Below are 72089 nucleotides of genomic sequence, written 5' to 3' on the forward strand. Positions count from 1 at the left end.
GGAATTTTCGATTGACATGTAGAAGGAGTAGAAGTATGCAACGGTGCTCTCTCTATTAAATGCACAACTGTAGAATCCAAGGAGGGTTGTATCATCCCCATGAATGAACTGGATCACTTTTACTGTTTGTGGCCAAATTCATTACTGAAAACCGTTTCGTGCACCGGTACTCCAAGTTTGAAAGAGTTGAAAGTCAACGTGTTAGTATGCACGTATATTTATTTACAGAAATGCAAATAGTTAAGTTTTCCTTAAGGCTCAACTTTTTTCGTAACATGTTTTTATAGAGATTTTTCCACCCTTTGCTGATTGCTTTTCGCGCTTACTGTTGCCGAAGCTGCATGTTCAAATGTACAAAAGTCACATAGATAACTGTGCACGCATACATTCATGTTTGCATGCCTTATAAATGACACTGCATTGTTCTCTGAATATGAGCGTTTGCAATCAAATAGGGCCATCGAGTTTGCCAAACGTGTATAGTTGATCTACGTTGGCCTAGAAGCGTCGTTCAGCGACTTCATCATGTCTATAAAGCCGTACTTAATTTCCTCCCTCAACGCCTGCCTAACTCCTAACTCCTGAGATACGCGATAGGTTTGGGCCGCTTGTGCCAAAGCTGCGTTCATCGCCGACTCCGCCTTTGTATCCCGTTCCCGGTTCAGCTTTTGCGAGCTCTCCTGCTCCGAATCACGAGGTTGCTCCTGCGCCTCGACTATTGCTTTGAAATCGAGGACCCTAGGCGACCGATCCGCCGGATGATCCCTAATTCGATCCACCCCACACCGCCTACCGGCGTTTTGGGTAAGCCCCAGCCAGCGATATCCGCGGCAACTCCGCAGCACCCTCTACGTCAATGGACTTATACAGCGATAAAAAATAAATATATAAGATAACAAATAAATAAGAAAATAAATAATATATTAAGTCACAAAATAAGTATATAAATACGATAATAACTAACAACAAAAATCAATAACCATGAAACTAAACTCTCTCAATACCAAACACCTTTCCTCACGAACACAAATTCAAATTATATTTGTTTTTCTTCTCTTAATAGCTCTGGACGTTGGGAGCTGGACTCGTCCTGCGCTTTTATTAAAGCCCCTATTCTTCCGTCGTCAACTGAACTAGCTATCCACAATCGATATGAAGCATGTGGGGTTGACATGGGTCACGATTACGCAAATAAGTAAATAAATATACCGTTAAAAAATTAGAAGTACAGGACAGGGCGAAAATCCCAAGACCCAACATCCTAACAAAAATAATTTAAATAAAAAATACCAAAAAAAAATTTTTAAAATTACTATACGTATCAAAGATTTGTCTCTCGTAATGCAAATCCTGGTTTCGGCCAAGTTGCTTTTACCAGTTCACTGGAGCAATACCTCGGCAGTGTTTGCCTAACAGCCTCCCGCTCTATTTCCGATCTTCTACTCAAATACCGTCTTCCCCCGTCACCTCTCCCTACCAGTTGCAATCTATGTTGCAAGCCGAAATTCGGCATGACGGGAGCGTCGGGGTTTTAAGTGGGCGAGACGACGTCGCCTCGACAATTTATTTAACTTAAATTGAGCGCCACTGTGTTACGAACTGCATATTTCTCGGTGGTAGTGCCGTTAGCTCATTCTTTCCCAGGGCGGAGTACCTCTAAAGCCACAGCCACACCGGCATCCCTGAAACCATCGCTATTCTCTAAGGACATAATAGTAAGCAAAGGTAAATATTTACAAGTATTGACGAAAAAATGGGTTTTATTTGGTAGCTATTGATGACTTAGCCAAGCGCTCCCTTCCAACCATGGGTACCCTGAAGATGCTGCTGGTCACCACCCATTCTCGCTCGGCCGGCGGCCCTCCTCGCTACTACGTCGGGTCCATTCCCGTCACTGGGACAACTTACTCACACATTGTGAATATGGTAAGTACAATAATTTATATTCATGTTCTATCTAACCGATGTATACTTCCTCAGCCTTTAAGAGCAAAACTTGTACACCGTCTTCAATATTAACGCGGTCAAAGCAGAGGATCTGTTGCTAGGAAAGCTACAGGAATGTTATGCTCTACCAGTAATTTATTGATAATGCTTGCTTGTTTTAAATTCCAGCCACTGCTGGCCCGGCCTGTCGGGCGGGTTCCTCTCGATAGAGTCCCTCCCATTATCGATTCCAGGTACAACAAACGGTTCTCCTCATCCTAGCCTCTTGACGTTATTGTCTTCGCAAGTATACTAAAGCAAGAATTCGTGCAGATGGCATTTTGGTTTGTTTTTACAATTATTATACAAATATTAAATTCAGCAAAACAAGCAGCTGTCCAGAGTTGCATTATGTAGTCTGACGGGTAATTCAATTATTTTATTTTATTCCTTAACTTTGTACACTTTAAACAAGTTTTCCCCTTGTAATTTTGCAAAAAAAAGAACAAAATTAAGTTTTTAACTTTTCGGAAAATTTTCAAAATAAGTCAATTAAAATTCCCTAATTGTTATAAATATTCGATAATGTGTGTAGATACATACACAGCCGTGGTTACGTGTTTTGAATTTCCATCCCCAAATCCGTTGTCGGTTTCTGTGACACCCCTTATAAACATTTTTACAAAGAAACTCGGAGAACTCGGCTTTAAATTTTCTTTCTTCTTCTTTTGCCCAGAATTTAATTTAATTTAGAGTGCGCGCCCGACAGGATGTCCATTTATGGGCTTATCGATTGGATAATCTCTAATCTCGAATTTAAGCAATATTAAGGCTTTAGCAATTAATCCTGAAATGCAAAGTACACAATAATTCGTAAAATTGGTCAAGTTGGTCGTCGTAGATCCACCAGGTATGGAGCCATGTTGATTCGGTTCGATATAACCCCTTATTAGGAATGATAATTATTTGAAAATATTCTTTAGGACAATTTAGCTATGCTGCTGACTTAGAAATTGGCACTGCCAGGTGGAATATAGGAAGCCCCCATCGATATCTCCCGGATGAGCGAGACATCGTCACTGCCAACTGAAAATTTAGGAGTTACGGCTTATAGCCATGATGTCACGACCTCCTTTCTCACACTGCGTTCTGCTAAAGTCTCTTTATGAAAAACTTGAAATAATTTAGTATTGAAGAATTCGCTTGAACTAAAGTTCGAAATTAGCCCAGATTCAACCAGTATGATAACTTCACAAATAGAATTGCATCAATAGAGAGAAGTGGAGGAAAGCCCAGAAAGAGAGTAGGCGACAACTCATATAAGAGAGCGCAAGTGTAAGCAGAGTGCGGCGAGCAATATCGCGAAAGGCAGACGGCGAATGCAGGAGAACAGAATGAAAGCAGAGAGCGGCAAACCAGAGACGAAGCGGCTTGGGAGAGTAACTGTGAGCATAAGCAACGCAAAAGAAACAGCAGAATCTGAAGCATCTCGCCATATGAATGATCTCTTAAGTCGAAACTTAGGTGTATGACATGCAATCCAGAAAATAAATAGGAAGCCGAAAATAAGATTGTTGTAAATAGTGCTGTAAAGCAAAACGAAGAGCAGTAGGATCCAAGAGCAGGCCGATAGTGACGTCTATGTCAGTGGCGTCGACTACTGAGGAATTTTCGATTGACATATAGAAGGAGTAGAAGTATGCAACGGTACTCTCTCTATTAAATGCACAACTGTAGAATCCAAGGAGGGTTGTATCATCCCCATGAATGAACTGGATCACTTTTACTGTTTGTGGCCAAATTCATTACTGAAAACCGTTTCGTGCACCGGTTCTCCAAGTTTGAAATAATTGAAAGTTAACTTGTTAGTATGCACGTATATTTAGTTAGAGAATTGCAAATAATTAAGTTTTCCTTAAGGCTCACCTTTTTTCGTAACATGCTGGTATAAGAGCTTTTTCCACCCTTCGCTGATTGCTTTTCGCGCTTGCTGTTGCCAAAGCTGCATGTTCAAATGTACAAAAGTCACATACGAGTAGATAATTATGCACGCATACATTCATGTTTGCATGCCTTATAAATGACACTGCATTGTTCTCTGAATATGGGCCATCGAGTTTGCCAAACGCCGTTCTTAATTTCCTCCCTCAACGCCTGCCTAACTCCCAACTCCTGAGATGCGCGATAGGTTTTGTGCCCAAAACTGCGTTCATCGCCGACTCCGCCTTTGTATTCCGTTCCCGGTTCAGTTTTTGCGGGCTCTCCTGCTTCGGATCACGAGGTTGCTCCTGCGCCCCGACTAATGCTTTGAAATCGAGGACCCTGGGCGACCGATGGTGTACCAGATCCGCCGGTTGATCCCTAATTCGATCCACCGCACACCGCCTACCGGCGTTTTGGGTAAGCCCCAGCCCGTCATATCCGCGGCAACTCCGCAGCACCCTCTACGTCAATGGACGTATACAGCGATAAAAAATAAATATATAAGATAAGAAATAAATAAGAAAATAAATAATATAATAAGTCACAAAATAAGTATATAAATACGATAATAACTAACAACAAAAAACAATAAGCATGAAACAAAACTCCCTCAATACCAAACACCTTTCCTCACGAACACAAATTCAAATTATATTTTTTTTTCTTCTCTTTATAGCTCTGGACGTGGGAAGATGGAACTGGCCTCGCCGTAGAGCTTCTGACCTACCTCGTCCTACGCTTTCTCCAAAGCCCCTATTCTTCCGTCGTCAACTGAACTAGCTATCCACAATCGATATGCAGCATGTGGGGTTAACATGGGTCACGATTACGCAATTAAGTATATACATATACCGATAACAAATTAGAAGTACAGGGCGGGGAGAAAATCGCAAGACCCAACATCCTAACAAAAATAATTTAAATAAAAAATACCAAAAAAAATCTTTAAAACTACTATATAACAGATTTTCTTCAATGTCTCTCATAATGCAAGTCCTGGTTTCGGCCAAGTTGCTTTTACCAGTTCACTGGAGCAATATCTCGGCAGTGTTCGCCTAACAGCCTCCCGCTCTATTTCCGATCTTCTACTCAAATACCGTCTTCCCCCGTCACTTCTCCCTACCAGCTGCAATCTATGTTGCCAGCCACAATTCGGCATGACGGGAGCGTGGGGGTGGGCGAGACGACGTCGCCTGGATAATTTATATAGCTTAAATTGAGCGCCACTGTGTTACGAACTTCATATTTTTCGGTGGCAGTGCCGTTAGCCCTTTCTTTCCCAGGGCGGAGTAACCCTAATGCCACAGCCACACCGGCACAACTATCGCTCATCCCGAAGGACAAAATGTTAAGCAAGGGTAAATATTTAGGAATATTGACGAAAAAATGGGTTTTATTTGGTAGCTATTGATGACTTAGCCAAGCGCTCCCTTTCAACCATGGGTACCCTGAAGATGCTGCTGGTCACCACCCATTCTCGCTCGGCCGGCGGCCCTCCTCGCGACTACGTCGGGTCCATCCCCGTCACTGGGACAACTTACTCACACATTGTGAATATGGTAAGTACAATAATTTATATTCATGTTCTTTCTAACCGATGTATACTTCCTCAGCCTTTAAGAGCAAAACTTGGCCACCGTCATCAATATTAACGCGGTCAAAGCAGAGGATCTGTTGCTAGGAAAATTTTTTATTTTATTCCTTAACTTTGTATGCCTTAAACAAGTTTTCCCTTTGTAATTTTGCAAAAAAAAAGAATAAATTAAGTTTATAACTTTTCGGAAAATTTTCAAAAAAAGGCAATTAAAATTCCCTAATTGTTAAAAATTCGATAATGTGTGTAGATACATACACAGCCGTGGTTATTTTCGGTAAATTTTCCGAAAAAACAAAATCGCTCGAATTTCTGTGACACCTACGGTTTGAATTTCTAAACCAACCATCCCCAAATCCGTTGTCGGTTTCTGTGACACCTCTGATAAACATTTTTACAAAAAAGCTCGGAGAACTCGGCTTTAAATTTTCTTTCTTCTTCTTTTGCCCAGAATTTAATTCAATTTAGAGTGCGCGCCCGACAGGATGTCCATTTATGGGCTTATCGATTGGATAATCTCTAATCTCGAATTGAAGCAATATTAGGTCTTTAGCAAAATTTTGTAAGTCGCGGCCATCTGTGATTAATCCTCAAATGCAAAGTAAACAATAATTCGTAAAAATGGTCAAATTGGTCGTCGTAGATCCACCAGGTATGGAGCCATGTTGATTCGGTTCGATATAACCCCTTATTGGGAATGATAATTATTTGAAAAATATTCTTTAGAACAATTTAGCTATGCTGCTGACTTAGAAATTGGCACTGCCAGGTGTTATATAGGAAGCCCCCATCGATATCTTCCCGGATGAGCGAGACACTGTTACCGCCAACTGAAAATTTAGGAGTTACGGCTTATAGACATGATGTCACCACCTCCTCTCTCACACTGCATTCTGCTAAAGTCTCTTTATGAAAAACTTGAAATAATTTAGTATCAAAGAATTCATTCGAACTAAAGTTCGAAATTAGCCCAGATTCAACCAGTATGATAACGTCACGAAAAGAATTGCATCAATAGAGAGAAGTGGTGGAAAGCCCAGTGAAGAGAGTAGGCGACAACTCATATAAGAGAGCGCAAGTGTAAGAGGAGTGCGGCGAGCAATATCGCGAAAGACAAACGGCGAATGCAGGAGAACAGAATGAAAGCAGAGAGCGGCAAACCAGAGACGAAGCGGTTTGGGAGAGTAACTGTGAGCATAAGCAACGCGAAAGAAACAGCAGAATATGAAGCATCTCGCCCTATGAATGAACTCTTAAGTCGAATCTTAGGTGTATGACATGCAATCCAGAAAGTAAACAGGTAGCCGAAAAAAAGATTGATGTAAATAGTGCTGTAAAGCGAAACGAAGAAAAGTAGGATCCAAGAGCAGTCCGTGACGTCTATGTCAGTGACGTCTATGTCAGTGGCGTCGACTACTGGGGAATTTTTGATTGACATATAGAAGGAGTAGAAGTATGCAACGGTACTCTCTCTATTAAATGCACAACTGTAGAATCCAAGGAGGGTTGTATCATCCCCATGAATGAACTGGATCACTTTTACTGTTTGTGGCCAAATTCATTACTTCGTGCACCGGTACTCCAAGTTTGAAATAATTGAAAGTCAACGTGTTAGTATGCACGTATATTTAGTTAGAGAATTGCAAATAATTAAGTTTTCCTTAAGGCTCACCTTTTTTCGTAACATGTTTTCATAGCGCCTCTGATTGTGTGTTTACTGAAAATATGCCTATGAAGAGAAAACGTTTGCTCAGTAGAGCTTCGAATGGAACTCGAAGGGGAGCCAAGCCAATAATGTACCTCTTCCACTTGTTGTTGTCCCTACGATTATTGTTTCGCTTCTTTTCCACCACTTTCGATTATATAATGCGATTGTGGTTTTTAGAAGGTTTAACTTGATCGGATTATGATGCAAATGGCGCTGGTATAAGAGCTTTTTCCACCCTTCGCTGATCGCTTTTCGCGCTTGCTGTTGCCAAAGCTGCATGTTCAAATGTACAAAAGTCACATAGATAATTGTGCACGCATACATTCATGTTTGCATGCGTTATAAATGACACTGCATTGTTCTCTGAATATGAGCGTTTGCAATCAAATGGGCAATCAAGTTTGCCAAACGCGTCGAGTTTATCTACGTTGGCCTAGGGACGTCGTTCAGCGACTTCATCATGTCTATAAAGCCGTACTTAATTTCCTCCCTCAACGCCTGCCTAACTCCTAACTCCTGAGATACGCGATAGGTTTGGGCCGCTTGTGCCAAAGCTGCGTTCATCGCCGACTCCGCCTTTGTATCCCGTTCCCGGTTCAGCTTTTGCGAGCTCTCCTGCTCCGAATCACGAGGTTGCTCCTGCGCCTCGACTATTGCTTTGAAATCGAGGACCCTAGGCGACCGATCCGCCGGATGATCCCTAATTCGATCCACCCCACACCGCCTACCGGCGTTTTGGGTAAGCCCCAGCCAGCGATATCCGCGGCAACTCCGCAGCACCCTCTACGTCAATGGACTTATACAGCGATAAAAAATAAATATATAAGATAACAAATAAATAAGAAAATAAATAATATATTAAGTCACAAAATAAGTATATAAATACGATAATAACTAACAACAAAAATCAATAACCATGAAACTAAACTCCCTCAATACCAAACACCTTTCCTCACGAACACAAATTCAAATTATATTTGTTTTTCTTCTCTTAATAGCTCTGGACGTTGGGAGCTGGACTCGTCCTGCGCTTTTATTAAAGCCCCTATTCTTCCGTCGTCAACTGAACTAGCTATCCACAATCGATATGAAGCATGTGGGGTTGACATGGGTCACGATTACGCAAATAAGTAAATAAATATACCGTTAAAAAATTAGAAGTACAGGACAGGGCGAAAATCCCAAGACCCAACATCCTAACAAAAATAATTTAAATAAAAAATACCAAAAAAAAAATTTTAAAATTACTATACGTATCAAAGATTTGTCTCTCGTAATGCAAATCCTGGTTTCGGCCAAGTTGCTTTTACCAGTTCACTGGAGCAATACCTCGGCAGTGTTTGCCTAACAGCCTCCCGCTCTATTTCCGATCTTCTACTCAAATACCGTCTTCCCCCGTCACCTCTCCCTACCAGTTGCAATCTATGTTGCAAGCCGAAATTCGGCATGACGGGAGCGTCGGGGTTTTAAGTGGGCGAGACGACGTCGCCTCGACAATTTATTTAACTTAAATTGAGCGCCACTGTGTTACGAACTGCATATTTCTCGGTGGTAGTGCCGTTAGCTCATTCTTTCCCAGGGCGGAGTACCTCTAAAGCCACAGCCACACCGGCATCCCTGAAACCATCGCTATTCTCTAAGGACATAATAGTAAGCAAAGGTAAATATTTACAAGTATTGACGAAAAAATGGGTTTTATTTGGTAGCTATTGATGACTTAGCCAAGCGCTCCCTTTCAACCATGGGTACCCTGAAGATGCTGCTGGTCACCACCCATTCTCGCTCGGCCGGCGGCCCTCCTCGCTACTACGTCGGGTCCATTCCCGTCACTGGGACAACTTACTCACACATTGTGAATATGGTAAGTACAATAATTTATATTCATGTTCTATCTAACCGATGTATACTTCCTCAGCCTTTAAGAGCAAAACTTGTACACCGTCTTCAATATTAACGCGGTCAAAGCAGAGGATCTGTTGCTAGGAAAGCTACAGGAATGTTATGCTCTACCAGTAATATATTGATAATGCTTGCTTGTTTTAAATTCCAGCCACTGCTGGTCCGGCCTGTAGGGCGGGTTCCTATCGATATTGTCCCTCCCATTATCGACTCCAGGCGCAACAAACGGTTCTCCTCATCATAGCCCCTTGAAGTTATTGTCTTCGCAAGTACACAACAGCAAGAATTCGAGCAGATGGCATTTTGGTTTGTTTTTATAATTATTATACAAATATTAAATTCAGCAACAACAAGCAGCTGTCCAGAGTTGCATTATGTACTCTGACGGGTAATTCAATTTTTTATTTTATTCCTTAACTTTGTACACTTTAAACAAGTTTTCCCCTTGTAATTTTGCAAAAAAAAGAAAAAAATTAAGTTTTTAACTTTTCGGAAAATTTTTAAAATAAGTCAATTAAAATTCCCTAATTGTTAAATATTCGATAATGTGTGTAGATACATACACAGCCGTGGTTAGCTATGTTTTGAATTTCCAAAACAACCATCCCCAAATCCGTTGTCGGTTTCTGTGACAACCCTTAAAAACATTTTTATTTGTAAAATGGTCAAGTTGGTCGTCGTAGATCCACCAGGTATGGAGCCATGTTGATTCGACCTCCTTTCTCACACTGCTTTCTGCTAAAGTCTCTTTATGAAAAACTTGAAATAATTTAGTATCAAAGAATTCATTCGAACTAAAGTTCGAAATTAGCCCAGATTCAACCAGTATTATATCGTCACAAATAGAATTGCATCAATAGAGAGAAGTGGTGGAAAGCCCATTGAAGAGAGTAGGCGACAACTCATATAAGAGAGCGCAAGTGGAAGCAGAGTGCGGCGAGCAATATCGCGAAAGGCAAACGAATGCAGGAGAACAGAATGAAAGCAGAGAGCGGCAAACCAGAGAGGGAGCGGTTTGGGAGAATAACTGTGAGCATAAGCAACGCAAAAGAAACAGCATAATCTGAAGCATCTCGCCCTATGAATGAACTGGGGAATTTTTGATTGACATATAGAAAGAGTAGGAGTATGCAACAGTACTCTCTCTATTAAATGTACAACTGTAGAGTCCAAGGAGGGTTGTATCATCCCCATGAATGAACTGGATCACTTTTACTGTTTGTGGCCAAATTCATAACTGAAAACCGTTTCGTGCACCGGTTCTCCAAGTTTGAAATAATTGGAAGTTAACTTGTTAGTATGCACGTATATTTAGTTAGAGAATTGCAAATAATTAAGTTTTCCTTAAGGCTCACCTTTTTTCGTAACATGTTTTCATAGCGCCTCTGATTGTGTGTTTACTGAAAATATGCCTATGAAGAGAAAACGTTTGCTCAGTAGAGCTTCGAATGGAACTCAAAGAGGAACCAAGCCAATAATGTACCTCTTCCTCTTGTTGTTGTCCCTGCGACTATTGTTTCGCTTCTTTTCCACCACTTTCGTTTATATAATGCGATTGTGGTTTTAAGAAGGGTTAACTTGATCGGATTATGACGCAAATGGCGCTGGCATAAGAGCTTTTTCCACCCTTCGCTGATTGCTTTTCGCGCTTGCTGTTGCCAAAGCTGCATGTTCAAATGTACAAAAGTCACATAGATAACTGTGCACGCATACATTCATGTTTGCATGCCTTATAAATGACACTGCATTGTTCTCTGAATATGGGCCATCGAGTTTGCCAAACGCCGTTCTTAATTTCCTCCCCAACGCCTGCCTAACTCCCAACTCCTGAGATGCGCGATAGGTTTTGTGCCCAAAACTGCGTTCATCGCCGACTCCGCCTTTGTATTCCGTTCCCGGTTCAGCTTTTGCGGGCCCTCCTGCTTCGGATCACGAGGTTGCTCCTGCGCCCCGACGAATGCTTTGAAATCGAGGACCCTCGGCGACCGATGGTGTACCAGATCCGCCGGTTGATCCCTAATTCGATCCACCGCACACCGCCTACCGGCGTTTTGGGTAAGCCCCAGCCCGCCATATCCGCGGCAACTGCGCAGCACCCTCTACGTCAATGGACGTATACAGCGATAAAAAATAAATATATAAGATAACAAATAAATAAGAAAATAAATAATATAATAAGTCACAAAATAAGTAAATCAATACGACAATAACTAACAACAAAAAACAATAATCATGAAACAAAACTCCCTCAATACCAATAACCTTTCCTCACGAACACAAATTCAAATTATATTTGTTTTTCTTCTCTTAATAGCTCTGGACGTTGGGAGCTGGACTCGTCCTGCGCTTTTATTAAAGCCCCTATTCTTCCGTCGTCAACTGAACTAGCTATCCACAATCGATATGAAGCATGTGGGGTTGACATGGGTCACGATTACGCAAATAAGTAAATAAATATACCGATAAAAAATTAGAAGTACAGGACAGGGCGAAAATCCCAAGACCCAACATCCTAACAAAAATAATTTAAATAAAAAATACAAAAAAAAAATTCTTTTAAACTACTATATCAAAGATTTGTCTCTCGTAATGCAAGTGCTGGTTTCGGCCAAGTTCCTTTTACCAGTTCACTGGAGCAATACCTCGGCAGTGTTCGCCGAACAGCCTCCCGCTCTATTTCCGATCTTCTACTCAATTACCCCTTCCCCCGTCACTTCTCCCTACCAGTTGCAATCTATGTTGCAAGTCACGTCGGGGTTTTAAGTGGGCGAGACGACGTCTCCTCGACAATTTATTTAGCTTTAATTGAGCGCCACTGTGTTACGAACTGCATATTTTTCGGTGGCAGTGCCGTTAGCGCATTCTTTCCCAGGGCGGAGTAACCCTAATGCCACAGCCACACCGGCATCCCTGAAACTATCGCTCATCTCTAAGGACAAAATGGTAAGCAAAGGTAAATATTTACAAATATTGACGAAATGGGTTTTATTTGGTATGGTTTTTATATGGTAGCTAGCCAAGCGCTCCCTTTTAACCATGGGTACCCTGCTGGTCACCACCCATTCTCGCTCGGCCGGCGCCCATCCTCGCGACTACGTCGGGTCCATCCCCATCACTGGGACAACTTACTCACAAATTGTGAATATGGTAAGTACAATAATACTTCCGCAGCCTTTTAGAGCAAAACTTGGCCACCGTCTTTAATATTAAGGCGTTCAAAGCAGAGGATCTGTTGCTAGGAAAAAGCTACAGGAAAGTTATTCTCTACCAATCATGTATTGATAAAGCTTGCATGGAAACATGGCCTTCTAAAGGAACCCACGCGAGGCGTGCATGTTGTGTCTCGTAATCCTGAAGAGCTTCTGGGGAAAAGAAGGGACAGGCCGAAAGGTTCGTAACTGCACTGTAAACTATACCATTTAACTAAAACTCGACACCTTTCTGATTCTACGAAAACGAATAGGTCAAATAAGGCTGTCGAGTCTAAGTCCGGATAAATTCACAATTACACGGGGATTTAAAAACAATATATATAATCTAGGTTCATGTGATTTAATTGTTTTTAATTCCAGCCACTGCTGGCCCGGCCTGTAGGGCGTGTTCCTATCGATAGAGTCCCTCCCATTATCGACTCCAGGTGCAACAAACGGTTCTCCTCATCCTGGCCTCTTGAAGTTTTTGTCTTCGCAAGTACACTAGAGAAAGAATTAGTGCAGATGGCATTTTGGTTTGTTTTTTACAATTGTTATACAAATATTAAATTCAACAACAACAAGCAGCTGTCCAGAGTTGCATTATGTAGCCTGACGGGTAATTCAATTTTTTTATTCTATTCTTTAACTTTGTACACTTTAAACAAGTTTTCCTTGTAATTTTGCAAAAAAAATGAATAAATTAAGTTTAAAACTTTTCGGAATATTTTCAAAATAAGTCATTTGAAATACCCTAATTGTTAAATATTCGATAATGTGTGTAGCCGTACACAGCCGTGGTTAATTTTCGGTAACTTTTCCGAAAAAACAAAATCGCTCGAATTTCTGTGACACCTACGGTTTGAATTTCCTAACCAACCATCCCCAAATCCGTTGTCGGTTTCTGTGACACCCCTTATAAACATTTTTACAAAGAAACTCGGAGAACTCGGCTTAAATTTTCTTTCTTCTTCTTTTGCCCAGAATTTAATTCAATTTAGAGTGCGCGCCCGACAGGATGTCCATTTATGGGCTTATCAATTGGATAATCTCTAATCTCGAATTGAAGCAATATTAAGTCTTTAGCAAAATTTTGTAAGTCGCGGCCATCTGTGATTAATCCTCACATGCAAAGTACACAATAATTCGTAAAAATGGTCAAGTTGGTCGTCGTAGATCCACCAGGTATGGAGCCATGTTGATTCGGTTCGATATAACCCCTTATTAGGAATGATAATTATTTGAAAATATTCTTCAGGACAATTTAGCTATGCTGCTGACTTAGAAATTGGCACTGCCAGGTGGAATATAGGAAGCCCCCATCGATATCTCCCGGATGAGCGAGACATCGTCACTGCCAACTGAAAATTTATGAGTTAGGGTTTATAGCCATGATGTCACCACCTCCTTTCTCACACTGCGTTCTGCTAAAGTCTCTTTATGAAAAACTTGAAATAATTTAGTATCAAAGAATTCATTCGAACTAAAGTTCGAAATTAGCCCAGATACAACCAGTATGATAACGTCACAAAAAGAATTGCATCAATAGAGAGAAGTGGTGGAAAGCCCAGTGAAGAGAGTAGGCGACAACTCATATAAGAGAGCGCAAGTGTAAGAGGAGTGCGGCGAGCAATATCGCGAAAGACAAACGGCGAATGCAGGAGAACAGAATGAAAGCAGAGAGCGGCAAACCAGAGACGAAGCGGTTTGGGAGAGTAACTGTGAGCATAAGCAACGCAAAAGAAACAGCTGAATCTGAAGCATCTCGCCATATGAATGAACTGTTAAGTCGAATCTTAGGTGTATGACATGCAATCCAGAAAGTAAACAGGTAGCCGAAAAAAAGATTGATGTAAATAGTGCTGTAAAGCGAAACGAAGAAAAGTAGGATCCAAGAGCAGTCCGATAGTGACGTCTATGTCAGTGGCGTCGACTACTGGGGAATTTTTGATTGACATATAGAAGGAGTAGAAGTATGCAACGGTACTCTCTCTATTAAATGCACAACTGTAGAATCCAAGGAGGGTTGTATCATCCCCATGAATGAACTGGATCACTTTTACTGTTTGTGGCCAAATTCATTACTTCGTGCACCGGTACTCCAAGTTTGAAATAATTGAAAGTCAACGTGTTAGTATGCACGTATATTTGTTAGAGAATTGCAAATATTAGTTAGAGAATTGCAACATGTTTTCATAGCGCCTCTGATTGTGTGTTTACTGAAAATATGCCTATGAAGAGAAAACGTTTGCTCAGTAGAGCTTCGAATGGAACTCGAAGGGGAGCCAAGCCAATAATGTACCTCTTCCACTTGTTGTTGTCCCTACGATTATTGTTTCGCTTCTTTTCCACCACTTTCGATTATATAATGCGATTGTGGTTTTTAGAAGATCAGATTATGATGCAAATGGCGCTGGTATAAGAGATTTTTCCACCCTTTGCTGATTGCTTTTCGCGCTTACTGTTACCAAAGCTGCATGTTCAAATGTACAAAAGTCACATAGATAACTGTGCACGCATACATTCATGTTTGCATGCCTTATAAATGACACTGCATTGTTCTCTGAATATGAGCGTTTGCAATCAAATAGGGCCATCGAGTTTGCCAAACGTGTACAGTTGATCTACGTTGGCCTAGAAGCGTCGTTCAGCAACTTTATCATGTCTATAAAGCCGTTCTTAATTTCCTCCCCAACGCCTGCCTAACTCCCAACTCCTGAGATGCGCGATAGGTTTGGGCCGCTGCGTTCATCGCCGACTTCGCCTTTGTATCCCGTTCCCAGGTCAGCTTTTGCGGGCTCTCCTGGTTCGGATCATGAGGTTGCTCCTGCGCCCCGACTAATGCTTTGAAATCGAGGACCCTGGGCGACCGATGGTGTACCAGATCCGTCGGTTGATCCCTAATTCGATGCACCGTACACCGCCTACCGGCGTTTTGGGTAAGCCCCAGCCAGCGATATCCGCGGTAACTCCGCAGCACCCTCTACGTCAATGGGCGTATACAGCGATAAAAAATATATAAGATAAGAAATAAATATAATATAATAAGTCACAAAATAAGTAAATCAATACGATAATAACTAACAACAAAAATCAATAACCATGAAACAAAACTCCCTCAATACCAAACAACAATCAATACTCGCCGGTGGGCTTCTGACCTACCTCGTCCTTCGCTTTCACCATATCCCCTATTCTTTCGTCGTCAATTGAACTAGCTATCCATAATCGATATGCAGCATGTGGGGTTAACATGGGTCACGATTACGCCATTAAGTATATACATATACCGATAAAAAATTAGGACAGTACAGGACAGGGAAAAAACCCAAAGACCCAACATCCTAACAAAAATAATTTAAATAAAAAATACCGAAAAAAATTCTTTAAAACTACTACATCAACGATTTGTCTCTCGTAATGCAAATTCTGGTTTCGGCCAAGTTGCTTTTACCAGTTCACTGGAGCAATATCTCGGCAGTGTTCGCCGAACAGCCTCCCGCCCTATTTCCGATCTTCTACTCAATTACACTGTGACACCTACGGTTTGAATTTTCTAACCAACCATCCCCAAATCCGCTGTGACACCCCTGATAAACATTTTTACAAAGAAACTCGGAGAACTCGGCTTTAAATTTTCTTTCTTCTTCTTTTGCCCAGAATTTAATTCAATTTAGAGTGCGCGCCCGACAGGATGTCCATTTATGGGCTTATCGATTGGATAATCTCTAATCTCGAATTGAAGCAATATTGAGTCTTTAGCAAAATTTTGTAAGTCGCGGCCATCTGTGATTAATCCTCAAATGCAAAGTACACAATAATTCGTAAAAATGGTCAAATTGGTCGTCGTAGATCCACCAGGTATGGAGCCATGTTGATTCGGTTCGATATAACCCCTTATTGGGAATGATAATTATTTGAAAAATATTCTTTAGAACAATTTAGCTATGCTGCTGACTTAGAAATTGGCACTGCCAGGTGTTATATAGGAAGCCCCCATCGATATCTTCCCGGATGAGCGAGACACTGTTACCGCCAACTGAAAATTTAGGAGTTACGGCTTATAGACATGATGTCACCACCTCCTCTCTCACACTGCATTCTGCTAAAGTCTCTTTATGAAAAACTTGAAATAATTTAGTATCAAAGAATTCATTCGAACTAAAGTTCGAAATTAGCCCAGATACAACCAGTATGATAACGTCACAAAAAGAATTGCATCAATAGAGAGAAGTGGTGGAAAGCCCAGTGAAGAGATTAGGCGACAACAGATATAAGAGAGCGCAAGTGTAAGAGGAGTGCGGCGAGCAATATCGCGAAAGACAAACGGCGAATGCAGGAGAACAGAATGAAAGCAGAGAGCGGCAAACCAGAGACGAAGTGGTTTGGGAGAGTAACTGTGAGCATAAGCAACGCAAAAGAAACAGCTGAATCTGAAGCATCTCGCCATATGAATGAACTCTTAAGTCGAAACTTAGGTGCATGACATGCAATCCAGAAAGTAAACAGGTAGCCGAAAAAAAGATTGATGTAAATAGTGCTGTAAAGCGAAACGAAGAAAAGTAGGATCCAAGAGCAGTCCGATAGTGACGTCTATGTCAGTGGCGTCTATGTCAGTGGCGTCGACTACTGGGGAATTTTTGATTGACATATAGAAGGAGTAGAAGTATGCAACGGTACTCTCTCTATTAAATGCACAACTGTAGAATCCAAGGAGGGTTGTATCATCCCCATGAATGAACTGGATCACTTTTACTGTTTGTGGCCAAATTCATTACTTCGTGCACCGGTACTCCAAGTTTGAAATAATTGAAAGTCAACGTGTTAGTATGCACGTATATTTATTAGAGAATTGCAAATATTAGTTAGAGAATTGCAACATGTTTTCATAGCGCCTCTGATTGTGTGTTTACTGAAAATATGCCTATGAAGAGAAAACGTTTGCTCAGTAGAGCTTCGAATGGAACTCGAAGGGGAGCCAAGCCAATAATGTACCTCTTCCACTTGTTGTTGTCCCTACGATTATTGTTTCGCTTCTTTTCCACCACTTTCGATTATATAATGCGATTGTGGTTTTTAGAAGATCAGATTATGATGCAAATGGCGCTGGTATAAGAGATTTTTCCACCCTTTGCTGATTGCTTTTCGCGCTTACTGTTACCAAAGCTGCATGTTCAAATGTACAAAAGTCACATAGATAACTGTGCACGCATACATTCATGTTTGCATGCCTTATAAATGACACTGCATTGTTCTCTGAATATGAGCGTTTGCAATCAAATAGGGCCATCGAGTTTGCCAAACGTGTACAGTTGATCTACGTTGGCCTAGAAGCGTCGTTCAGCAACTTTATCATGTCTATAAAGCCGTTCTTAATTTCCTCCCCAACGCCTGCCTAACTCCCAACTCCTGAGATGCGCGATAGGTTTGGGCCGCTGCGTTCATCGCCGACTTCGCCTTTGTATCCCGTTCCCAGGTCAGCTTTTGCGGGCTCTCCTGGTTCGGATCATGAGGTTGCTCCTGCGCCCCGACTAATGCTTTGAAATCGAGGACCCTGGGCGACCGATGGTGTACCAGATCCGTCGGTTGATCCCTAATTCGATGCACCGTACACCGCCTACCGGCGTTTTGGGTAAGCCCCAGCCAGCGATATCCGCGGTAACTCCGCAGCACCCTCTACGTCAATGGGCGTATACAGCGATAAAAAATATATAAGATAAGAAATAAATATAATATAATAAGTCACAAAATAAGTAAATCAATACGATAATAACTAACAACAAAAATCAATAACCATGAAACAAAACTCCCTCAATACCAAACAACAATCAATACTCGCCGGTGGGCTTCTGACCTACCTCGTCCTTCGCTTTCACCATATCCCCTATTCTTTCGTCGTCAATTGAACTAGCTATCCATAATCGATATGCAGCATGTGGGGTTAACATGGGTCACGATTACGCCATTAAGTATATACATATACCGATAAAAAATTAGGACAGTACAGGACAGGGAAAAAACCCAAAGACCCAACATCCTAACAAAAATAATTTAAATAAAAAATACCGAAAAAAATTCTTTAAAACTACTACATCAACGATTTGTCTCTCGTAATGCAAATCCTGGTTTCGGCCAAGTTGCTTTTACCAGTTCACTGGAGCAATATCTCGGCAGTGTTCGCCGAACAGCCTCCCGCCCTATTTCCGATCTTCTACTCAATTACACTGTGACACCTACGGTTTGAATTTTCTAACCAACCATCCCCAAATCCGCTGTGACACCCCTGATAAACATTTTTACAAAGAAACTCGGAGAACTCGGCTTTAAATTTTCTTTCTTCTTCTTTTGCCCAGAATTTAATTCAATTTAGAGTGCGCGCCCGACAGGATGTCCATTTATGGGCTTATCGATTGGATAATCTCTAATCTCGAATTGAAGCAATATTGAGTCTTTAGCAAAATTTTGTAAGTCGCGGCCATCTGTGATTAATCCTCAAATGCAAAGTACACAATAATTCGTAAAAATGGTCAAATTGGTCGTCGTAGATCCACCAGGTATGGAGCCATGTTGATTCGGTTCGATATAACCCCTTATTGGGAATGATAATTATTTGAAAAATATTCTTTAGAACAATTTAGCTATGCTGCTGACTTAGAAATTGGCACTGCCAGGTGTTATATAGGAAGCCCCCATCGATATCTTCCCGGATGAGCGAGACACTGTTACCGCCAACTGAAAATTTAGGAGTTACGGCTTATAGACATGATGTCACCACCTCCTCTCTCACACTGCATTCTGCTAAAGTCTCTTTATGAAAAACTTGAAATAATTTAGTATCAAAGAATTCATTCGAACTAAAGTTCGAAATTAGCCCAGATTCAACCAGTATGATAACGTCACAAAAAGAATTGCATCAATAGAGAGAAGTGGTGGAAAGCCCAGTGAAGAGATTAGGCGACAACAGATATAAGAGAGCGCAAGTGTAAGAGGAGTGCGGCGAGCAATATCGCGAAAGACAAACGGCGAATGCAGGAGAACAGAATGAAAGCAGAGAGCGGCAAACCAGAGACGAAGTGGTTTGGGAGAGTAACTGTGAGCATAAGCAACGCAAAAGAAACAGCTGAATCTGAAGCATCTCGCCATATGAATGAACTCTTAAGTCGAAACTTAGGTGCATGACATGCAATCCAGAAAGTAAACAGGTAGCCGAAAAAAAGATTGATGTAAATAGTGCTGTAAAGCGAAACGAAGAAAAGTAGGATCCAAGAGCAGTCCGATAGTGACGTCTATGTCAGTGGCGTCTATGTCAGTGGCGTCGACTACTGGGGAATTTTTGATTGACATATAGAAGGAGTAGAAGTATGCAACGGTACTCTCTCTATTAAATGCACAACTGTAGAATCCAAGGAGGGTTGTATCATCCCCATGAATGAACTGGATCACTTTTACTGTTTGTGGCCAAATTCATTACTTCGTGCACCGGTACTCCAAGTTTGAAATAATTGAAAGTCAACGTGTTAGTATGCACGTATATTTAGTTAGAGAATTGCAAATAATTAAGTTTTCCTTAAGGCTCACCTTTTTTCGTAACATGTTTTCATAGCGCCTCTGATTGTGTGTTTACTGAAAATATGCCTATGAAGAGAAAACGTTTGCTCAGTAGAGCTTCGAATGGAACTCGAAGGGGAGCCAAGCCAATAATGTACCTCTTCCACTTGTTGTTGTCCCTACGATTATTGTTTCGCTTCTTTTCCACCACTTTCGATTATATAATGCGATTGTGGTTTTTAGAAGGTTTAACTTGATCGGATTATGATGCAAATGGCGCTGGTATAAGAGCTTTTTTCACCCTTCGCTGCATGTTCAAATGTACAAAAGTCACATAGATAACTGTGCACGCATACATTCATGTTTGCATGCCTTATAAATGACACTGCATTGTTCTCTGAATATGAGCGTTTGCAATCAAATAGGGCCATCGAGTTTGCCAAACGTGTACAGTTGATCTACGTTGGCCTAGGGGCGTCGTTCAGCAACTTCATCATGCCTAACTCCCAACTCCTGAGATGCGCGATAGGTTTGGGCCGCTTGTGCCAAAGCTGCGTTCATCGCCGACTTCGCCTTTGTATCCCGTTCCCGGGTCAGCTTTTGCGGGCTCTCCTGCTTCGGATCACGAGGTTGCTCCTGCGCCCCGACTAATGCTTTGAAATCGAGGACCCTGGGCGACCGATGGTGTACCAGATCCGCCGGTTGATCCCTAATTCGATGCACCGCACACCGCCTACCGGCGTTTTGGGTAAGCCCCAGCCAGCGATATCCGCGGCAACTCCGCAGCACCCTCTACGTCAATGGACGTATACAGCGATAAAAAATAAATATATAAGATAAGAAATAAATATAGTATAATAAGTCACAAAATAAGTAAATCAATACGATAATAACTAACAACAAAAATCAATAACCATGAAACAAAACTCCCTCAATACCAAACAACAATCAATACTCGCCGGTGGGCTTCTGACCTAACTTCGCTTTCACCATAGCCCCTATTCTTCCGTCGTCAAGTGAACTAGCTATCCATAATCGATATGCAGCATGTGGGGTTAACATGGGTCACGATTACGCCATTAAGTATATACATATACCGATAAAAAATTAGAAGTACAGGACAGGGAGAAAATCCCAAGACCTAACATCCTAACAAAAATAATTTAAATAAAAAATACCGAAAAAAAATTCTTTAAAACTACTATATCAAAGATTTGTCTCTCGTAATGCAAATCCTGGTTTCGGCCAAGTTGCTTTTACCAGTTCACTGGAGCAATATCTCGGCAGTGTTCGCCGAACAGCCTTCCGCTCTATTTCCAATCTTCTACTCAATTACCGTCTTCCCCCGTCACTTCTCCCTACCAGTTGCAATCTATGTTGCAAGCCACGTCGGGGTTTTAAGTATGCGAGACGACGTCTCCTCGAAAATTTAGCGCCACTTAAATTGAGCGCCACTGTGTTACGAACTGCATATTTTTCGGTGGCAGTGTCGTTAGCGCATTCTTTCCCAGGGCGGAGTAACCCTAATGCCACAGCCACACCGGCATCCCTGAAACTATCGCTCATCTCTAAGGAAAAAATGGTAAGCAAAGGTAAATATTTACAAATATTGACGAAATGGGTTTTATTTGGTATGGTTTTTATATGGTAGCTAGCCAAGCGCTCCCTTTTAACCATGGGTACCGTGAAGATGCTGCTGGTCACCACCCATTCTCGCTCGGCCGGCGCCCATCCTCGCGACTACGTCGGGTCCATCCCCGTCACTGGGACAACTTACTCACAAATTGTGAATATGGTAAGTACAATAATACTTCCGCAGCCTTTAAGAGCAAAACTTGGCCACCGTCTTTAATATTAAGGCGTTCAAAGCAGAGGATCTGTTGCTAGGAAAAAGCTACAGGAAAGTTATTCTCTACCCATCATGTATTGATAAAGCTTGCATGGAAACATGGCCTTCAAAAGGAACCCACGCGAGGCGTGCATGTGGTGTCTTGTAATCCTGAGGAGCTTCTGGGGAAAAGAAGGGACAGGCCGAAAGGTACGTAACTGCACTGTAATCTATACCATTTAACTAAAACTTGACACCTTTTTGATTCTACGAAAACGAAGAGGACAAATATGGGTCTCTAGTCTAAATCCGGATAAATTCACAAGCACACAGGGAACTAAACACAATAAATATAATCTAGGTTTATGTGAATTAATTGTTTTAAATTCCAGCCACTGCTGGCCCGGCCTGTCGGGCGGGTTCCTATCGATAGAGTCCCTCCCATTATCGACTCCAGGCGCAACAAACGGTTCTCCTCATCCTAGCCTCTTGACGTTTTTGTCTTCGCAAGTATACTAAAGCAAGAATTCGTGCAGATGGCATTTTGGTTTGTTTTTACAATTATTATACAAATATTAAATTCAGCAACAACAAGCAGCTGTCCAGAGTTGCATTATGTAGTCTGACGGGTAATTCAATTATTTTATTTTATTCCTTAACTTTGTACACTTTAAACAAGTTTTCCCCTTGTAATTTTGCAAAAAAAAGAAAAAAATTAAGTTTTTAACTTTTCGGAAAATTTTCAAAATAAGTCAATTAAAATTCCCTAATTGTTAAATATTCGATAATGTGTGTAGATACATACACCTCCGTGGTTAGCTATGTTTTGAATTTCCAAAACAACCATCCCCAAATCCGTTGTCGGTTTCTGTGACACCCCTTATAAACATTTTTACAAAGAAACTCGGAGAACTCGGCTTTAAATTTTCTTTCTTCTTCTTTTGCCCAGAATTTAATTCAATTTAGAGTGCGCGCCCGACAGGATGTCCATTTATGGGCTTATCGATTGGATAATCTCTAATCTCGAATTGAAGCAATATTAAGTCTTTAGCAAAATTTTGTAAGTCGCGGCCATCTGTGATTAATCCTCAAATGCAAAGTACACAATAATTCGTAAAAATGGTCAAGTTGGTCGTCGTAGATCCACCAGGTATGGAGCCATGTTGATTCGGTTCGATATAACCCCTTATTAGGAATGATAATTATTTGAAAAATATTCTTTAGAACAATTTAGCTATGCTGCTGACTTAGAAATTGGCACTGCCAGGTGTTATATAGGAAGCCACAATGGATATCTTCCCGGATGAGCGAGACACTGTTACCGCCAACTGAAAATTTAGGAGTTACGGCTTATAGACATGATGTCACCACCTCCTCTCTCACACTGCATTCTGCTAAAGTCTCTTTATGAAAAACTTGAAATAATTTAGTATCGAAGAATTCATTCGAACTAAAGTTCGAAATTAGCCCAGATTCAACCAGTATGATAACGTCACAAAAAGAATTGCATCAATAGAGAGAAGTGGTGGAAAGCCCAGTGAAGAGAGGAGGCGACAACTCATATAAGAGAGCGCAAGTGTAAGAGGAGTGCGGCGAGCAATATCGCGAAAGACAAACGGCGAATGCAGGAGAACAGAATGAAAGCAGAGAGCGGCAAACCAGAGACGAAGCGGTTTGGGAGAGTAACTGTGAGCATAAGCAACGCAAAAGAAACAGCTAAATCTGAAGCATCTAGCCATATGAATGAACTCTTAAGTCGAAACTTAGTTGTATGACATGCAATCCAGAAAATAAAATGGTAGCAGATAAAAAAAGATTGATGTAAATAGTGCTGTAAAGCGAAACGAAGAAAAGTAGGATCCAAAAGCAGTCCGATAGTGACGTCTATGTCAGTGGCGTCGACTACTGGGGAATTTTTGATTGACATATAGAAGGAGTAGAAGTATGCAACGGTACTCTCTCTATTAAATGCACAACTGTAGAATCCAAGGAGGGTTGTATCATCCCCATGAATAAACTGGATCACTTTTACTGTTTGTGGCCAAATTCATTACTTCGTGCACCGGTACTCCAAGTTTGAAATAATTGAAAGTCAACGTGTTAGTATGCACGTATATTTAGTTAGAGAATTGCAAATATTAGTTAGAGAATTGCAACATGTTTTCATAGCGCCTCTGATTGTGTGTTTACTGAAAATATGCCTATGAAGAGAAAACGTTTGCTCAGTAGAGCTTCGAATGGAACTCGAAGGGGAGCCAAGCCAATAATGTACCTCTTCCACTTGTTGTTGTCCCTACGATTATTGTTTCGCTTCTTTTCCACCACTTTCGATTATATAATGCGATTGTGGTTTTTAGAAGATCAGATTATGATGCAAATGGCGCTGGTATAAGAGATTTTTCCACCCTTTGCTGATTGCTTTTCGCGCTTACTGTTGCCAAAGCTGCATGTTCAAATGTACAAAAGTCACATAGATAACTGTGCACGCATACATTCATGTTTGCATGCCTTATAAATGACACTGCATTGTTCTCTGAATATGAGCGTTTGCAATCAAATAGGGCCATCGAGTTTGCCAAACGTGTACAGTTGATCTACGTTGGCCTAGAAGCGTCGTTCAGCAACTTCATCATGTCTATAAAGCCGTTCTTAATTTCCTCCCCAACGCCTGCCTAACTCCCAACTCCTGAGATGCGCGATAGGTTTGGGCCGCTTGTGCCAAAGCTGCGTTCATCGACTTCGCCTTTGTATCCCGTTCCCGGGTCAGCTTTTGCGGGCTCTCCTGCTTCGGATCATGAGGTTGCTCCTGCGCCCCGACTAATGCTTTGAAATCGAGGACCCTGGGCGACCGATGGTGTACCAGATCCGTCGGTTGATCCCTAATTCGATGCACCGTACACCGCCTACCGGCGTTTTGGGTAAGCCCCAGCCAGCGATATCCGCGGTAACTCCGCAGCACCCTCTACGTCAATGGACGTATACAGCGATAAAAAATAAATATATAAGATAAGAAATAAATATAATATAATAAGTCACAAAATAAGTAAATCAATACGATAATAACTAACAACAAAAATCAATAACCATGAAACAAAACTCCCTCAATACCAAACAACAATCAATACTCGCCGGTGGGCTTCTGACCTAACTCGTCCTTCGCTTTCACCATAGCCCCTATTCTTCCGTCGTCAAGTGAACTAGCTATCCATAATCGATATGCAGCATGTGGGGTTAACATGGGTCACGATTACGCCATTAAGTATATACATATACCGATAAAAAATTAGTGCAGGACAGGGAGAAAATCCCAAGACCCAACATCCTAACAAAAATAATTTAAATAAAAAATACCGAAAAAAATTCTTTAAAACTACTACATCAACGATTTGTCTCTCGTAATGCAAATCCTGGTTTCGGCCAAGTTGATTTTACCAGTTCACTGGAGCAATATCTCTGCAGTGTTCGCCGAACAGCCTCCCGCCCTATTTCCGATCTTCTACTCAATTACCTTCTTCCCCCGTCACTTCTTCCTACCAGTTGCAATCTATGTTGCAAGCCACGTCGGGGTCTTAAGTGGGCGAGACGACGTCTCCTCGACAATTTATTTAGCTTTAATTGAGCGCCACTGTGTTACGAACTGCATATTTTTCGGTGGCAGTGCCGTTAGCGCATTCTTTCCCGGGGCAGAAATTAAATTAAATATTAAATTCAGCAACAACAAGCAGCTGTCCAGAGTTGCATTATGTAGCCTGACGAGTAATTCAAATTTTTATTTTATTCTTTAACTTTGTACACTTTAAACAAGTTTTCCCCTTGTAATTTTGCAAAAAAAATGAATAAATTAAGTTTATAACTTTTCGGAAAATTTTCGAAATAAGTCAATTGAATTACACTAATTGTTAAATTTTCGATAATGTGTGTAGATACATACACAGCCGTACTTAATTAAAAACAAAATCGCTCGAATTTCTGTGACACCTACGGTTTGAATTTTCTAACCAACCATCCCCAAATCCGCTGTGACACCCCTGATAAACATTTTTACAAAGAAACTCGGAGAACTCGGCTTTAAATTTTCTTTCTTCTTCTTTTACCCAGAATTTAATTCAATTTAGAGTGCGCGCCCGGCAGGATGTCCATTTATGGGCTTATCGATTGGATAATCTCTAATCTCGAATTGAAGCAATATTAAGTCTTTAGCAAAATTTTGTAAGTCGCGGCCATCTGTGATTAATCCTCAAATGCAAAGTACACAATAATTCGTAAAAATGGTCAAATTGGTCGTCGTAGATCCACCAGGTATGGAGCCATGTTTATTCGGTTCGATATAACCCCTTATTGGGAATGATAATTATTTGAAAAATATTCTTTAGAACAATTTAGCTATGCTGCTGACTTAGAAATTGGCACTGCCAGGTGTTATATAGGAAGCCCCCATCGATATCTTCCCGGATGAGCGAGACACTGTTACCGCCAACTGAAAATTTAGGAGTTACGGCTTATAGACATGATGTCACCACCTCCTCTCTCACACTGCATTCTGCTAAAGTCTCTTTATGAAAAACTTGAAATAATTTAGTATCGAAGAATTCATTCGAACTAAAGTACGAAATTAGCCCAGATTCAACCAGTATGATAACGTCACAAAAAGAATTGCATCAATAGAGAGAAGTGGTGGAAAGCCCAGTGAAGAGAGTAGGCGACAACTCATATAAGAGAGCGCAAGTGTAAGAGGAGTGCGGCGAGCAATATCGCGAAAGACAAACGGCGAATGCAGGAGAACAGAATGAAAGCAGAGAGCGGCAAACCAGAGACGAAGCGGTTTGGAGGAGTAACTGTGAGCATAAGCAACGCAAAAGAAACAGCTAAATCTGAAGCATCTAGCCATATGAATGAACTCTTAAGTCGAAACTTAGTTGTATGACATGCAATCCAGAAAATAAAATGGTAGCAGATAAAAAAAGATTGATGTAAATAGTGCTGTAAAGCGAAACGAAGAAAAGTAGGATCCAAAAGCAGTCCGATAGTGACGTCTATGTCAGTTGCGTCGACTACTGGGGAATTTTTGATTGACATATAGAAGGAGTAGAAGTATGCAACGGTACTCTCTCTATTAAATGCACAACTGTAGAATCCAAGGAGGGTTGTATCATCCCCATGAATAAACTGGATCACTTTTACTGTTTGTGGCCAAATTCATTACTTCGTGCACCGGTACTCCAAGTTTGAAATAATTGAAAGTCAACGTGTTAGTATGCACGTATATTTAGTTAGAGAATTGCAAATATTAGTTAGAGAATTGCAACATGTTTTCATAGCGCCTCTGATTGTGTGTTTACTGAAAATATGCCTATGAAGAGAAAACGTTTGCTCAGTAGAGCTTCGAATGGAACTCGAAGGGGAGCCAAGCCAATAATGTACCTCTTCCACTTGTTGTTGTCCCTACGATTATTGTTTCGCTTCTTTTCCACCACTTTCGATTATATAATGCGATTGTGGTTTTTAGAAGATCAGATTATGATGCAAATGGCGCTGGTATAAGAGAGTTTTCCACCCTTTGCTGATTGCTTTTCGCGCTTACTGTTGCCAAAGCTGCATGTTCAAATGTACAAAAGTCACATAGATAACTGTGCACGCATACATTCATGTTTGCATGCCTTATAAATGACACTGCATTGTTCTCTGAATATGAGCGTTTGCAATCAAATAGGGCCATCGAGTTTGCCAAACGTGTATAGTTGATCTACGTTGGCCTAGAAGCGTCGTTCAGCAACTTCATCATGTCTATAAAGCCGTTCTTAATTTCCTCCCCAACGCCTGCCTAACTCCCAACTCCTGAGATGCGCGATAGGTTTGGGCCGCTTGTGCCAAAGCTGCGTTCATCGCCGACTTCGCCTTTGTATCCCGTTCCCGGGTCAGCTTTTGCGGGCTCTCCTGCTTCGGATCATGAGGTTGCTCCTGCGCCCCGACTAATGCTTTGAAATCGAGGACCCTGGGCGACCGATGGTGTACCAGATCCGTCGGTTGATCCCTAATTCGATGCACCGTACACCGCCTACCGGCGTTTTGGGTAAGCCCCAGCCAGCGATATCCGCGGTAACTCCGCAGCACCCTCTACGTCAATGGACGTATACAGCGATAAAAAATAAATATATAAGATAAGAAATAAATATAATATAATAAGTCACAAAATAAGTAAATCAATACGATAATAACTAACTAACATGGGTCACGATTACGCCATTAAGTATATACATATACCGATAAAAAATTAGGACAGTACAGGACAGGGAGAAAATCCCAAGACCCAACATCCTAACAAAAATAATTTAAATAAAAAATACCGAAAAAAATTCTTTAAAACTACTACATCAACGATTTGTCTCTCGTAATGCAAATCCTGGTTTCGGCCAAGTTGCTTTTACCAGTTCACTGGAGCAATATCTCTGCAGTGTTCGCCGAACAGCCTCCCGCCCTATTTCCGATCTTCTACTCAATTACCTTTTTCCCCCGTCACTTCTCCCTACCAGTTGCAATCTATGTTGCAAGCCACGTCGGGGTCTTAAGTGGGCGAGACGACGTCTCCTCGACAATTTATTTAGCTTTAATTGAGCGCCACTGTGTTACGAACTGCATATTTTTCGGTGGCAGTGCCGTTAGCGCATTCTTTCCCGGGGCGGAAATTAAATTAAATATTAAATTCAGCAACAACAAGCAGCTGTCCAGAGTTGCATTATGTAGCCTGACGGGTAATTAAAATTTTTATTTTATTCTTTAACTTTGTACACTTAAAAAGAGTTTTACCCTTGTAATTTTGCAAAAAAAATGAATAAATTAAGTTTATAACTTTTCGGAAAATTTTCAAAATAAGTCAATTGAAATACACTAATTGTTAAATTTTCGATAATGTGTGTAGATATATACACAGCCGTACTTAATTAAAAAACAAAATCGCTCGAATTTCTGTGACACCTACGGTTTGAATTTCCTAACCAACCATCCCCAAATCCGTTGTCGGTTTCTGTGACACCCCTGATAAACATTTTTACAAAGAAACTCGGAGAACTCGGCTTTAAATTTTCTTTCTTCTTCTTTTGCCCAGAATTTAATTCAATTTAGAGTGCGCGCCCGACAGGATGTCCATTCATGGGCTTATCGATTGTATAATCTCTAATCTCGAATTGAAGCAATATTAAGTCTTTAGCAAAATTTTGTAAGTCGCGGCCATCTGTGATTAATCCTCAAATGCAAAGTACACAATAATTCGTAAAAATGGTCAAGTTGGTCGTCGTAGATCCACCAGGTATGGAGCCATGTTGATTCGGTTCGATATAACCCCTTATTAGGAATGATAATTATTTGAAAATATTCTTTAGGACAATTTAGCTATGCTGCTGACTTAGAAATTGGCACTGCCAGGTGGAATATAGGAAGCCCCCATCGATACCTCCCGGATGAGCGAGACATCGTCACTGCCAACCAAAAATTTAGGAGTTACGGCTTATAGCCATGATGTCACCACCTCCTGTCTAACACTGCGTTCTGCTAAAGTCTCTTTATGAAAAACTTGAAATAATTTAGTATTGAAGAATTCATTCGAACTAAAGTTCGAAATTAGCCCAGATTCAACCAGTATTATAACGTCACAAATAGAATTGCATCAATAGAGAGAAGTGGAGGAAAGCCCAGAAAGAGAGTAGGCGACAACTCATATAAGAGAGCGCAAGTGGAAGCAGAGTGCGGCGAGCAATATCGCAAAAGGCAGACGGCGAATGCAGGAGAACAGAATGAAAGCAGAGAGCGGCAAACCAGAGAGTGAGCGGTTTGGGAGAGTAACTGTGAGCATAAGCAACGCAAAGAAACAGCAGAATCTGAAGCATCTCGCCCTATGAATGAACTCTTAAGTCGAAACTTAGGTGTATGACATGCAATCCAGAAAATAAAATGGTGGCCGATAAAAAAAGATTGTTGTAAATAGTGCTGTAAAGCGAAACGAATAGCAGTAGGATCCACGAGCAGTCCGATAGTGACGTCTATGTCAGTGGCGTCGACTACTGGTGAATTTTTGATTGACATATAGAAGGAGTAGAAGTATGCAACGGTGCTCTCTCTTTTAAATGCACAACTGTAGAATCCAAGGAGGGTTGTATCTTCCCCATGAATGAACTGGATCACTTTTACTGTTTGTGGCCAAATTCATTACTGAAAACCGTTTCGTGCACCGGTTCTCCAAGTTTGAAATAATTGAAAGTTAACTTGTTAGTATGCACGTATATTTAGTTAGAGAAGTGCAAATAATAAAGTTTTTCAAGGCTCAAATTTTTTCGTAATATGTTTTCATAGCGCCTCCCAAGGAGGAGCCAAGCCAATGGTAATGTACCTCTTCCTCTTGTTGTTGTCCCTGCGATTATTGTTGCGCTTTTTTTCCACCACATTATTTATATAATGAGATCGTGGTTTTTAGAAGGTTCAACTTGATCGGATTATGATGCAAATGGCGCTGGTATAAGAGCTTTTTCCACCCTTCGCTGATTGCTTTTCGCGCTTGCTGTTGCCAAAGCTGCATGTTCAAATGTACAAAAGTCACATAGATAATTGTGCACGCATAAATTCATGTTTGCATGCGTTATAAATGACACTGCATTGTTCTCTGAATATGAGCGTTTGCAATCAAATAGGGCGATAGAGTTTGCCAAACGTGTAGAGTTGATCTACGTTGGCCTAGGGGCGTCGTTCAGCAACTAGATCATGTCTATAAAGCCGTTCTTAATTTCCTCCCTCAACGCCTGCCTAACTCCCAACTCCTGAGATGCGCGATAGGTTTGGGCCGCTTGTGCCAAAGCTGCGTTCATCGCCAATTCCGCCTTTGTATCCCGTTCCCGGTTCAGCTTTTGCGGGCTCTCCTGCTCCGAATCACGAGGTTGCTCCTGCGCCTCGACTAATGCTTTGAAATCGAGGACCCAGATCCGCCGGTTGATACCTAATTCGATGCACCGCACACCGCCTACCGGCGTTTTGGGTAAGCACCAGCCAGCGATATCCGCGGCAACTCCGCAGCACCCTCTACGTCAATGGACGTATACAGCGATAAAAAATAAATATATAAGATAAGAAATAAATATAATATAATAAGTCACAAAATAAGTAAATCAATACGATAACTAACAACAAAAATCAATAACCATGAAACAAAACTCCCTCAATACCAAACACCTTTCCTCACAAACACAAATTCAAATTATATTTTTTTTCTTCTCTTTATAGATCTGGACCTGGGGAGATGGAACTGGCCTCACCGGTGGGCTTCTGACCTAACTCGACCTGCGCTTCCAACATAGCCCCTATTCTTCCGTCGTCAAGTGAACTAGCTATCCATAATCGATATGCAGCATGTGGGGTTAACATGGGTCACGATTACGCCATTAAGTATATACATATACCGATAAAAAATTGGGACAGTACAGGACAGGGAGAAAATCCCAAGACCCAACATCCTAACAAAAATAATTTAAATAAAAAATACCGAAAAAAATTCTTTAAAACTACTACATCAACGATTTGTCTCTCGTAATGCAAATCCTGGTTTCGGCCAAGTTCCTTTTACCAGTTCACTGGAGCAATATCTCGGCAGTGTTCGCCGAACAGCCTCCCGCCCTATTTCCGATTTTCTACTCAATTACCTTCTTCCCCCGTCACTTCTCCCTACCAGTTGCAATCTATGTTGCAAGCCACGTCGGGGTCTTAAGTGGGCGAGACGACGTCTCTCGACAATTTATTTAGCTTTAATTGAGCGCCACTGTGTTACGAACTGCATATTTTTCGGTGGCAGTGCCGTTAGCGCATTCTTTCCCAGGGCGGAAATTAAATTAAATATTAAATTCAGCAACAACAAGCAGCTGTCCAGAGTTGCATTATGTAGCCTGACGGGTAATTCAAATTCTTATTTTATTCTTTAACTTTGTACACTTTAAACAAGTTTTCCCCTTGTAATTTTGCAGAAAAAAGAAAATAATTAAGTTTTTACTTTTCGGAAAATTTTCAAACTAAGTCAATTAAAATTCCCTAATTGTTAAATATTCGATAATGTGTGTAGATACATACACAGCCGTACTTAATTAAAAACAAAATCGCTCGAATTTCTGTGACACCTACGGTTTGAATTTCCTAACCAACCATCCCCAAATCCGTTGTCGGTTTCTGTGACACCCCTGATAAACATTTTTACAAAGAAACTCGGAAACTCGGCTTTAAATTTTCTTTCTTCTTCTTTTGCCCAGAATTTAATTCAATTTAGAGTGCGCGCCCGACAGGATGTCCATTTATGGGCTTGTCGATTGGATAATCTCTAATCTCGAATTGAAGCAATATTAAGTCTTTAGCAAAATTTTGTAAGTCGCGGCCATCTGTGATTAATCCTCAAATGCAAAGTACACAATAATTCGTAAAAATGGTCAAGTTGGTCGTCGTAGATCCACCAGGTATGGAGCCATGTTGATTCGGTTCGATATAACCCCTTATTAGGAATGATAATTATTTGAAAATATTCTTTAGGACAATTTAGCTATGCTGCTGACTTAGAAATTGGCACTGCCAGGTGGAATATAGGAAGCCCCCATCGATATCTTCCGGATGAGCGAGACACCGTCACCGCCAACTGAAAATTTATGAATTAGGGTTTATAGCCATGATGTCACCACCTCCTCTCTCACACTGTGTTCTGCTAAAGTCTCTTTATAAAAAACTTGAAATAATTTAGTATCGAAGAATTCAATCGAACTAAAGTTCGAAATTAGCCCAGATTCAACCTGTATGATAACGTCACAAAAAAAATTGCATCAATAGAGAGAAGTGGTGGAAAGCCCAGTGAAGAGAGTAAGCGACAACTCATAAAAGAGAGCGCAAGTGGAAGCAGAGTGCGGCGAGCAATATCGCGAAAGGCAAACGACGAATGCAGGAGAACAGAATGAAAGCAGAGAGCGGCAAACCAGAGAGGGAGCGGTTTGGGAGAGTAACTGTGAGCGTAAGCAACGCAAAAGAAACAGCAGAATCTGAAGTATTTCGCCCTATGAATGAACTCTTAAGTCGAAACTTAGGTGTATGACATGCAATCCAGAAAATAAATAGGAAGCCGAAAATAAGATTGTTGTAAATAGTGCTGTAAAGCAAAACGAAGAGCAGTAGGATCCAAGAGCAGGCCGATAGTGACGTCTATGTCAGTGGCGTCGACTACTGGGGAATTTTCGATTGACATATAGAAGGAGTAGAAGGAGTACCGTATGCAACGGTACTCTCTTGAAAGTCAACGTGTTAGTATGCACGTATATTTATTTAGAGAATAGCAAAAAATTAAGTTTTCCTTAAGGCTCAACTTTTTTCGTAACATGTTTTCATAGAGATTTTTCCACCCTTTGCTGATTGCTTTTCGCGCTTACTGTTGCCAAAGCTGCATGTTCAAATGTACAAAAGTCACATAGATAACTGTGCGCGCATACATTCATGTTTGCATGCATTATAAATGACACTGCATTGTATTGTGAATATGAGCGTTTGCAACCAAAGAGGCCCATCCAGTTTGCCAAACGTGTACAGTTGATCTACTTTGGCCTAGGGGCGTCGTTCAGCAACTTCATCATGTCTATAAAGGTTTGGGCCGCTTGTGCCAAAGCTGCGTTCATCGCCGACTTCGCCTTTGTATCCCGTTCCCGGGTCAGCTTTTGCGGGCTCTCCTGCTTCGGATCATGAGGTTGATCCTGCGCCCCGACTAATGCTTTGAAATCGAGGACCCTGGGCGACCGATGGTGTACCAGATCCGTCGGTTGATCCCTAATTCGATGCACCGTACACCGCCTACCGGCGTTTTGGGTAAGCCCCAGCCAGCGATATCCGCGGTAACTCCGCAGCACCCTCTACGTCAATGGACGTATACAGCGATAAAAAATAAATATATAAGATAAGAAATAAATATAATATAATAAGTCACAAAATAAGTAAATCAATACGATAATAACTAACAACAAAAATCAATAACCATGAAACAAAACTCCCTCAATACCAAACAACAATCAATACTCGCCGGTGGGCTTCTGACCTAGCTCGTCCTTCGCTTTCACCATAGCCCCTATTCTTCCGTCGTCAAGTGAACTAGCTATCCATAATCGATATGCAGCATGTGGGGTTAACATGGGTCACGATTACGCCATTAAGTATATACATATACCGATAAAAAATTAGTGCAGGACAGGGAGAAAATCCCAAGACCCAACATCCTAACAAAAATAATTTAAATAAAAAATACCGAAAAAAATTCTTTAAAACTACTACATCAAAGATTTGTCTCTCGTAATGCAAATCCTGGTTTCTGCCAAGTTGCTTTTACCAGTTCACTGGAGCAATATCTCGGCAGTGTTCGCCGAACAGCCTCCCGCCCTATTTCCGATCTTCTACTCAATTACCTTCTTCCCCCGTCACTTCTCCCTACCAGTTGCAATCTATGTTGCAAGCCACGTCGGGGTCTTAAGTGGGCGAGACGACGTCTCCTCGACAATTTATTTAGCTTTAATTGAGCGCCACTGTGTTACGAACTGCATATTTTTCGGTGGCAGTGCCGTTAGCGCATTCTTTCCCAGGGCGGAAATTAAATTAAATATTAAATTCAGCAACAACAAGCAGCTGTCCAGAGTTGCATTATGTAGCCTGACGGGTAATTCAAATTCTTATTTTATTCTTTAACTTTGTACACTTTAAACAAGTTTTCTCCTTGTAATATTGCAACAAAATGAATAAATTAAGTTTATAACTTTTCGGAAAATTTTCAAAATAAGTCAATTGAATTACACTAATTGGTAAATTTTCGATAATGTGTGTAGATACATACACAGCCGTACTTAATTAAAAAACAAAATCGCTCGAATTTCTGTGACACCTACGGTTTGAATTTCCTAACCAACCATCCCCAAATCCGTTGTCGGTTTCTGTGACACCCCTGATAAACATTTTTACAAAGAAACTCGGAGAACTCGGCTTTAAATTTTCTTTCTTGTTCTTTTGCCCAGAATTTAATTCAATTTAGAGTGCGCGCCCGACAGGATGTCCATTTATGGGCTTATCGATTGGATAATCTCTAATCTCGAATTGAAGCAATATTAAGTCTTTAGCAAAATTTTGTAAGTCGCGGCCATCTGTGATAAATCCTCAAATGCAAAGTACACAATAATTCGTAAAAATGGTCAAGTTGGTCGTCGTAGATCCACCAGGTATGGAGCCATGTTGATTCGGTTCGATATAACCCCTTATTAGGAATGATAATTATTTGAAAATATTCTTTAGGACAATTTAGCTATGCTGCTGACTTAGAAATTGGCACTGCCAGGTGGAATATAGGAAGCCCCCATCGATACCTCCCGGATGAGCGAGACATCGTCACTGCCAACCAAAAATTTAGGAGTTACGGCTTATAGCCATGATGTCACCACCTCCTGTCTCACACTGCGTTCTGCTAAAGTCTCTTTATGAAAAACTTGAAATAATTTAGTATTGAAGAATTCATTCGAACTAAAGTTCGAAATTAGCCCAGATTCAAACAGTATTATAACGTCACAAATAGAATTGCATCAATAGAGAGAAGTGGAGGAAAGCCCAGAAAGAGAGTAGGCGACAACTCATATAAGAGAGCGCAAGTGGAAGCAGAGTGCGGCGAGCAATATCGCAAAAGGCAGACGGCGAATGCAGGAGAACAGAATGAAAGCAGAGAGCGGCAAACCAGAGAGTGAGCGGTTTGGGAGAGTAACTGTGAGCATAAGCAACGCAAAGAAACAGCAGAATCTGAAGCATCTCGCCCTATGAATGAACTCTTAAGTCGAATCTTAGGTGTATGACATGCAATCCAGAAAATAAAATGGTGGCCGATAAAAAAAGATTGTTGTAAATAGTGCTGTAAAGCGAAACGAATAGCAGTAGGATCCACGAGCAGTCCGATAGTGACGTCTATGTCAGTGGCGTCGACTACTGGTGAATTTTTGATTGACATATAGAAGGAGTAGAAGTATGCAACGGTGCTCTTTCTTTTAAATGCACAACTGTAGAATCCAAGGAGGGTTGTATCATCCCCATGAATGAACTGGATCACTTTTACTGTTTGTGGCCAAATTCATTACTTCGTGCACCGGTACTCCAAGTTTGAAATAATTGAAAGTCAACGTGTTAGTATGCACGTATATTTAGTTAGAGAATTGCAAATATTAGTTAGAGAATTGCAACATGTTTTCATAGCACCTCTGATTGTGTGTTTACTGAAAATATGCCTATGAAGAGAAAACGTTTGCTCAGTAGAGCTTCGAATGGAACTCGAAGGGGAGCCAAGCCAATAATGTACCTCTTCCACTTGTTGTTGTCCCTACGATTATTGTTTCGCTTCTTTTCCACCACTTTCGCTTATATAATGCGATTGTGGTTTTTAGAAGGTTTAACTTGATCGGATTATGATGCAAATGGCGCTGGTATAAGAGCTTTTTCCACCCTTCGCTGATTGCTTTTCGCGCTTGCTGTTGCCAAAGCTGCATGTTCAAATGTACAAAAGTCACATAGATAATTGTGCACGCATACATTCATGTTTGCATGCGTTATAAGTGACACTGCATTGTTCTCTGAATATGAGCGTTTGCAATCAAATGGGCAATCAAGTTTGCCAAACGCGTCGAGTTTATCTACGTTGGCCTAGGGACGTCGTTCAGCGACTTCATCATGTCTATAAAGCCGTACTTAATTTCCTCCCTCAACGCCTGCCTAACTCCTAACTCCTGAGATGCGCGATAGGTTTGGGCCGCTTGTGCCAAAGCTGCGTTCATCGCCGACTCCGCCTTTGTATCCCGTTCCCGGTTCAGCTTTTGCGAGCTCTCCTGCTCCGAATCACGAGGTTGCTCCTGCGCCTCGACTATTGCTTTGAAATAGAGGACCCTAGGCGACCGATCCGCCGGATGATCCCTAATTCGATCCACCCCACACCGCCTACCGGCGTTTTGGGTAAGCCCCAGCCAGCGATATCCGCGGCAACTCCGCAGCACCCTCTACGTCAATGGACGTATACAGCGATAAAAAATAAATATATAAGATAACAAATAAATAAGAAAATAAATAATATATTAAGTCACAAAATAAGTATATAAATACGATAATAACTAACAACAAAAATCAATAACCATGAAACTAAACTCCCTCAATACCAAACACCTTTCCTCACGAACACAAATTCAAATTATATTTGTTTTTCTTCTCTTAATAGCTCTGGACGTTGGGAGCTGGACTCGTCCTGCGCTTTTATTAAAGCCCCTATTCTTCCGTCGTCAACTGAACTAGCTATCCACAATCGATATGAAGCATGTGGGGTTGACATGGGTCACGATTACGCAAATAAGTAAATAAATATACCGATAAAAAATTAGAAGTACAGGACAGGGCGAAAATCCCAAGACCCAACATCCTAACAAAAATAATTTAAATAAAAAATACCAAAAAAAAATTCTTTTAAACTACTATATCAAAGATTTGTCTCTCGTAATGCAAGTGCTGGTTTCGGCCAAGTTCCTTTTACCAGTTCACTGGAGCAATATCTCGGCAGTGTTCGCCGAACAGCCTCCCGCTCTATTTCCGATCTTCTACTCAATTACCCCTTCCCCCGTCACTTCTCCCTACCAGTTGCAATCTATGTTGCAAGTCACGTCGGGGTTTTAAGTGGGCGAGACGACGTCTCCTCGACAATTTATTTAGCTTTAATTGAGCGCCACTGTGTTACGAACTGCATATTTTTCGGTGGCAGTGCCGTTAGCGCATTCTTTCCCAGGGCGGAGTAACCCTAATGCCACAGCCACACCGGCATTCCTGAAACTATCGCTCATCTCTAAGGACAAAATGGTAAGCAAAGGTAAATATTTACAAATATTGACGAAATGGGTTTTATTTGGTATGGTTTTTATATGGTAGCTAGCCAAGCGCTCCCTTTTAACCATGGGTACCCTGCTGGTCACCACCCATTCTCGCTCGGCCGGCGCCCATCCTCGCGACTACGTCGGGTCCATCCCCGTCACTGGGACAACTTACTCACAAATTGTGAATATGGTAAGTACAATAATACTTCCGCAGCCTTTTAGAGCAAAACTTGGCCACCGTCTTTAATATTAAGGCGTTCAAAGCAGAGGATCTGTTGCTAGGAAAAAGCTACAGGAAAGTTATTCTCTACCAATCATGTATTGATAAAACTTGCATGGAAACATGGCCTTCAAAAGGAACCCACGCGAGGCGTGCATGTTGTGTCTCCTAATCCTGAAGAGCTTCTGGGGAAAAGAGGGGACAGGCCGAAAGGTTCGTAACTGCACTGTAAACTATACCATTTAACTAAAACTCGACACCTTTCTGATTCTACGAAAACGAATAGGACAAATAAGGCTCTCGAGTCTAAGTCCGGATGAATTCAAAATTACACAGGGATTTAAAAACAATATATATAATCTAGGTTCATGTGATTTAATTGTTTTTAATTCCAGCCACTGCTGGCCCGGCCTGTAGGGCGTGTTCCTATCGATAGAGTCCCTCCCATTATCGACTCCAGGTGCAACAAACGGTTCTCCTCATCCTGGCCTCTTGAAGTTTTTGTCTTCACAAGTACACTAGAGAAAGAATTAGTGCAGATGGCATTTTGGTTTGTTTTTTACAATTGTTATACGAATATTAAATTCAACAACAACAAGCAGCTGTCCAGAGTTGCATTATGTAGCCTGACGGGTAATTCAATTTTTTTATTTTATTCTTTAACTTTGTACACTTTAAACAAGTTATCCCCCTTGTAATTTTGCAAAAAAAACTTTTCGGAATATTTTCAAAATAAGTCATTTGAAATACCCTAATTGTTAAATATTCGATAATGTGTGTAGATACATACACAGCCGTGGTTAATTTTCGGTAACTTTTGCGAAAAAACAAAATCGCTCGAATTTCTGTGACACCTACGGTTTGAATTTCCTAACCAACCATCCCCAAATCCGTTGTCGGTTTCTGTGACACCCCTGATAAACATTTTTACAAAGAAACTCGGAGAACTCGGCTTAGATTTTCTTTCTTCTTCTTTTGCCCAGAATTTAATTCAATTTAGAGTGCGCGCCCGACAGGATGTCCATTTATGGGCTTATCGATTGGATAATCTCTAATCTCGAATTGAAGCAATATTAAGTCTTTAGCAAAATTTTGTAAGTCGCGGCCATCTGTGATTAATCCTCAAATGCAAAGTACACAATAATTCGTAAAAATGGTCAAGTTGGTCGTCGTAGATCCACCAGGTATGGAGCCATGTTGATTCGGTTCGATATAACCCCTTATTGGGAATGATAATTATTTGAAAAATATTCTTTAGAACAATTTAGCTATGCTACTGACTTAGAAATTGGCACTGCCAGGTGTTATATAGGAAGCCCCCATCGATATCTCCCGGATGAGCGAGACACCGTCACCGCCAACTGAAAATTTAGGAGTTAGGATTTATAGCCATGATGTCACCACCTCCTCTCTCACACTGTGTTCTGCTAAAGTCTCTTTATGAAAAACTTGAAATAATTTAGTATCGAAGAATTCATTCGAACTAAAGTTCGAAATTAGCCCAGATTCAACCAGTATTATAACGTCACGAAAAGAATTGCATCAATAGAGAGAAGTGGTGGAAAGCCCAGTGAAGAGAGTAGGCGACAACTCATATAAGAGAGCGCAAGTGTAAGAGGAGTGCGGCGAGCAATATCGCGAAAGACAAACGGCGAATGCAGGAGAACAGAATGAAAGCAGAGAGCGGCAAACCAGAGACGAAGCGGTTTGGGAGAGTAACTGTGAGCATAAGCAACGAAAAGAAACAGCAGAATCTGAAGCATCTCGCCATATGAATGAACTCTTAAGTCGAATCTTAGGTGTATGACGTGCAATCCAGAAAGTAAACAGGTAGCGAAAAAAAGATTGATGTAAATAGTGCTGTAAAGCGAAACGAAGAAAAGTAGGATCCAAGAGCAGTCCGATAGTGACGTCTGTGTCAGTGGCGTCGACTACTGGGGAATTTTTGATTGACATATAGAAGGAGTAGAAGTATGCAACGGTACTCTCTCTATTAAATGCACAACTGTAGAATCCAAGGAGGGTTGTATCATCCCCATGAATGAACTGGATCACTTTTACTGTTTGTGGCCAAATTCATTACTTCGTGCACCGGTACTCCAAGTTTGAAATAATTGAAAGTCAACGTGTTAGTATGCACGTATATTTAGTTAGAGAATTGCAAATATTAGTTAGAGAATTGCAACATGTTTTCATAGCGCCTCTGATTGTGTGTTTACTGAAAATATGCCTATGAAGAGAAAACGTTTGCTCAGTAGAGCTTCGAATGGAACTCGAAGGGGAGCCAAGCCAATAATGTACCTCTTCCACTTGTTGTTGTCCCTACGATTATTGTTTCGCTTCTTTTCCACCACTTTCGATTATATAATGCGATTGTGGTTTTTAGAAGATCAGATTATGATGCAAATGGCGCTGGTATAAGAGATTTTTCCACCCTTTGCTGATTGCTTTTCGCGCTTACTGTTGCCAAAGCTGCATGTTCAAATGTACAAAAGTCACATAGATAACTGTGCACGCATACATTCATGTTTGCATGCCTTATAAATGACACTGCATTGTTCTCTGAATATGAGCGTTTGCAATCAAATAGGGCCATCGAGTTTGCCAAACGTGTACAGTTGATCTACGTTGGCCTAGAAGCGTCGTTCAGCAACTTCATCATGTCTATAAAGCCGTTCTTAATTTCCTCCCCAACGCCTGCCTAACTCCCAACTCCTGAGATGCGTGATAGGTTTGGGCCGCTGCGTTCATCGCCGACTTCGCCTTTGTATCCCGTTCCCGGGTCAGCTTTTGCGGGCTCTCCTGCTTCGGATCACGAGGTTGCTCCTGCGCCCCGACTAATGCTTTGAAATCGAGAACCCTGGGCGACCGATGGTGTACCAGATCCGTCGGTTGATCCCTAATTCGATGCACCGCACACCGCCTACCGGCGTTTTGGGTAAGCCCCAGCCAGCGATATCCGCGGCAACTCCGCAGCACCCTCTACGTCAATGGACGTATACAGCGATAAAAAATAAATATATAAGATAAGAAATAAATATAATATAATAAGTCACAAAATAAGTAAATCAATACGATAATAACTAACAACAAAAATCAATAACCATGAAACAAAACTCCCTCAATACCAAACAACAATCAATACTCGCCGGTGGGCTTCTGACCTAACTCGTCCTTCGTTTTCACCATAGCCCCTATTCTTCCGTCGTCAAGTGAACTAGCTATCCATAATCGATATGCAGCATGTGGGGTTAACATGGGTCACGATTACGCCATTAAGTATATACATATACCGATAAAAAATTAGGACAGTACAGGACAGGGAGAAAATCCCAAGACCCAACATCCTAACAAAAATAATTTAAATAAAAAATACCGAAAAAAAGTCTTTAAAACTACTACATCAACGATTTGTCTCTCGTAATGCAAATCCTGGTTTGGGCCAAGTTGCTTTTACCAGTTCACTGGAGCAATATCTCGGCAGTGTTCGCCGAACAGTCTCCCGCCCTATTTCCGATCTTCTACTCAATTACCTTCTTCCCCCGTCACTTCTCCCTACCAGTTGCAATCTATGTTGCAAGCCACGTCGGGGTCTTAAGTGGGCGAGACGACGTCTCCTCGACAATTTATTTAGCTTTAATTGAGCAGTGGCAGTGCCGTTAGCGCATTCTTTCCCGGGGCGGAAATTAAATTAAATATTAAATTCAGCAACAACAAGCAGCTGTCCAGAGTTGCATTATGTAGCCTGACGGGTAATTCAAATTCTTATTTTATTCTTTAACTTTGTACAATTTAAACAAGTTTTCCCCTTGTAATTTTGCAGAAAAAAGAAAATAATTAAGTTTTTAACTTTTCGGAAAATTTTCAAAATAAGTCAATTAAAATTCCCTAATTGTTAAATATTCGATAATGTGTGTAGATACATACACAGCCGTACTTAATTAAAAAACAAAATCGCTCGAATTTCTGTGACACCTACGGTTTGAATTTCCTAACCAACCATCCCCAAATCCGTTGTCGGTTTCTGTGACACCCCTGATAAACATTTTTACAAAGAAACTCGGAGAACTCGGCTTTAAATTTTCTTTCTTCTTCTTTTGCCCAGAATTTAATTCAATTTAGAGTGCGCGCCCGACAGGATGTCCATTTATGGGCTTATCGATTGGATAATCTCTAATCTCGAATTGAAGCAATATTAAGTCTTTAGCAAAATTTTGTAAGTCGCGGCCATCTGTGATTAATCCTCAAATGCAAAGTACACAATAATTCGTAAAAATTGTCAAGTTGGTCGTCGTAGATCCACCAGGTATGGAGCCATGTTGATTCGGTTCGATATAACCCCTTATTAGGAATGATAATTATTTGAAAATATTCTTTAGGACAATTTAGCTATGCTGCTGACTTAGAAATTGGCACTGCCAGGTGGAATATAGGAAGCCCCCATCGATATCTCCCGGATGAGCGAGACACTGTTACCGCCAACTAAAAATTTAGGAGTTACGGCTTATAGACATGATGTCACCACCTCCTCTCTCACACTGCATTCTGCTAAAGTCTCTTTATGAAAAACTTGAAATAATTTAGTATCAAAGAATTCATTCGAACTAAAGTTCGAAATTAGCCCAGATTCAACCAGTATGATAACGCCACAAAAAGAATTGCATCAATAGAGAGAAGTGGTGGAAAGCCCAGTGAAGAGAGTAGGCGACAACTCATAAAAGAGAGCGCAAGTGTAAGCAGAGTGCGGCGAGCAATATCGCGAAAGGCAAACGGCGAATGCAGGAGAACAGAATGAAAGCAGAGAGCGGCAAACCAGAGACGAAGCGGTTTGGGAGAGTAACTGTGAGCATAAGCAACGCAAAGAAACAGCAGAATCTGAAGCATCTCGCCCTATGAATGAACTCTTAAGTCGAAACTTAGGTGTATGACATGCAATCCAGAAAATAAAATGGTGGCCGATAAAAAAAGATTGTTGTAAATAGTGCTGTAAAGCGAAACGAATAGCAGTAGGATCCACGAGCAGTCCGATAGTGACGTCTATGTCAGTGGCGTCGACTACTGGTGAATTTTTGATTGACATATAGAAGGAGTAGAAGTATGCAACGGTGCTCTCTCTTTTAAATGCACAACTGTAGAATCCAAGGAGGGTTGTATCATCCCCATGAATGAACTGGATCACTTTTGTGGCCAAATTCATTACTGAAAACCGTTTCGTGCACCGGTTCTCCAAGTTTGAAATAATTGAAAGTTAACTTGTTAGTATGCACGTATATTTAGTTAGGGAATTGCAAATAATTAAGTTTTCCTTAAGGCTCACCTTTTTTCGTAACATGTTTTCATAGCGCCTCTGATTGTGTGTTTACTGAAAATATGCCTATGAAGAGAAAACGTTTGCTCAGTAGAGCTTCGAATGGAACTCAAAGAGGAACCAAGCCAATAATGTACCTCTTCCTCTTGTTGTTGTCTCTGCGACTATTGTTTCGCTTCTTTTCCACCACTTTCGTTTATATAATGCGATTGTGGTTTTAAGAAGGGTTAACTTGATCGGATTATGACGCAAATGGCGCTGGTATAAGAGCTTTTTCCACCCTTCGCTGATTGCTTTTCGCGCTTGCTGTTGCCAAAGCTGCATGTTCAAATGTACAAAAGTCACATACGAGTAGATAATTATGCACGCATACATTCATGTTTGCATGCCTTATAAATGACACTGCATTGTTCTCTGAATATAAGCGTTTGCAATCAAAAAGGGCCATCGAGTTTGCCAAACGCCGTTCTTAATTTCCTCCCTCAACGCCTGCATAACTCCCAACTCCTGAGATGTGCGATAGGTTTTGTGCCCAAAACTGCGTTCATCGCCGACTCCGCCTTTGTATCCCGTTACCGGTTCAGCTTTTGCGGGCTCTCCTGCTTCGGATCACGAGGTTGCTCCTGCGCCCCGACTAATGCTTTGAAATCGAGGACCCTGGGCGACCGATGGTGTACCAGATCCGCCGGTTGATCCCTAATTCGATCCACCGCACACCGCCTACCGGCGTTTTGGGTAAGCCCCAGCCCGTCATATCCGCGGCAACTCCGCAGCACCCTCTACGTCAATGGACGTATACAGCGATAAAAAATAAATATATAAGATAAGAAATAAATAAGAAAATAAATAATATAATAAGTCACAAAATAAGTAAATCAATACGATAATAACTAACAACAAAAAACAATAATCATGAAACAAAACTCCCTCAATACGAAACACCTTTCCTCACAAACACAAATTCAAATTATACTTTTTTTTCTTCTCTTTATAGATCTGGACCTGAGGAGATGGAACTGGCCTCGCCGGTGGGCTTCTGACCTAACTCGTCCTTCGCTTTCACCAAAGCCCCTATTCTTCCGTCGTCAAGTGAACTAGCTATCCATAATCGATATGCAGCATGTGGGGTTAACATGGGTCACGATTACGCCATTAAGTATATACATATACCGATAAAAAATTAAAAGTACGGACAGGGAGAAAATCCCAAGACCCAACATCCTAACAAAAATAATTTAAATAAAAAATACCGAAAAAAATTCTTTAAAACTACTACATCAAAGATTTGTCTCTCGTAATGCAAATCCTGGTTTCTGCCAAGTTGCTTTTACCAGTTCACTGGAGCAATATCTCGGCAGTGTTCGCCGAACAGCCTCCCGCCCTATTTCCGATCTTCTACTCAATTACCTTCTTCCCCCGTCACTTCTCCCTACCAGTTGCAATCTATGTTGCAAGCCACGTCGGGGTCTTAAGTGGGCGAGACGACGTCTCCTCGACAATTTATTTAGCTTTAATTGAGCGCCACTGTGTTACGAACTGCATATTTTTCGGGGGCAGTGCCGTTAGCGCATTCTTTCCCAGGGCGGAAATTAAATTAAATATTAAATTCAGCAACAACAAGCAGCTGTCCAGAGTTGCATTATGTAGCCTGACGGGTAATTCAAATTCTTATTTTATTCTTTAACTTTGTACACTTTAAACAAGTTTTCTCCTTGTAATATTGCAACAAAATGAATAAATTAAGTTTATAACTTTTCGGAAAATTTTCAAAATAAGTCAATTGAATTACACTAATTGGTAAATTTTCGATAATGTGTGTAGATACATACACACCCGTACTTAATTAAAAAACAAAATCGCTCGAATTTCTGTGACACCTACGGCTTGAATTTCCTAACCAACCATCCCCAAATCCGTTGTCGGTTTCTGTGACACCCCTGATAAACATTTTTACAAAGAAACTCGGAAACTCGGCTTTAAATTTTCTTTCTTCTTCTTTTGCCCAGAATTTAATTCAATTTAGAGTGCGCGCCCGACAGGATGTCCATTTATGGGCTTGTCGATTGGATAATCTCTAATCTCGAATTGAAGCAATATTAAGTCTTTAGCAAAATTTTGTTAGTCGCGGCCATCTGTGACTAATCCTCAAATGCAAAGTACACAATAATTCGTAAAAATGGTCAAGTTGGTCGTCGTAGATCCACCAGGTATGGAGCCATGTTGATTCGGTTCGATATAACCCCTTATTAGGAATGATAATTATTTGAAAAATATTCTTTAGAACAATTTAGCTATGCTGCTGACTTAGAAATTGGCACTGCCAGGTGTTATATAGGAAGCCACAATGGATATCTTCCCGGATGAGCGAGACACTGTTACCGCCAACTGAAAATTTAGGAGTTACGGCTTATAGACATGATGTCACCACCTCTTCTCTCACACTGCATTCTGCTAAAGTCTCTTTATGAAAAACTTGAAATAATTTAGTATCAAAGAATTCATTCGAACTAAAGTTCGAAATTAGCCCAGATTCCACCAGTATGATAACGTCACGAAAAGAATTGCATCAATAGAGAGAAGTGGTGGAAAGCCCAGTTAAGAGAGTAGGCGACAACTCATATAAGAGAGCGCAAGTGTAAGAGGAGTGCGGCGAGCAATATCGCGAAAGGCAAACGGCGAATGCAGGAGAACAGAATGAAAGCAGAGAGCGGCAAACCAGAGGCGAAGCGGTTTGGGAGAGTAACAGTGAGCATAAGCAACGCAAAAGAAACAGCTGAATCTGAAGCATCTAGCCATATGAATAAACTCTTAAGTCGAAACTTAGGTGTATGACATGCAATCCAGAAAATAAAATGGTAGCAGATAAAAAAAGATTTATGTAAATAGTGCTGTAAAGCGAAACGAAGAAAAGTAGGATCCAAAAGCAGTCCGATAGTGACGTCTATGTCAGTGGCGTCGACTACTGGGGAATTTTTTATTGACATATAGAAGGAGTAGAAGTATGCAACGGTACTCTCTCTATTAAATGCACAACTGTAGAATCCAAGGAGGGTTGTATCATCCCCATGAATGAACTGGATCACTTTTACTGTTTGTGGCCAAATTCATTACTTCGTGCACCGGTACTCCAAGTTTGAAATAATTGAAAGTCAACGTGTTAGTATGCACGTATATTTAGTTAGAGAATTGCAGCATGTTTTCATAGCGCCTCTGATTGTGTGTTTACTGAAAATATGCCTATGAAGAGAAAACGTTTGCTCAGTAGAGCTTCGAATGGAACTCGAAGGGGAGCCAAGCCAATAATGTACCTCTTCCACTTGTTGTTGTCCCTACGATTATTGTTTCGCTTCTTTTCCACCACTTTCGATTATATAATGCGATTGTGGTTTTTAGAAGATCAGATTATGATGCAAATGGCGCTGGTATAAGAGATTTTTCCACCCTTTGCTGATTGCTTTTCGCGCTTACTGTTGCCAAAGCTGAATGTTCAAATGTACAAAAGTCACATAGATAACTATGCACGCATACATTCATGTTTGCATGCCTTATAAATGACACTGCATTGTTCTCTGAATATGAGCGTTTGCAATCAAATAGGGCCATCGAGTTTGCCAAACGTGTACAGTTGATCTACGTTGGCCTAGGGGCGTTGTTCAGCAACTTCATCATGTCTATAAAGCCGTTCTTAATTTCCTCCTGAGATGCGCGATAGGTTTGGGCCGCTGCGTTCATTGCCGACTTCGCCTTTGTATCCCGTTCCCGGGTCAGCTTTTGCGGGCTCTCTTGCTTCGGATCACGAGGTTGCTCCTGCACCCCGACTAATGCTTTGAAATCGAGGAACCTGGGCGACCGATGGTGTACCAGATCCGTCGGTTGATCCCTATTTCGATGCACCGCACACCGCCTACCGGCGTTTTGGGTAAGCCCCAGCCAGCGATATCCACGGCAACTCCGCAGCACCCTCTACGTCAATGGACGTATACAGCGATAAAAAATAAATATATAAGATAAGAAATAAATATAATATAATAAGTCACAAAATAAGTAAATCAATACGATAATAACTAACAAAAAAAATCAATAACCATGAAACAAAACTCCCTCAATACCAAACAACAATCAATACTCGCCGGTGGGCTTCTGACCTAACTCGTCCTTCGCTTTCACCATAGCCCCTATTCTTCCGTCGTCAAGTGAACTAGCTATCCATAATCGATATGCAGCATGTGGGGTTAACATGGGTCACGATTACGCCATTAAGTATATACATATACCCAACATCCTAACAAAAATAATTTAAATAAAAAATACCGAAAAAAATTGTTTAAAACTACTACATCAACGATTTGTCTCTCGTAATGCAAATCCTGGTTTCGGCCAAGTTGCTTTTACCAGTTCACTGGAGCAATATCTCGGCAGTGTTCGCCGAACAGCCTCCCGCCCTATTTCCGATCTTCTACTCAATTACCTTCTTCCCCCGTCACTTCTCCCTACCAGTTGCAATCTATGTTGCAAGCCACGTCGGGGTCTTAAGTGGGCGAGACGACGTCTCCTCGACAATTTATTTAGCTTTAATTGAGCAGTGGCAGTGCCGTTAGCGCATTCTTTCCCGGGGCGGAAATTAAATTAAATATTAAATTCAGCAACAACAAGCAGCTGTCCAGAGTTGCATTATGTAGCCTGACGGGTAATTCAAATTCTTATTTTATTCTTTAACTTTGTACAATTTAAACAAGTTTTCCCCTTGTAATTTTGCAGAAAAAAGAAAATAATTAAGTTTTTAACTTTTCGGAAAATTTTCAAAATAAGTCAATTAAAATTCCCTAATTGTTAAATATTCGATAATGTGTGTAGATACATACACAGCCGTACTTAATTAAAAAACAAAATCGCTCGAATTTCTGTGACACCTACGGTTTGAATTTCCTAACCAACCATCCCCAAATCCGTTGTCGGTTTCTGTGACACCCCTGATAAACATTTTTACAAAGAAACTCGGAGAACTCGGCTTTAAATTTTCTTTCTTCTTCTTTTGCCCAGAATTTAATTCAATTTAGAGTGCGCGCCCGACAGGATGTCCATTTATGGGCTTATCGATTGGATAATCTCTAATCTCGAATTGAAGCAATATTAAGTCTTTAGCAAAATTTTGTAAGTCGCGGCCATCTGTGATTAATCCTCAAATGCAAAGTACACAATAATTCGTAAAAATTGTCAAGTTGGTCGTCGTAGATCCACCAGGTATGGAGCCATGTTGATTCGGTTCGATATAACCCCTTATTAGGAATGATAATTATTTGAAAATATTCTTTAGGACAATTTAGCTATGCTGCTGACTTAGAAATTGGCACTGCCAGGTGGAATATAGGAAGCCCCCATCGATATCTCCCGGATGAGCGAGACACCGTCACCGCCAATTGAAAATTTATGAGTTAGGGTTTATAGCCATGATGTCACCACCTCCTCTCTCACACTGTGTTCTGCTAAAGTCTCTTTATAAAAAACTTGAAATAATTTAGTATCGAAGAATTCATTCGAACTAAAGTTCGAAATTAGCCCAGATTAAATCAGTATGATAACGTCACAAAAAGAATTGCATCAATAGAGAGAAGTGGTGGAAAGCCCAGTGAAGAGAGTAGGCGACAACTCATAAAAGAGAGCGCAAGTGTAAGCAGAGTGCGGCGAGCAATATCGCGAAAGGCAAACGGCGAATGCAGGAGAACAGAATGAAAGCAGAGAGCGGCAAACCAGAGACGAAGCGGTTTGGGAGAGTAACTGTGAGCATAAGCAACGCAAAAGAAACAGCAGAATCTGAAGCATCTCGCCCTATGAATGAACTCTTAAGTCGAAACTTAGGTGTATGACATGCAATCCAGAAAATAAAATGGTGGCCGATAAAAAAAGATTGTTGTAAATAGTGCTGTAAAGCGAAACGAATAGCAGTAGGATCCACGAGCAGTCCGATAGTGACGTCTATGTCAGTGGCGTCGACTACTGGTGAATTTTTGATTGACATATAGAAGGAGTAGAAGTATGCAACGGTGCTCTCTCTTTTAAATGCACAACTGTAGAATCCAAGGAGGGTTGTATCATCCCCATGAATGAACTGGATCACTTTTACTGTTTGAGGCCAAATTCATTACTGAAAACCGTTTCGTGCACCGGTTCTCCAAGTTTGAAATAATTGAAAGTTAACTTGTTAGTATGCACGTATATTTAGTTAGAGAAGTGCAAATAATTAAGTTTTTCAAGGCTCAAATTTTTTCGTAACATGTTTTCATAGCGCCTCCCAAGGAGGAGCCAAGCCAATAATGTACCTCTTCCTCTTGTTGTTGTCCCTGCGATTATTGTTGCGCTTTTTTTCCACCACATTGTTTATATAATGCGATCGTGGTTTTTAGAAGGTTAAACTTGATCGGATTATGATGCAAATGGCGCTGGTATAAGAGCTTTTTCCACCCTTCGCTGATTGCTTTTCGCGCTTGCTGTTGCCAAAGCTGCATGCTCAAATGTACAAAAGTCACATAGATAATTGTGCACGCATAAATTCATGTTTGCATGCGTTATAAATGACACTGCATTGTTCTCTGAATATGAGCGTTTGCAATCAAATAGGGCGATAGAGTTTGCTAAACGTGTAGAGTTGATCTACGTTGGCCTAGGGGCGTCGTTCAGCAACTAGATCATGTCTATAAACCGTTCTCAACGCCTGCCTAACTCCCAACTCCTGAGATGCGCGATAGGTTTGGGCCGCTTGTGCCAAAGCTGCGTTCATCGCCAATTCCGCCTTTGTATCCCGTTCCCGGTTCAGCTTTTGCGGGCTCTCCTGCTCCGGATCACGAGGTTGCTCCTGCGCCTCGAATAATGCTTTGAAATCGAGGACCCTGGGCGACCGATGGTGTACCAGATCCGCCGGTTGATACCTAATTCGATGCACCGCACACCGCCTACCGGCGTTTTGGGTAAGCACCAGCCAGCGATATCCGCGGCAACTCCGCAGCACCCTCTACGTCAATGGACGTATACAGCGATAAAAAATAAATATATAAGATAAGAAATAAATAAGAAAATAAATAATATAATAAGTCACAAAATAAGTAAATCAATACGATAACTAACAACAAAAATCAATAACCATGAAACAAAACTCCCTCAATACCAAACACCTTTCCTCACAAACACAAATTCAAATTATATTTTTTTTTCTTCTCTTTATAGATCTGGACCTGGGGAGATGGAACTGGCCTCGCCGGTGGGCTTCTGACCTAACTCGACCTGCGCTTCCAACATAGCCCCTATTCTTCCGTCGTCAAGTGAACTAGCTATCCATAATCGATATGCAGCATGTGGGGTTAACATGGGTCACGATTACGCCATTAAGTATATACATATACCGATAAAAAATTAGGACAGTACAGGACAGGGAGAAAATCCCAAGACCCAACATCCTAACAAAAATAATTTAAATAAAAAATACCAAAAAAAAATTCTTTAAAACTACTACATCAACGATTTGTCTCTCGTAATGCAAATCCTGGTTTCGGCCAAGTTGCTTTTACCAGTTCACTGGAGCAATATCTCGGCAGTGTTCGCCGAACAGCCTCCCGCCCTATTTCCGATCTTCTACTCAATTACCTTCTTCCCCCGTCACTTCTCCCTACCAGTTGCAATCTATGTTGCAAGCCACGTCGGGGTCTTAAGTGGGCGAGACGACGTCTCCTCGACAATTTATTTAGCTTTAATTGAGCGCCACTGTGTTACGAACTGCATATTTTTCGGGGGCAGTGCCGTTAGCGCATTCTTTCCCAGGGCGGAAATTAAATTAAATATTAAATTCAGCAACAACAAGCAGCTGTCCAGAGTTGCATTATGTAGCCTGACGGGTAATTCAAATTCTTATTTTATTCTTTAACTTTGTACACTTTAAACAAGTTTTCTCCTTGTAATATTGCAACAAAATGAATAAATTAAGTTTATAACTTTTCGGAAAATTTTCAAAATAAGTCAATTGAATTACACTAATTGGTAAATTTTCGATAATGTGTGTAGATACATACACACCCGTACTTAATTAAAAAACAAAATCGCTCGAATTTCTGTGACACCTACGGCTTGAATTTCCTAACCAACCATCCCCAAATCCGTTGTCGGTTTCTGTGACACCCCTGATAAACATTTTTACAAAGAAACTCGGAAACTCGGCTTTAAATTTTCTTTCTTCTTCTTTTGCCCAGAATTTAATTCAATTTAGAGTGCGCGCCCGACAGGATGTCCATTTATGGGCTTATCGATTGGATAATCTCTAATCTCGAATTGAAGCAATATTAAGTCTTTAGCAAAATTTTGTAAGTCGCGGCCATCTGTGATTAATCCTCAAATGCAAAGTACACAATAATTCGTAAAAATTGTCAAGTTGGTCGTCGTAGATCCACCAGGTATGGAGCCATGTTGATTCGGTTCGATATAACCCCTTATTAGGAATGATAATTATTTGAAAATATTCTTTAGGACAATTTAGCTATGCTGCTGACTTAGAAATTGGCACTGCCAGGTGGAATATAGGAAGCCCCCATCGATATCTCCCGGATGAGCGAGACACCGTCACCGCCAATTGAAAATTTATGAGTTAGGGTTTATAGCCATGATGTCACCACCTCCTCTCTCACACTGTGTTCTGCTAAAGTCTCTTTATAAAAAACTTGAAATAATTTAGTATCGAAGAATTCATTCGAACTAAAGTTCGAAATTAGCCCAGATTAAATCAGTATGATAACGTCACAAAAAGAATTGCATCAATAGAGAGAAGTGGTGGAAAGCCCAGTGAAGAGAGTAGGCGACAACTCATAAAAGAGAGCGCAAGTGTAAGCAGAGTGCGGCGAGCAATATCGCGAAAGGCAAACGGCGAATGCAGGAGAACAGAATGAAAGCAGAGAGCGGCAAACCAGAGACGAAGCGGTTTGGGAGAGTAACTGTGAGCATAAGCAACGCAAAAGAAACAGCAGAATCTGAAGCATCTCGCCCTATGAATGAACTCTTAAGTCGAAACTTAGGTGTATGACATGCAATCCAGAAAATAAAATGGTGGCCGATAAAAAAAGATTGTTGTAAATAGTGCTGTAAAGCGAAACGAATAGCAGTAGGATCCACGAGCAGTCCGATAGTGACGTCTATGTCAGTGGCGTCGACTACTGGTGAATTTTTGATTGACATATAGAAGGAGTAGAAGTATGCAACGGTGCTCTCTCTTTTAAATGCACAACTGTAGAATCCAAGGAGGGTTGTATCATCCCCATGAATGAACTGGATCACTTTTACTGTTTGAGGCCAAATTCATTACTGAAAACCGTTTCGTGCACCGGTTCTCCAAGTTTGAAATAATTGAAAGTTAACTTGTTAGTATGCACGTATATTTAGTTAGAGAAGTGCAAATAATTAAGTTTTTCAAGGCTCAAATTTTTTCGTAACATGTTTTCATAGCGCCTCCCAAGGAGGAGCCAAGCCAATAATGTACCTCTTCCTCTTGTTGTTGTCCCTGCGATTATTGTTGCGCTTTTTTTCCACCACATTGTTTATATAATGCGATCGTGGTTTTTAGAAGGTTAAACTTGATCGGATTATGATGCAAATGGCGCTGGTATAAGAGCTTTTTCCACCCTTCGCTGATTGCTTTTCGCGCTTGCTGTTGCCAAAGCTGCATGCTCAAATGTACAAAAGTCACATAGATAATTGTGCACGCATAAATTCATGTTTGCATGCGTTATAAATGACACTGCATTGTTCTCTGAATATGAGCGTTTGCAATCAAATAGGGCGATAGAGTTTGCTAAACGTGTAGAGTTGATCTACGTTGGCCTAGGGGCGTCGTTCAGCAACTAGATCATGTCTATAAACCGTTCTCAACGCCTGCCTAACTCCCAACTCCTGAGATGCGCGATAGGTTTGGGCCGCTTGTGCCAAAGCTGCGTTCATCGCCAATTCCGCCTTTGTATCCCGTTCCCGGTTCAGCTTTTGCGGGCTCTCCTGCTCCGGATCACGAGGTTGCTCCTGCGCCTCGAATAATGCTTTGAAATCGAGGACCCTGGGCGACCGATGGTGTACCAGATCCGCCGGTTGATACCTAATTCGATGCACCGCACACCGCCTACCGGCGTTTTGGGTAAGCACCAGCCAGCGATATCCGCGGCAACTCCGCAGCACCCTCTACGTCAATGGACGTATACAGCGATAAAAAATAAATATATAAGATAAGAAATAAATAAGAAAATAAATAATATAATAAGTCACAAAATAAGTAAATCAATACGATAACTAACAACAAAAATCAATAACCATGAAACAAAACTCCCTCAATACCAAACACCTTTCCTCACAAACACAAATTCAAATTATATTTTTTTTTCTTCTCTTTATAGATCTGGACCTGGGGAGATGGAACTGGCCTCGCCGGTGGGCTTCTGACCTAACTCGACCTGCGCTTCCAACATAGCCCCTATTCTTCCGTCGTCAAGTGAACTAGCTATCCATAATCGATATGCAGCATGTGGGGTTAACATGGGTCACGATTACGCCATTAAGTATATACATATACCGATAAAAAATTAGGACAGTACAGGACAGGGAGAAAATCCCAAGACCCAACATCCTAACAAAAATAATTTAAATAAAAAATACCAAAAAAAAATTCTTTAAAACTACTACATCAACGATTTGTCTCTCGTAATGCAAATCCTGGTTTCGGCCAAGTTGCTTTTACCAGTTCACTGGAGCAATATCTCGGCAGTGTTCGCCGAACAGCCTTCCGCTCTATTTCCGATCTTCTACTCAATTACCGTCTTCCCCCGTCACTTCTCCCTACCAGTTGCAATCTATGTTGCAAGCCACGTCGGGGTCTTAAGTGGGCGAGACGACGTCTCCTCGACAATTTATTTAGCTTTAATTGAGCGCCACTGTGTTACGAACTGCATATTTTTCGGTGGCAGTGCCGTTAGCGCATTCTTTCCCAGGCCGGAAATTAAATTAAATATTAAATTCAGCAACAACAAGCAGCTGTCCAGAGTTGCATTACGTAGCCTAACGGGTAATTCAAATTCTTATTTTATTCTTTAACTTTGTACACTTTAAACAAGTTTTCCCCTTGTAATTTTGCAGAAAAAAGAAAATAATTAAGTTTTTAACTTTTCGGAAAATTTTCAAAATAAGTCAATTAAAATTCCCTAATTGTTAAATATTCGATAATGTGTGTAGATACATACGCAGCCGTACTTAATTAAAAACAAAATCGCTCGAATTTCTGTGACACCTACGGTTTGAATTTCCTAACCAACCATCCCCAAATCCGTTGTCGGTTTCTGTGACACCCCTGATAAACATTTTTACAAAGAAACTCGGAAACTCGGCTTTAAATTTTCTTTCTTCTTCTTTTGCCCAGAATTTAATTCAATTTAGAGTGCGCGCCCGACAGGATGTCCATTTATGGGCTTATCGATTGGATAATCTCTAATCTCGAATTGAAGCAATATTGAGTCTTTAGCAAAATTTTGTAAGTCGCGGCCATCTGTGATTAATCCTCAAATGCAAAGTACACAATAATTCGTAAAAATGGTCAAATTGGTCGTCGTAGATCCACCAGGTACGGAGCCATGTTGATTCGGTTCGATATAACCCCTTATTAGGAATGATAAATATTTGAAAATATTCTTTAGGACAATTTAGCTATGCTGCTGACTTAGAAATTGACACTGCCAGGTGGAATATAGGAAGCCCCCATCGATATCTTCCGGATGAGCGAGACACCGTCACCGCCAACTGAAAATTTATGAATTAGGGTTTATAGCCATGATGTCACCACCTCCTCTCTCACACTGTGTTCTGCTAAAGTCTCTTTATAAAAAACTTGAAATAATTTAGTATCGAAGAATTCATTCGAACTAAAGTTCGAAATTAGCCCAGATTCAACCTGTATGATAACGTCACAAAAAAAATTGCATCAATAGAGAGAAGTGGTGGAAAGCCCAGTGAAGAGAGTAAGCGACAACGGCGAGCAATATCGCGAAAGGCAAACGACGAATGCAGGAGAACAGAATGAAAGCAGAGAGCGGCAAACCAGAGAGGGAGCGGTTTGGGAGAGTAACTGTGAGCATAAGCAACGCAAAAGAAACAGCAGAATCTGAAGTATTTCGCCCTATGAATGAACTCTTAAGTCGAAACTTAGGTGTATGACATGCAATCCAGAAAATAAATAGGAAGCCGAAAATAAGATTGTTGTAAATAGTGCTGTAAAGCAAAACGAAGAGCAGTAGGATCCAAGAGCAGGCCGATAGTGACGTCTATGTCAGTGGCGTCGACTACTGGGGAATTTTCGATTGACATATAGAAGGAGTAGAAGTATGCAACGGTACTCTCTTGAAAGTCAACGTGTTAGTATGCACGTATATTTATTTAGAGAATTGCAAATAATTAAGTTTTCCTTAAGGCTCAACTTTTTTCGTAACATGTTTTCATAGAGATTTTTCCACCCTTTGCTGATTGCTTTTCGCGCTTACTGTTGCCAAAGCTGCATGTTCAAATGTACAAAAGTCACATAGATAACTGTGCGCGCATACATTCATGTTTGCATGGCTTATAAATGACACTGCATTGTATTGTGAATATGAGCGTTTGCAACCAAAGAGGCCCATCGAGTTTGCCAAACGTGTAGAGTTGATCTACGTTGGCCTAGGGGCGTCGTTCAGCAACTTCATCATGTCTATAAAGCCGTTCTTAATTTCCTCCCTCAACGCCTGCCTAACTCCCAACTCCTGAGATGCGCGATAGGTTTGGGCCGCTTGTGCCAAAGCTGCGTTCATCGACGACTTCGCCTTTGTATCCCGTTCCCGGGTCAGCTTTTGCGGGCTCTCCTGCTTCGGATCATGAGGTTGATCCTGCGCCCCGACTAATGCTTTGAAATCGAGGACCCTGGGCGACCGATGGTGTACCAGATCCGTCGGTTGATCCCTAATTCGATGCACCGCACACCGCCTACCGGCGTTTTGGGTAAGCCCCAGCCAGCGATATCCGCGGCAACTCCGCAGCACCCTCTACGTCAATGGACGTATACAGCGATAAAAAATAAATATATAAGATAAGAAATAAATATAATATAATAAGTCACAAAATAAGTAAATCAATACGATAATAACTAACAAAAAAAATCAATAACCATGAAACAAAACTCCCTCAATACCAAACAACAATCAATACTCGCCGGTGGGCTTCTGACCTAACTCGTCCTTCGCTTTCACCATAGCCCCTATTCTTCCGTCGTCAAGTGAACTAGCTATCCATAATCGATATGCAGCATGTGGGGTTAACATGGGTCACGATTACGCCATTAAGTATATACATATACCGATAAAAAATGAGAAGTACAGGACAGGGAGAAAATCCCAAGACCCAACATCCTAACAAAAATAATTTAAATAAAAAATACCGAAAAAAAATTCTTTAAAACTACTACATCAACGATTTGTCTCTCGTAATGCAAATCCTGGTTTCGGCCAAGTTGCTTTTACCAGTTCACTGGAGCAATATCTCGGCAGTGTTCGCCGAACAGCCTTCCGCTCTATTTCCGATCTTCTACTCAATTACCGTCTTCCCCCGTCACTTCTCCCTACCAGTTGCAATCTATGTTGCAAGCCACGTCGGGGTTTTAAGTATGCGAGACGACGTCTCCTCGACAATTTATTTAGCTTTAATTAAGCGCCACTGTGTTACGAACTGCATATTTTTCGGTGGCAGTGTCGTTAGCGCATTCTTTCCCAGGGCGGAGTAACCCTAATGCCACAGCCACACCGGCATCCCTGAAACTATCGCTCATCTATAAGGACAAAGTGGTAAGCAAAGGTAAATATTTACAAATATTGACGAAAAATTGGGTTTAAGGCTCGCGAGTCTAAATTCGGATAAATTCACAATTAAACAGGGAACTAAATACAATATATATTACCTAGGTTCCTGTGATATAATTGTTTTAAATTCCAGCCACTGCTGGCCCGGCCTGTAGGGCGTGTTCCTATCGATAGAGTCCCTCCCATTATCGACTCCAGGTGCAACAAACGGTTCTCCTCATCCTAGCCTCTTGAAGTTTTTGTCTTCGCAAGTACACTAGAGCAAGAATTCGTTCAGATGGCATTTTGGTTTGTTTTTACAATTGTTATACAAATATTAAATTCAACAACAACAATCAGAGTTGCATTATGTAGCCTGACGGGTAATTCAAATTTGTTGTATTTTGTATTCCTTAACTTTTTACACTTTAAACAAGTTTTCCTCTTGTTATTTTGCAAAAAAAAAGAATAAATTAAGTTTATAATTTTCGGAATATTTTCAAAATAAGTCAATTAAAATATCCTAATTGTTAAATATTCGATAATGTGTGTAGATACATATACAGCCGTGCTTAATTTTCGGTAAATTTTACGAAAAAATTAAATCGCTTGAAATTCTGTGACTCCTACGGTTTGAATTTCCTAACCAACCATCCCCAAATACGTTGTCGGTTTCTGTGACACTCCTGATAAACATTTTAACAAAAAAGCTCGGAGAACTCGGCTTTAAATTTTCTTTCTTCTTCTTTGTCCCAGAATTTAATTCAATTTAGAGTGTGCGCGCCCGACAGAATGTCCATTTATGGGCTTATCGATTGGATAATCTCTAATCTCGAATTGAAGCACTATTAAGTCTTTAGCAAAATTTTGTAAGTCGCGGCCATCTGTGATTAATCCTCAAACGCAAAGTACACAATAATTCGTAAAAATGGTCAAGTTGGTCGTCGTAGATCCACCAGGTATGGAGCCATGTTGATTCGGTTCGATATAACCCCTTATTAGGAATGATAATTATTTGAAAATATTCTTTAGGACAATTTAGCTATGCTGCTGACTTAGAAATTGGTACTGCCAGGTGGAATATAGGAAGCCCCCATCGATATCTCCCGGATGAGCGAGACACCGTCACCGCCAACTGAAAATTTATGAGTTAGGGTTTATAGCCATGATGTCACCACCTCCTCTCTCACACTGTGTTCTGCTAAAGTCTCTTTATAAAAAACTTGAAATAATTTAGTATCGAAGAATTCATTCGAACTAAAGTTCGAAATTAGCCCAGCAGAACAGCAGAATCTGAAGCATCTCGCCCTATGAATGAACTCTTAAGTCGAAACTTAGGTGTATGACATGCAATCCAGAAAATAAAATGGTAGCCGATAAAAAAAGATTGTTGTAAATAGTGCTGTAAAGCGAAACGAATAGCAGTAGGATCCAAGAGCAGTCCGATAGTGACGTCTATGTCAGTGGCGTCGACTACTGGGGAATTTTCGATTGACATATAGAAGGAGTAGAAGTATGCAACGGTACTCTCTCTATTAAATGCACAACTGTAGAATCCAAGGAGGGTTGTATCATCCCCATGAATGAACTGGATCACTTTAACTGTTTGTGGCCAAATTCATTACTGAAAACCGTTTCGTGCACCGGTTCTCCAAGTTTGAAATAATTGAAAGTTAACTTGTTAGTATGCACGTATATTTAGTTAGAGAAGTGCAAATAATTAAGTTTTTCAAGGCTCAAATTTTTTCGTAACATGTTTTCATAGCGCCTCCCAAGGAGGAGCCAAGCCAATAATGTACCTCTTCCTCTTGTTGTTGTCTCTGCGATTATTGTTGCGCTTTTTTTCCACCAAATTGTTTATATAATGCGATCGTGGTTTTTAGAAGGTTCAACTTGATCGGATTATGATGCAAATGGCGCTGGTATAAGAGCTTTTTCCACCCTTCGCTGATTGCTTTTCGCGCTTGCTGTTGCCAAAGCTGCATGTTCAAATGTACAAAAGTCACATAGATAATTGTGCACGCATAAATTCATGTTTGCATGCGTTATAAATGACACTGCATTGTTCTCTGACTATGAGCGTTTGCAATCAAATAGGGCGATAGAGTTTGCCAAACGTGTAGAGTTGATCTACGTTGGCCTAGGGGCGTCGTTCAGCAACTAGATCATGTCTATAAAGCCGTTCTTAATTTCCTCCCTCAACGCCTGCCTAACTCCCAACTCCTGAGATGCGCGATAGGTTTGGGCCGCTTGTGCCAAAGCTGCGTTCATCGCCAATTCCGCCTTTGTATCCCGTTCCCGGTTCAGCTTTTGCGGGCTCTCCTGCTCCGAATCACGAGGTTGCTCCTGCGCCTCGACTAATCCTTTGAAATCGAGGACCCTGGGCGACCGATGGTGTACCAGATCCGCCGGTTGATACCTAATTCGATGCACCGCACACCGCCTACCGGCGTTTTGGGTAAGCACCAGCCAGCGATATCCGCGGCAACTCCGCAGCACCCTCTACGTCAATGGTCGTATACAGCGATAAAAAATAAATATATAAGATAAGAAATAAATAAGAAAATAAATAATATAATAAGTCACAAAATAAGTAAATCAATACGATAACTAACAACAAAAATCAATAACCATGAAACAAAACTCCCTCAATACCAAACACCTTTCCTCACAAACACAAATTCAAATTATATTTTTTTTTCTTCTCTTTATAGATCTGGACCTGGGGAGATGGAACTGGCCTCGCCGGTGGGCTTCTGACCTAACTCGACCTGCGCTTCCAACATAGCCCCTATTCTTCCGTCGTCAAGTGAACTAGCTATCCATAATCGATATGCAGCATGTGGGGTTAACATGGGTCACGATTACGCCATTAAGTATATACATATACCGATAAAAAATGAGAAGTACAGGACAGGGAGAAAATCCCAAGACCCAACATCCTAACAAAAATAATTTAAATAAAAAATACCGAAAAAAAATTCTTTAAAACTACTACATCAACGATTTGTCTCTCGTAATGCAAATCCTGGTTTCGGCCAAGTTGCTTTTACCAGTTCACTGGAGCAATATCTCGGCAGTGTTCGCCGAACAGCCTTCCGCTCTATTTCCGATCTTCTACTCAATTACCGTCTTCCCCCGTCACTTCTCCCTACCAGTAGCAATCTATGTTGCAAGCCACGTCGGGGTTTTAAGTATGCGAGACGACGTCTCCTCGACAATTTATTTAGCTTTAATTAAGCGCCACTGTGTTACGAACTGCATATTTTTCGGTGGCAGTGTCGTTAGCGCATTCTTTCCCAGGGCGGAGTAACCCTAATGCCACAGCCACACCGGCATCCCTGAAACTATCGCTCATCTATAAGGACAAAGTGGTAAGCAAAGGTAAATATTTACAAATATTGACGAAAAATTGGGTTTAAGGCTCGCGAGTCTAAATTCGGATAAATTCACAATTAAACAGGGAACTAAATACAATATATATTACCTAGGTTCCTGTGATATAATTGTTTTAAATTCCAGCCACTGCTGGCCCGGCCTGTAGGGCGTGTTCCTATCGATAGAGTCCCTCCCATTATCGACTCCAGGTGCAACAAACGGTTCTCCTCATCCTAGCCTCTTGAAGTTTTTGTCTTCGCAAGTACACTAGAGCAAGAATTCGTTCAGATGGCATTTTGGTTTGTTTTTACAATTTTTATACAAATATTAAATTCAACAACAACAATCAGCTTTCCAGAGTTGCATTATGTAGCCTGACGGGTAATTCAAATTTGTTGTATTTTGTATTCCTTAACTTTTTAAACTTTAAACAAGTTTTCCTCTTGTTATTTTGCAAAAAAAAAGAATAAATTAAGTTTATAATTTTCGGAATATTTTCAAAATAAGTCAATTAAAATATCCTAATTGTTAAATATTCGATAATGTGTGTAGATACATATACAGCCGTGCTTAATTTTCGGTAAATTTTACGAAAAAATTAAATCGCTTGAAATTCTGTGACTCCTACGGTTTGAATTTCCTAACCAACCATCCCCAAATCCGTTGTCGGTTTCTGTGACACTCCTGATAAACATTTTAACAAAAAAGCTCGGAGAACTCGGCTTTAAATTTTCTTTCTTCTTCTTTGTCCCAGAATTTAATTCAATTTAGAGTGTGCGCGCCCGACAGAATGTCCATTTATGGGCTTATCGATTGGATAATCTCTAATCTCGAATTGAAGCACTATTAAGTCTTTAGCAAAATTTTGTAAGTCGCGGCCATCTGTGATTAATCCTCAAATGCAAAGTACACAATAATTCGTAAAAATGGTCAAGTTGGTCGTCGTAGATCCACCAGGTATGGAGCCATGTTGATTCGGTTCGATATAACCCCTTATTAGGAATGATAATTATTTGAAAATATTCTTTAGGACAATTTAGCTATGCTGCTGACTTAGAAATTGGTACTGCCAGGTGGAATATAGGAAGCCCCCATCGATATCTCCCGGATGAGCGAGACACCGTCACCGCCAACTGAAAATTTATGAGTTAGGGTTTATAGCCATGATGTCACCACCTCCTCTCTCACACTGTGTTCTGCTAAAGTCTCTTTATAAAAAACTTGAAATAATTTAGTATCGAAGAATTCATTCGAACTAAAGTTCGAAATTAGCCCAGCAGAACAGCAGAATCTGAAGCATCTCGCCCTATGAATGAACTCTTAAGTCGAAACTTAGGTGTATGACATGCAATCCAGAAAATAAAATGGTAGCCGATAAAAAAAGATTGTTGTAAATAGTGCTGTAAAGCGAAACGAATAGCAGTAGGATCCAAGAGCAGTCCGATAGTGACGTCTATGTCAGTGGCGTCGACTACTGGGGAATTTTCGATTGACATATAGAAGGAGTAGAAGTATGCAACGGTACTCTCTCTATTAAATGCACAACTGTAGAATCCAAGGAGGGTTGTATCATCCCCATGAATGAACTGGATCACTTTTACTGTTTGTGGCCAAATTCATTACTGAAAACCGTTTCGTGCACCGGTTCTCCAAGTTTGAAATAATTGAAAGTTAACTTGTTAGTATGCACGTATATTTAGTTAGAGAAGTGCAAATAATTAAGTTTTTCAAGGCTCAAATTTTTTCGTAACATGTTTTCATAGCGCCTCCCAAGGAGGAGCCAAGCCAATAATGTACCTCTTCCTCTTGTTGTTGTCTCTGCGATTATTGTTGCGCTTTTTTTCCACCAAATTGTTTATATAATGCGATCGTGGTTTTTAGAAGGTTCAACTTGATCGGATTATGATGCAAATGGCGCTGGTATAAGAGCTTTTTCCACCCTTCGCTGATTGCTTTTCGCGCTTGCTGTTGCCAAAGCTGCATGTTCAAATGTACAAAAGTCACATAGATAATTGTGCACGCATAAATTCATGTTTGCATGCGTTATAAATGACACTGCATTGTTCTCTGACTATGAGCGTTTGCAATCAAATAGGGCGATAGAGTTTGCCAAACGTGTAGAGTTGATCTACGTTGGCCTAGGGGCGTCGTTCAGCAACTAGATCATGTCTATAAAGCCGTTCTTAATTTCCTCCCTCAACGCCTGCCTAACTCCCAACTCCTGAGATGCGCGATAGGTTTGGGCCGCTTGTGCCAAAGCTGCGTTCATCGCCAATTCCGCCTTTGTATCCCGTTCCCGGTTCAGCTTTTGCGGGCTCTCCTGCTCCGAATCACGAGGTTGCTCCTGCGCCTCGACTAATCCTTTGAAATCGAGGACCCTGGGCGACCGATGGTGTACCAGATCCGCCGGTTGATACCTAATTCGATGCACCGCACACCGCCTACCGGCGTTTTGGGTAAGCACCAGCCAGCGATATCCGCGGCAACTCCGCAGCACCCTCTACGTCAATGGTCGTATACAGCGATAAAAAATAAATATATAAGATAAGAAATAAATAAGAAAATAAATAATATAATAAGTCACAAAATAAGTAAATCAATACGATAACTAACAACAAAAATCAATAACCATGAAACAAAACTCCCTCAATACCAAACACCTTTCCTCACAAACACAAATTCAAATTATATTTTTTTTTCTTCTCTTTATAGATCTGGACCTGGGGAGATGGAACTGGCCTCGCCGGTGGGCTTCTGACCTAACTCGACCTGCGCTTCCAACATAGCCCCTATTCTTCCGTCGTCAAGTGAACTAGCTATCCATAATCGATATGCAGCATGTGGGGTTAACATGGGTCACGATTACGCCATTAAGTATATACATATACCGATAAAAAATGAGAAGTACAGGACAGGGAGAAAATCCCAAGACCCAACATCCTAACAAAAATAATTTAAATAAAAAATACCGAAAAAAAATTCTTTAAAACTACTACATCAACGATTTGTCTCTCGTAATGCAAATCCTGGTTTCGGCCAAGTTGCTTTTACCAGTTCACTGGAGCAATATCTCGGCAGTGTTCGCCGAACAGCCTTCCGCTCTATTTCCGATCTTCTACTCAATTACCGTCTTCCCCCGTCACTTCTCCCTACCAGTTGCAATCTATGTTGCAAGCCACGTCGGGGTTTTAAGTATGCGAGACGACGTCTCCTCGACAATTTATTTAGCTTTAATTAAGCGCCACTGTGTTACGAACTGCATATTTTTCGGTGGCAGTGTCGTTAGCGCATTCTTTCCCAGGGCGGAGTAACCCTAATGCCACAGCCACACCGGCATCCCTGAAACTATCGCTCATCTATAAGGACAAAGTGGTAAGCAAAGGTAAATATTTACAAATATTGACGAAAAATTGGGTTTAAGGCTCGCGAGTCTAAATTCGGATAAATTCACAATTAAACAGGGAACTAAATACAATATATATTACCTAGGTTCCTGTGATATAATTGTTTTAAATTCCAGCCACTGCTGGCCCGGCCTGTAGGGCGTGTTCCTATCGATAGAGTCCCTCCCATTATCGACTCCAGGTGCAACAAACGGTTCTCCTCATCCTAGCCTCTTGAAGTTTTTGTCTTCGCAAGTACACTAGAGCAAGAATTCGTTCAGATGGCATTTTGGTTTGTTTTTACAATTTTTATACAAATATTAAATTCAACAACAACAATCAGCTTTCCAGAGTTGCATTATGTAGCCTGACGGGTAATTCAAATTTGTTGTATTTTGTATTCCTTAACTTTTTAAACTTTAAACAAGTTTTCCTCTTGTTATTTTGCAAAAAAAAAGAATAAATTAAGTTTATAATTTTCGGAATATTTTCAAAATAAGTCAATTAAAATATCCTAATTGTTAAATATTCGATAATGTGTGTAGATACATATACAGCCGTGCTTAATTTTCGGTAAATTTTACGAAAAAATTAAATCGCTTGAAATTCTGTGACTCCTACGGTTTGAATTTCCTAACCAACCATCCCCAAATCCGTTGTCGGTTTCTGTGACACTCCTGATAAACATTTTAACAAAAAAGCTCGGAGAACTCGGCTTTAAATTTTCTTTCTTCTTCTTTGTCCCAGAATTTAATTCAATTTAGAGTGTGCGCGCCCGACAGAATGTCCATTTATGGGCTTATCGATTGGATAATCTCTAATCTCGAATTGAAGCACTATTAAGTCTTTAGCAAAATTTTGTAAGTCGCGGCCATCTGTGATTAATCCTCAAATGCAAAGTACACAATAATTCGTAAAAATGGTCAAGTTGGTCGTCGTAGATCCACCAGGTATGGAGCCATGTTGATTCGGTTCGATATAACCCCTTATTAGGAATGATAATTATTTGAAAATATTCTTTGGGACAATTTAGCTATGCTGCTGACTTAGAAATTGGTACTGCCAGGTGGAATATAGGAAGCCCCCATCGATATCTCCCGGATGAGCGAGACACCGTCACCGCCAACTGAAAATTTATGAGTTAGGGTTTATAGCCATGATGTCACCACCTCCTCTCTCACACTGTGTTCTGCTAAAGTCTCTTTATAAAAAACTTGAAATAATTTAGTATCGAAGAATTCATTCGAACTAAAGTTCGAAATTAGCCCAGCAGAACAGCAGAATCTGAAGCATCTCGCCCTATGAATGAACTCTTAAGTCGAAACTTAGGTGTATGACATGCAATCCAGAAAATAAAATGGTAGCCGATAAAAAAAGATTGTTGTAAATAGTGCTGTAAAGCGAAACGAATAGCAGTAGGATCCAAGAGCAGTCCGATAGTGACGTCTATGTCAGTGGCGTCGACTACTGGGGAATTTTCGATTGACATATAGAAGGAGTAGAAGTATGCAACGGTACTCTCTCTATTAAATGCACAACTGTAGAATCCAAGGAGGGTTGTATCATCCCCATGAATGAACTGGATCACTTTTACAGTTTGTGGCCAAATTCATTACTGAAAACCGTTTCGTGCACCGGTTCTCCAAGTTTGAAATAATTGAAAGTTAACTTGTTAGTATGCACGTATATTTACTTAGAGAAGTGCAGATAATTAAGTTTTCCTTAAGGCTCAGCTTTTTTCGTAACATGTTTTCATAGCGCCTCCCAAGGAGGAGCCAAGCCAATAATGTACCTCTTCCTCTTGTTGTTGTCCCTGCGATTATTGTTGCGCTTTTTTTCTACCACATTCGTTTATATAATGCCATCGTGGTTTTTAGAAGGGTTAACTTGATCGGATTATGATGCAAATGGCGCTGGTATAATAGCTTTTTCAACCCATCGCTGATTGCTTTTCGCGCTTGCTGTTGCTAAAGCTGCATGTTCAAATGTACAAAAGTCACATAGATAATTGTGCACGCATAAATTCATGTTTACATGCGTTATAAATGACACTGCATTGTTCTCTGAATATGAGCGTTTGCAATCAAATAGGGCCATCGAGTTTGCCAAACGTGTAGAGTTGATCTACGTTGGCCTAGGGGCGTCGTTCAGCAACTTCATCATGTCTATAAAGCCGTTCTTAATTTCCTCCCTCAACACCTGCCTAACTCCCAACTCCTGAGATGCGTGATAGGTTTGGGCCGCTTGTGCCAAAGCTGCGTTCATCGCCGACTTCGCCTTTGTATCCCGTTCCCGGTTCAGCTTTTGCGGGCTCTCCTGCTTCGGATCACGAGGTTGCTCCTGCGCCCCGACTAATGCTTAGAAATCGAGGACCCTGGGCGACCGATGGTGTACCAGATCCGCCGGTTGATCCCTAATTCGATCCACCGCACACGGCCTACCGGCGTTTTGGGTAAGCCCCAGCCCGCCATATCCGCGGCAACTCCGCAGCACCCTCTACGTCAATGGACGTATACAGCGATAAAAAATAAATATATAAGATAAGAAATAAATATAATATAATAAGTCACAAAATAAGTAAATCAATACGAAATAACTAACAACAAAAATCAATAACCATGAAACAAAACTCCCTCAATACCAAACAACAATCAATACTCGCCGGTGGGCTTCTGACCTAACTCGTCCTTCGCTTTCACCATAGCCCCTATTCTTCCGTCGTCAAGTGAACTAGCTATCCATAATCGATATGCAGCATGTGGGGTTAACATGGGTCACGATTACGCCATTAAGTATATACATATACCGATAAGAAATTAGGACAGTACAGGACAGGGAGAAAATCCCAAGACCCAACATCCTAACAAAAATAATTTAAATGAAAAATACCGAAAAAAATTCTTTAAAACTACTACATCAACGATTTGTCTCTCGTAATGCAAATCCTGGTTTCGGGAAAGTTGCTTTTACCAGTTCACTGGAGCAATATCTCGGCCGAACAGCCTCCCGCCCTATTTCCGATCTTCTACTCAATTACCTTCTTCCCCCGTCACTTCTCCCTACCAGTTGCAATCTATGTTGCAAGCCACGTCGGGGTCTTAAGTGGGCGAGACGACGTCTCCTCGACAATTTATTTAGCTTTAATTAAGCGCCACTGTGTTACGAACTGCATATTTTTCGGTGGCAGTGTCGTTAGCGCATTCTTTCCCAGGGCGGAGTAACCCTAATGCCACAGCCACACCGGCATCCCTGAAACTATCGCTCATCTATAAGGACAAAGTGGTAAGCAAAGGTAAATATTTACAAATATTGACGAAAAATTGGGTTTAAGGCTCGCGAGTCTAAATTCGGATAAATTCACAATTAAACAGGGAACTAAATACAATATATATTACCTAGGTTCCTGTGATATAATTGTTTTAAATTCCAGCCACTGCTGGCCCGGCCTGTAGGGCGTGTTCCTATCGATAGAGTCCCTCCCATTATCGACTCCAGGTGCAACAAACGGTTCTCCTCATCCTAGCCTCTTGAAGTTTTTGTCTTCGCAAGTACACTAGAGCAAGAATTCGTTCAGATGGCATTTTGGTTTGTTTTTACAATTGTTATACAAATATTAAATTCAACAACAACAATCAGAGTTGCATTATGTAGCCTGACGGGTAATTCAAATTTGTTGTATTTTGTATTCCTTAACTTTTTACACTTTAAACAAGTTTTCCTCTTGTTATTTTGCAAAAAAAAAGAATAAATTAAGTTTATAATTTTCGGAATATTTTCAAAATAAGTCAATTAAAATATCCTAATTGTTAAATATTCGATAATGTGTGTAGATACATATACAGCCGTGCTTAATTTTCGGTAAATTTTACGAAAAAATTAAATCGCTTGAAATTCTGTGACTCCTACGGTTTGAATTTCCTAACCAACCATCCCCAAATCCGTTGTCGGTTTCTGTGACACTCCTGATAAACATTTTAACAAAAAAGCTCGGAGAACTCGGCTTTAAATTTTCTTTCTTCTTCTTTGTCCCAGAATTTAATTCAATTTAGAGTGTGCGCGCCCGACAGAATGTCCATTTATGGGCTTATCGATTGGATAATCTCTAATCTCGAATTGAAGCACTATTAAGTCTTTAGCAAAATTTTGTAAGACGCGGCCATCTGTGATTAATCCTCAAATGCAAAGTACACAATAATTCGTAAAAATGGTCAAGTTGGTCGTCGTAGATCCACCAGGTATGGAGCCATGTTGATTCGGTTCGATATAACCCCTTATTAGGAATGATAATTATTTGAAAATATTCTTTAGGACAATTTAGCTATGCTGCTGACTTAGAAATTGGTACTGCCAGGTGGAATATAGGAAGCCCCCATCGATATCTCCCGGATGAGCGAGACACCGTCACCGCCAACTGAAAATTTATGAGTTAGGGTTTATAGCCATGATGTCACCACCTCCTCTCTCACACTGTGTTCTGCTAAAGTCTCTTTATAAAAAACTTGAAATAATTTAGTATCGAAGAATTCATTCGAACTAAAGTTCGAAATTAGCCCAGCAGAACAGCAGAATCTGAAGCATCTCGCCCTATGAATGAACTCTTAAGTCGAAACTTAGGTGTATGACATGCAATCCAGAAAATAAAATGGTAGCCGATAAAAAAAGATTGTTGTAAATAGTGCTGTAAAGCGAAACGAATAGCAGTAGGATCCAAGAGCAGTCCGATAGTGACGTCTATGTCAGTGGCGTCGACTACTGGGGAATTTTCGATTGACATATAGAAGGAGTAGAAGTATGCAACGGTACTCTCTTGAAAGTCAACGTGTTAGTATGCACGTATATTTATTTAGAGAATTGCAAATAATTAAGTTTTCCTTAAGGCTCAACTTTTTTCGTAACATGTTTTCATAGAGATTTTTCCACCCTTTGCTGATTGCTTTTCGCGCTTACTGTTGCCAAAGCTGCATGTTCAAATGTACAAAAGTCACATAGATAACTGTGCGCGCATACATTCATGTTTGCATGCCTTATAAATGACACTGCATTGTATTGTGAATATGAGCGTTTGCAACCAAAGAGGCCCATCGAGTTTGCCAAACGTGTAGAGTTGATCTACGTTGGCCTAGGGACGTCGTTCAGCAACTTCATCATGTCTATAAAGCCGTTCTTAATTTCCTCCCTCAACGCCTGCCTAACTCCCAACTCCTGAGATGCGCGATAGGTTTGGGCCGCTTGTGCCAAAGCTGCGTTCATCGCCGACTTCGCCTTTGTATCCCGTTCCCGGGTCAGCCTTTGCGGGCTCTCCTGCTTCGGATCATGAGGTTGATCCTGCGCCCCGACTAATGCTTTGAAATCGAGGACCCTGGGCGACCGATGGTGTACCAGATCCGTCGGTTGATCCCTAATTCGATGCACCGTACACCGCCTACCGGCGTTTTGGGTAAGCCCCAGCCAGCGATATCCGCGGCAACTCCGCAGCACCCTCTACGTCAATGGACGTATACAGCGATAAAAAATAAATATATAAGATAAGAAATAAATATAATATAATAAGTCACAAAATAAGTAAATCAATACGATAATAACTAACAACAAAAATCAATAACCATGAAACAAAACTCCCTCAATACCAAACAACAATCAATACTCGCCGGTGGGCTTCTGACCTAACTCGTCCTTCGCTTTCACCATAGCCCCTATTCTTCCGTCGTCAAGTGAACTAGCTATCCATAATCGATATGCAGCATGTGGGGTTAACATGGGTCACGATTACGCCATTAAGTATATACATATACCGATAAAAAATTAGGACAGTACAGGACAGGGAGAAAATCCCAAGACCCAACATCCTAACAAAAATAATTTAAATAAAAAATACCGAAAAAAATTGTTTAAAACTACTACATCAACGATTTGTCTCTCGTAATGCAAATCCTGGTTTCGGCCAAGTTGCTTTTACCAGTTCACTGGAGCAATATCTCGGCAGTGTTCGCCGAACAGCCTCCCGCCCTATTTCCGATCTTCTACTCAATTACCTTCTTCCCCCGTCACTTCTCCCTACCAGTTGCAATCTATGTTGCAAGCCACGTCGGGGTCTTAAGTGGGCGAGACGACGTCTCCTCGACAATTTATTTAGCTTTAATTGAGCGCCACTGTGTTACGAACTGCATATTTTTCGGTGGCAGTGCCGTTAGCGCATTCTTTCCCAGGGCGGAAATTAAATTAAATATTAAATTCAGCAACAACAAGCAGCTGTCCAGAGTTGCATTATGTAGCCTGACGGGTAATTCAAATTCTTATTTTATTCGTTAACTTTGTACACTTTAAACAAGTTTTCCCCTTGTAATTTTGCAAAAAAAAATGAATAAATTAAGTTTATAACTTTTCGGAAAATTTTCAAAATAAGTCAATTGAAATACACTAATTGTTAAATTTTCGATAATGTGTGTAGATACATACACAGCCGTACTTAATTAAAAAACAAAATCGCTCGAATTTCTGTGACACCTACGGCTTGAATTTCCTAACCAACCATCCCCAAATCCGTTGTCGGTTTCTGTGACACCCCTGATAAACATTTTTACAAAGAAACTCGGAGAACTCGGCTTTAAATTTTCTTTCTTCTTCTTTTGCCCAGAATTTAATTCAATTTAGAGTGCGCGCCCGACAGGATGTCCATTTATGGGCTTATCGATTGGATAATCTCTAATCTCGAATTGAAGCAATATTAAGTCTTTAGCAAAATTTTGTAAGTCGCGGCCATCTGTGATTAATCCTCAAATGCAAAGTACATAATAATTCGTAAAAATGGTCAAGTTGGTCGTCGTAGATCCACCAGGTATGGAGCCATGTTGATTCGGTTCGATATAACCCCTTATTAGGAATGATAATTATTTGAAAATATTCTTTAGGACAATTTAGCTATGCTGCTGACTTAGAAATTGGCACTGCCAGGTGGAATATAGAAAGCCCCCATCGATATCTCCCGGATGAGCGAGACACCGTCACCGCCAACTGAAAATTTATGAGTTAGGGTTTATAGCCATGATGTCACCACCTCCTCTCTCACACTGTGTTCTGCTAAAGTCTCTTTATGAAAAACTTGAAATAATTTAGTATCAAAGAATTCATTCGAACTAAAGTTCGAAATTAGCCCAGATTCAACCAGTATTATAACGTCACAAATAGAATTGCATCAATAGAGAGAAGTGGAGGAAAGCCCAGAAAGAGAGTAGGCGACAACTCATATAAGAGAGCGCAAGTGTAAGCAGAGTGCGGCGAACAATATCGCGAAAGGCAGACGGCGAATGCAGGAGAACAGAATGAAAGCAGAGAACGGCAAACCAGAGAGTGAGCGGTTTGGGAGAGTAACTGTGAGCATAAGCAACGCAAAGAAACAGCAGAATCTGAAGCATTTCGCCCTATGAATGAACTCTTAAGTCGAAACTTAGGTGTATGACATGCAATCCAGAAAATAAATAGGAAGCCGAAAATAAGATTGTTGTAAATAGTGCTGTAAAGCGAAACGAATAGCAGTAGGATCCACGAGCAGTCCGATAGTGACGTCTATGTCAGTGGCGTCGACTACTGGTGAATTTTTGATTGACATATAGAAGGAGTAGAAGTATGCAACGGTGCTCTCTCTTTTAAATGCACAACTGTAGAATCCAAGGAGGGTTGTATCATCCCCTTGAATGAACTGGATAACTTTTACTGTTTGTGGCCAAATTCATTACTGAAAACCGTTTCGTGCACCGGTTCTCCAAGTTTGAAATAATTGAAAGTTAACTTGTTAGTATGCACGTATATTTAGTTAGAGAAGTGCAAATAATTAAGTTTTTCAAGGCTCAAATTTTTTCGTAACATGTTTTCATAGCGCCTCCCAAGGAGGAGCCAAGCCAATAATGTACCTCTTCCTCTTGTTGTTGTCCCTGCGATTATTGTTGCGCTTTTTTTCTACCACATTGTTTATATAATGCGATCGTGGTTTTTAGAAGGTTCAACTTGATCGGATTATGATGCAAATGGCGCTGGTATAAGAGCTTTTTCCACCCTTCGCTGATTGCTTTTCGCGCTTGCTGTTGCCAAAGCTGCATGCTCAAATGTACAAAAGTCACATAGATAATTGTGCACGCATAAATTCATGTTTGCATGCGTTATAAATGACACTGCATTGTTCTCTGAATATGAGCGTTTGCAATCAAATAGGGCGATAGAGTTTGCTAAACGTGTAGAGTTGATCTACGTTGGCCTAGGGGCGTCGTTCAGCAACTAGATCATGTCTATAAACCGTTCTCAACGCCTGCCTAACTCCCAACTCCTGAGATGCGCGATAGGTTTG

At 40.9% G+C, this 72089-nt stretch overlaps 1 protein-coding gene across 1 annotated transcript; it reads left to right on the plus strand.

Moving 5' to 3' along the window:
• The first annotated feature begins 11992 nt into the window (after positions 1-11992).
• LOC127011724 (uncharacterized) lies at positions 11993-31112 on the plus strand. Its single transcript, XM_050889789.1, has 4 exons — positions 11993-12053; positions 21501-21644; positions 21785-21887; positions 30942-31112. Exons 1-4 carry the CDS (start codon positions 12051-12053, stop codon positions 31013-31015), a joined length of 324 nt encoding a protein of 107 aa, XP_050745746.1. The 5' UTR covers positions 11993-12050; the 3' UTR covers positions 31016-31112.
• Positions 31113-72089: the final 40977 nt, after the last annotated feature.

The sequence above is a fragment of the Drosophila biarmipes genome, unplaced genomic scaffold (genome assembly GCF_025231255.1).
Source record: "Drosophila biarmipes strain raj3 unplaced genomic scaffold, RU_DBia_V1.1 ptg000007l, whole genome shotgun sequence".
In the NCBI taxonomy this organism is placed as follows: domain Eukaryota; kingdom Metazoa; phylum Arthropoda; class Insecta; order Diptera; family Drosophilidae; genus Drosophila; species Drosophila biarmipes.

What these genes read in the sequence shown, in the direction of transcription:
- LOC127011724 (XM_050889789.1), top strand. An exon ending in ACTCACAAATTGTGAATATG is followed by an intron (nt 21,645 to 21,784) that starts GTAAGTACAATA and finishes GTATTGATAAAG; the next exon opens with CTTGCATGGAAACATGGCCT. An exon ending in AAGAAGGGACAGGCCGAAAG is followed by an intron (nt 21,888 to 30,941) that starts GTACGTAACTGC and finishes TTCTCTTTATAG; the next exon opens with ATCTGGACCTGGGGAGATGG.